This window comes from Enhydra lutris, unplaced genomic scaffold (genome assembly GCF_002288905.1).
Source record: "Enhydra lutris kenyoni isolate GAN:26980312 unplaced genomic scaffold, ASM228890v2 scaffoldscaffold30, whole genome shotgun sequence".
In the NCBI taxonomy this organism is placed as follows: Eukaryota; Metazoa; Chordata; class Mammalia; order Carnivora; family Mustelidae; genus Enhydra; species Enhydra lutris.
The window spans coordinates 1,064,863-1,136,951 of NW_019154114.1; positions in this window are offsets into that span (position 1 = coordinate 1,064,863).

Genomic DNA, 72,089 nt, shown 5'->3' on the forward strand with positions numbered 1-72,089 from the left:
GCAGATTCCAACTTTCTGTTAAAAGAAAATAAAGAGATATGCATCCCTATGTTTACTGCAGCATATGTACAATAATCAAGATATGGAAGCACCTGGGTGGCTCAGTGGGTTAAGGCCTCTGCCTTTGGCTCGGGTCATGATCCCGGGGTTCTGGGATCGAGCCCTGCATCTGGCTCTCTGCTCAGTGGCGAGCTTGCTTCCCCCTCTCTCTCTGCCTGCCTCTCCACCTACTTGTGATCTCTGTCTGTCAAATAAATAAATGAAATCTTTAAAAAAAAAAAAGATATGGAAGCAGCCCAGTGTCCATCCATAGATGAATGAATAGAGAAGATGTGGTGTATATATACAGTGAAATATTACTTGGTCATAAAAATTAATGAAATCTTGCTATCTGCAATGACATGAATGGATCTGGAGAGTAATGCCAAGTTCACTTGGTCACTAGGTCACTAGGTCACTAGGTCAGGAGGAAAGAAAAATACCATATGATTCCACTCATATGTGGAACTTAAGAAACAAAGCAAATGCACAAAGAAAAAAAAGACAAACAAAGAAAGCAGATTCCAGTCGAGAACAAACTTGGCAGTTGCCAAACTAGGTGGTTGGGTGGGTGAAATAGGTGTGAAGACTAAGAGTATATTTCTCATGATGAGCAATGAAAAATGTATAGAATTGCTAATTCACTATTTGCACACCTGAAACTAATATAACACTATATTAATTATAAGAAAGAAAGAAAGGTAGAAGGGAAGAAAGAAAGAAAGAAAGAAAGAAAGAAAGAAAGAGAGAGAAAGAAAGAAAAGAAAAGAAAAAAGAAAAGAAAAGAAAAGAAAAGGAAAGGAAAGGAAAGAAGAAAGGAAGGAAGGGGAAGAAAGGAAAGAAAATATCAAGATTCTAGCCAGGTAGACTGACTACAATTCCAATAACATCCTAACCATGACCATCACCATCATCAATAACTGAATACATTTCTAGAAGTAGGTAAATAAGTAAACATATCATGTACTTCAGAATCTTTAAATGCCTACCGCCACCTACACATTAGCTTTTAACATCTCTCAACATTTTCCATAACATGGACTCATTGAGGTCCATAATAACTAAGTGTTACATCATCATGTAACATTTAAAGTAACAGAAGTTAATAATCATTATGGAACATTTTCGGTTTATTCAGTTCCTAAGAGACAAACCAGGTCTAATGGCTTTCTTCTGAACTAATGCACCATGCTACCTTTTTATACAGAGAACAAAAGAATACAGCTATAAACACCTAAGCTTGCAAAGTATGACTATGCAACATAAGTTAACAGTGAGTGATGTTACTAATTATGCAGGTATAGTGCCCTGTCTTACCTGGGAATATCAGTTACCACACTCAAGGCACTGATTTCAATTCTGGACTCACTTCACCCACTTTCACCTGTACTCACCATGCAAATTATAGACAAACAGACAAACAAACAATCTTTGTACTTGTCAGGATTTTCTTAGAATATAAGTATGGCTGAAATTATGGAGTAGAGAATAATATCTACAGTATAGTAAACCTGGGTAAAGCAATTGCTGGTTTTCTAAATATGAAATGCTTTCAAGTAGTAAAGTAAAATAATCCCTTTGGTTAGCCACAAAACTTCAATTGAGTAGGCAACATGAGAAATTAAGAGCCTGGTCTAGTAAGCCTCCTTCATATCATATTCATTAAGATTTTAAGTACCCATGATAGATTTCTTTGTTAGCATTTTTCATTATCCTTTCTTTATGGTCATTCTTCATTCAATTTTCAATCTGTGTGACAGTACTTGTAACTAAGGTAATTTGAATTAAATTTTCAGGCAAGATCTTTTTGTATATGTGTTTGTGAATTGAAATCCACTTGTTTTATTATAATCAAGATATTTTCCATCCACTCTATTCCTTTATCCACTAATTTACTGACTTTATCAAAGAAAAGCAATCAAGTTTGTCTGGCATAACGTGTTCTTTATAAATTTAGCATGGCCCCAGAGAATGTAATCTGCTATTTATTAACAAAGCAAGCTACAGAAGCACAATCTTTATTTCACTTATTTATTTATTTATTTTTTGGGGAAACCATACTCCTCCAGGGACTGTTGCAGAAACTGATTCCTGGTTTGAAAGAAGAATTCGTGGTCTGTTCTTTATAAAGTGCTAGGGACCCTGAGGCAAGGGCTGAGTTTCTTGAAACTCAAATAGAAATCTCAATTTTTGAAACTGGATGGATTTACAAGGCAATATACCCCTGATGTGAAGTCAAGGGCCTTGACATGTCATGGACATGGCATCTGAAATTCTGTAAGCTGAGGCTCACAGTTTGAGCCACAGCTCCCAGTTGGTCTTACTGGTGCCCTAGAGCCCAGAAAGGGCCTGCCATCTGTCACATATTTTGAGTATAAATCTTTTAATTGCCTTCATCATATATTTTTTCCTATTTAGCTAATTATATCTTTAAGAAAATCTCATTTTGTTAAGTAAATTTTGAAACCCGCCTTTTATTCTCTTTGTATTAGAATAAGGAAGGACTAAATTACATAAATGCAAGGCTGTCATTCAGGATAGAAGGAGAGATAAAGTGATTTCCAGACAAACCAAAACTAAAGTAGTTCATGCCAACTAAAATATGTATCTATTTTTTACACACAGTGGAATATTGCTTAGACATAAAAAAGAATGAAATCCTGCCATTTACCATGATGTGGATGGAGCTAGAAAATATCATGCTAAGTGAAATATGTCAGTCAGAGAAAAACAAATATCACTTGATTTCACACACATGTGAAATTTAAGAAATAAAACAAATGAGCATAAGGAATAAAAAGAGAAAGAGAGGTAAACCCAGAAACACATTCTTACTTTTCTTCTCCTGCTGACTTTAGGCTTTATTTGTTGTGCCTTTCTAGCTCCTTTAGGTGTCAGTTTAGGTTGTGTATTTAAGACTTTTCTTGCTTCTTGAGGAAGACCTGTGTTGCAATATACTTCCCTCTTAGGACTGACTTTGCTTTGTCCCAGAGCTTTTGGACTGTTGTGTTCTCATTTTCATTTGCTTCCATGTATTTTTAAAAATTTCTTCTTTAGGGGCGCCTGGGTGGCTCAGTGGGTTAGGCCGCTGCCTTCGGCTCAGGTCATGATCTCAGGGTCCTGGGATCGAGTCCCGCGTCGGGCTCTCTGCTCCGCAGGGAGCCTGCTTCCCTCTCTCTCTCTCTGCCTGCCTCTCCATCTACTTGTGATCTCTCTCTGTCAAATAAATAAATAAAAATCTTAAAAAAAAAAAAAAAATTTCTTCTTTAATTTCCTGGTTAACCCATTCATTCTTTAGTAGTATGTTCTTTAACCTCCCCATATTTGAGATCTTTCCAATTGTGTGTGTGTGTGTGTGTGTGTGTGTGTGTTTGACTTCAAGTTTCATAGTGTTGTGGTCTGAAAATAGAAATGGTATGATTTTGAAATGTTTGTACTTGTTGAGAACTGATTTGTGACTCAGTATGTAATCTAGTCTAGAAAACTTCCATTTTTCACTTGAAAGAATGTGTATTCTGATGCTTTAGGATGATTTGTTCTGAATATACCTGTTAAGTCCATCCAATTCAGTGTGTCATTCAAAGCCATTGCTTCCTTGTAGATTTTTCTGCTTAGATGATCTGTCCGTTGTTGTCAGTGGGGCGTTAAAGTCCCCTACTATTACTATATTATTATCAGGTAGTTTCTTTATGTTTATCATTAATTGCTTTATATATTTGGATGCTTCCAAGTTGGGGACATAAATATTTATATTGTTAGATCATCTTGATGGATAGACAGACACTTTAATTAAGATAGAATGCCCTTCTTCTCTTGTTACAGTCTTTGTTTTAAAATCTAGTTTGTTTGATATAAGTATGACTACTCCAGCTTTCTGTTAATGTCCAAGAGCATGGTAGATGGTCCTCTATCCCCTCACTTTCAATCTGCAGGCATCTGTAGTTCTAAAATGAGCCTTTTCTAGAGAGCATATAGACAGACCTGGTTTTTTATCTTGTTTTCTACCCTATGTCTTTTGATTGGAGCATTTAGTCCATTTACATTCAGAGTGGTTATTGAAAGATATGTATTTAGTGCCATTGTGTTACCTGTAGAGTTGATATTTCTGGGAATGTTCTCTGGTCCTTTCTAGTCTGTTGGTTTGGCCTTTTTTTTCTCCCCTTAAAATTTCTTGTAGAGCTGGTTTAGTGGGCACAAACTCCTTTAGTTTTTGTTTGTCTGGGAATCACTTTACCTCTTCTTCTATCCTGAATGAGAGCCTTGCTGATTAAAGAGTTCTTCACTGCATGTTTTTCCCATTCAGCATGTTGACTATACCCTGCCACTCACTTCTGGTCTGCTAAGTTTCTGTGGATAGATCTACCACAAACATGTGGTAGTGAAGGACTTTCTTTTGCTGTTTTCCGGATTCCTTCCTTTTCTGTGTATTTTGTGAATTTGACCATGAAATGCCTTAGTGATGGTTGGCTTTTGTTGAATTTAATGGAAGTTTTCTGTGTTTCTTGGATTTTAATGTCTGTGTCCTTCTGCAGATTAGGAAAATTTTCAGCTCTAATTTATTTGAACAAAACTTCTACCCCTTTTTCTCTCTCTTCATCTCTGGGACTCTTGATACAGATGTTATTACATTTTAATAAGTTGCTGAATTCCCTAATTCTACCTTCATAACCCACTAACTTTCTTTCCCTCTTCTTTTCAGCTTCATTACTTTCCATAATTTTACCTTCTATATCACTAATTTGCTCCTGTTTCATGCATCCTCATTTTTATGATATCCATTTGGCTTTACATCATGGTTATAGCATTTTTAATTTCAGCCTGTGTTTTACCTCTTTTATCTCTGCAGTAAGGGATTCTCTAGTATCTTCTATGCTTTTATCAAGCCTAGCTAGTATCCTTGTAATTGTTGTTTTAAATTCTAGTTCACACATCTCACTTATATCTGTATTGATTAAATCCTAGGCTGTGAGTTCTACTTCCTATTCTTTCTTTTGGAGTGAATTTCTCCAACTCATCATTTTGTAGAGAAAAGAAAAGAAGAAAGGAAAGAAAAGGAAAAGAAAAAGAAAAAGAAAAAAACAAAACAAAACAAAAAACAGATCCTTGGTGTGTTTCGATCTGCTTGTTAAAAGAATCTAGTTCCATAAGTAAATAAATCAATTAATTAAATTAAAATAAACAAAATTTTTAAACTATATAAATAATTTTTAAATGTATAAATAAGGGAATTAAAAATAAGACAATAAATGAAAAAAATTTTTAAAAATAAAGAATGGGGCACCTGGGTGGCTCAGTGGGTTAAAGCCTCTGCCTTCGGCTCAGGTCATGATCCCAGGATCCTGGGATCAAGCCCCACATCGGGCTCTCTGCTTAGCGGGGAGCCTGCTTCCTCCAATCTCTCTCTCTCTGCCTGCCTCTCTGCCTACTTGTGATCTCTGTCTGTTAAGTAAATAAATAAAATCTTAAAAAAAAATAAAAATAAAGAATAAAAGTAAAAAGGAAGCTTGATCCTATTGCCTCTAGAGCTGAAGATTTGAAGCACTGTATGATTAGTAGACTTGGTGCCAGTGAGTTGTTTGTGCTGGTCTTCTGGGGGACGGGCCTGTTGCACTCCTTCTCAGGTGGACTTGCCCTAGTGGAAATTCATCTACAGTGTGCATATGGGTGGGGCTTAGTGTAAGCAGTTCTGGCCTCGACTAGGTAGCACTGTTAGGCTCTCTAAAGTCTTTCAGCACTCATGGGTGAGAGAAGGATAGCCCCAGAGCTGAAAGTTCCCACCCTCCACTCTTCAGTGAGCCCTCACAGAAGAGTAATCAATCACTCCTCTTGTGTCCACACATTTCCGTTAGAACGCTGTGTTCACCCTGCCTGTGACTGAGCTCTTTTTTAATCTCAGGCGCACAACTGAATTTCCAAATTCTAAATTTTAGGGATTCCTGTGGCACAGGCCCATGCTTTTCCTCCAGGGGTGGGTCTCTCTGTACTTTTGACATTTGCCAGACTGTCCCAGGAAAGTGACCGCAGGACAATGAAACAGTTCGCAACTTATGGCAAGACAGAGCAGAAATGCAGCACCAAGACTCACAGTCTCAGATGGTTTCACTGGTCCTATGCTTAAGTACAGTGTGGTACCCTGGCATCTCCCATTGTTTTTGCAACCCACAGAGATCTTCAGACCATGCTGCCACTCCTAGCACTCGGCCCCACTTCACCACATGAGCACCTTTAAACTAGGGATATCTCTCATATTAGCAGACTTCTAAAAGTTCAGATTTTATGCTCCATTGCTTATAATACTTCCCAATAGCCTCCAAAAGCAGGGCTCCCTCCCTGCCACCATACCCATGGCTATATCTCTCCCAAGTCAACTCTCTGTACCTCCTACTTTCCAAATGGTGGTCACTTTTCTACTACTTTCAGAACAAAAAGAAGATCAATTTCTTGGGTGATTTGCTTCCTATCAAGGTTTTTTTTTTTTTTTTTTGGATGGATGAGACAAGCTTAAAGTCCCCCTATTCCACCATACTAACTTCTCCTAAGGAAGAGACTCTTTACCATAGAGAATACACTGATGGTTACCAGAGGGGAGGTAGATAGTGGGATGGATTAAATAGGTGATGGAGATTAAGAAGCGCACTTGTTTTAATGAGCACTGGGTGATATATGAAAGTGCTGAGTCACTATATTGTACACCTGAAATTAATGTAATGTAACATTGTATGTTAACTAACTGAAATTAAAATAAGAACCTGGAGGTGCCTGGGTGGCTCAGTCATTATGCATCTGCCTTCAGCTCAGGAACCTGGGTTCGAGCCCCACATAGGGCTCCCTGCTCAGCGGGAAGCCTGCTTCTCCCTCTCCCAGGCCCTCTGCTTGTGTTCCCTTTCTCTCTCTCTCTCTCTCTGTCAAATAAATATATAAATAAATAAAATCTTAAAATAAGAACCTAAAGAAAAAAACCCTATATATTGTACATTCTATAGTAATCACTAAAAAAAAAAATAAAATAAATTAAGGAAATATATTTAATAGACTGAGAGAGAAGCTTAAATGAAATCATATAAAATGCAATTTCAATGAGAAAAGGCAGGAAAAGAAGGGAGAATAAACTAATGTATACCATTAGAAAACAATTAGAAAAATTGTAGATATTAATCTAACTCTATCAAAAATAACTTTAAGAACATATAGTTTTAAAGCAAAAATTAAAAGCCAGAGCATGTAAGACTAGATTAGAAAAGCAAAACAAGATTCAAGTAAAAACCCATTTTGAATGTAAAGACTCAGAGAAGACAAAAATAAAGGTACGGAGAAAGATATATCAGGTGTGCCTTAATCAAACAGTAGCTGGTGTAGATATAAGAATTTCAGAAAATAAGCAGACTTCAGAACAAAGGAGATCATTAAAGATAAAAAGGGGCTTTGCCTGATAATAAAGGGGTCAAATCTCTAAGAGGACATAATGAATTTAAGTGTGTATGCACAACAGCAGGATACATATTCTTCTTGATCTTACAGGGAATACTCACAAAGATAAAGCAAATTCTATGTCATAAAACACATCTGAACAAATTCAAAATAACAGAAGTCAGACAAAGTATGTTCTCAGACCAATGGAATTAAACAAGAAATCCTTAAAAGAAAGATGAAAAATCCCTCAAATATTTGGAAACTTAACACACTTCTAAATAACCTGTGAGTCAAAGAAAAGGCCCCAAGAGAAACTGAAAACTATTTTGAACTAAATAAAAAGGAAAATACAGCTTCAGCTTTTCAAAATCTGTAAGATGCAGTAAAAGTGATGTTTGGAAGGAAATTTAGAGCATTAGACTACACTACTAGAAAAGAATAAAGACCTCAAATAAATAAGCTGTAAACTTACGAATCTAGAGAAAGAAGAGCTAATAAAGCCTAAAGCAAGTAGAAGACAAGAAATCCAAATGAGAGCAGAAATCTATGAAATTGAAAATAAGAAAACGGAAGAGAAAAAGCAGTGAAACCAAGAGCTGACTGATCTTAAAGAAGTTCTCTAAAATTAATAAGTCTTTCAATCAAGCTTTCAATAAAAAATGACAAGACAAATGACTCCTATTAAAATGAAAGATGGGTCATAACTACTCATACCTTAGACATGAAAATAATAGTAAAAAAGAATACTATGAGCAACTCTGTGTTCACAAATTTTATAGTTTAGATTAAATGGACTCATTCCTTGACCCAATCTACCAAAACTCACATGATGGAGATATACATAAATAATGGAGAGATACTCCATGTTCATGCATTGGGAAACTCAGTACTGTTAAGATGTCAGTTCTTTCCCAGTTCATGTATAGATTCAATAAATTCTCAATTAAAATGGTAGCAAGCTATTTTATGGAAATGCAAAATCCTACAACAGACAAAAAATACTGAAATGTAAGTTGGAGGACTCATATTATACAATGTAAGACTTGTTATAAATGTATAGAAATCAAGGCAGTATGGTATAGGTAAAAGAAAAAAAAACATATTAACAGAACAGAATAAGAAGCCCACAAATAGGGGTGCCTGGGTGGCTCAGTGGGTTACGCCTCTGCCTTCCGCTCAGGTCATGATCTCAGGGTCCTCCGATTGAGCCCCGCATCAGGCCTTCTGCACGGTGGGGAGCCTGCTTCCCCCTTTCTCTCTGCCTGCCTCTCTGCCTACTTGTGATCTCTTTCTCTGTCCAAAAAAAGAAAAAAAAAAAAAAGAAGCCCATAAGTACACCAACACAAATATAATCAACTGATTTTCTCATCAACTAATTTTCAACAAAAGTCTGTTCTATCTGTCCTTCCCTCATTTACTTACTTCTTTTCTTTTTCTGTCTCTTCTAAATTTTCATTCTATATTAAAGTATTATTTAATTATTCCTATTATTATTTCTACTTCTGTTACTAGTATTATTACTACTGCTACTAGTACTGCTATTATTACTTTTGAGTAATTGATATGTAAGGAAGTCTCAATTGGATATAATAATGATTTTTGAAAAAAATTTCACATAGGAAATGCATATTTTATAAGTTAAAAATTCTTAAATATCCATGCATTTTCAGCATGGAGAGACCATGAGAAAATTAAAAGTATTATTTTGCTTATTTGAATTCAAAACAATCAGTTACAAATAGAAGAAAACTGGTTGGAATTCTCAACCTATTAAACTACTTTTTTTTTAAAGATTTTATTTATTTATTTGACAGAGTGAGAGATCACAAGTAGGCAGAGAGTCAGGCAGAGAGAGGGGGAAGCAGGCTCCCTGCTGAGCAGAGAGCCTGATGCAGGGCTCGATCCCAGGACCCTGAGATCACGACCTGAGCTAAAGGCAGAGGCTTAATCCACTGAGCCACCCAGGTGCCCCTAAACTACTGTTTTTGAAGACAGAAAATTGTTGTATTTATGCTTAAATACATAGAGATTACCACAACGCCTAGTGAATAGTTTGGTTGAATAAATGTTAAATAAAAAGTGAAAACAGTTAAATAACTAAATATTTTTAGAATTAATTTAACTTTTCAGTTATAATTGTTTACTCTTATTATTCTATTGTGAAAATTTATAGTATTCATCATCACGTTAGATTTGTATCTTTTTATAAGTTTTAGTTTAGATTAAGATAACATCCCTTATGATGATATTTTGTTTCATTAATTGCTTTCTTATCTTATATTTCCTCTAATTATTATTTTAACATATTATGACATTGTTTCCCCTCTCCATTTTATAGATGAGGAATTAGAAGCTCAGAGGACTTAAGTGGTCTTCAAATCCATCTTTATCCAACTAGGCTGCTGCCATAACAGAATACCATAGATTGTGTGGTTTAAACAACAGAAATTTATTCCCTCAGTTCTATAGTCTTCAGAATCCAAGATCAAAATGCAGGAAAATTTGATGTCTGGTGAGGCCCCACCTAGTGGTTCATAGAGGGCTGTTTTTAACTGAGTCCTCTCCATGGTAGGAGGGGAAGGGGGTTCTCTGAGATCTCTTTTATATAAAGGACACTAATTCCATTCATGAGAACTCCACCCTCATGACCTAATCACTTCCCAAGGTCACCACCTCCAAATACCATCTCATTGGGTATTAAGTTTCAACATACTAAATTTTAAGGGATCACAAACATTTGGTCTATGACAGGAAAATTGCATCAGGATTAGATTTATGTTTTCTGACCTTACTAAGATTCTTTGGGCTAAGCCAAAATATATTCCAACTAAGCTTGAAGTTATTTCTTTGGTTAGAATGATAAACATCTGCAGAAAGAAAACCAAACAAATCATCAACCTTTCAAATGACAAGCCTGGTATATATCCTGACTTCTGGTTTACATCAAATTCATCATGAGAAGATAGTTTGTCCTTTTACCTAAATTCTGAGTTTTTCTGTCACCTGCTATTTTGCATTGATGAAGGACTTCCAAGAATACACTGCATCTATCATACATACCACTTCTTACAGGCTGCCTGAGGTATTCAGCACTGTAATGACTACACCAAATAAAAAGCAGACATAGTAACATTAGAAACAGATGTTTTCCTATATGATCTTCTGATTAAATCAGAGACAATGCTATTATTGTGCTTACTTTAAAAAAAACAAAAAACTAGTCAACTTTTTTTTTTTTTTAAAGAAATCCCATACTAATCAAATCATTTGTGTCATTTCCAACAAACGCTTTGGTACAAGTTGCATCACCATAACTGCACTATATTTTGTTTTTGTTATGTTAGACACATGATTTGAAACCAATTATTTTATGTTAGTCAAATTATTAAAATCAGGTGAGTGTCATGTATCATTATAATGCATTTTATGTCTGTCAGTAGAAAAGAATGCTATCAAATAGTAATTTAAAAACTATATATTTTTTTACATAATGTTTTTCAACAGCACCAAATGCTGTATTCTCAAAGGCAGCCACGCGGATTTTCAAACAAATCAAACAAATACAATATAAAATTTCAGTACTCTTCATGGAATTTCAGGCACCATAGTGACACAAATCATGTGGTACATTTCAAATCAATTTGAGGATATAGCCAGATGGAATATTTGGGGAAATAAAAACCACACAGAGACTGATTTTTAGCCATTTTCTCACTTTCCAGAATTTAGACAAATCCCAGAGAACACATACAATGATAAATACTATTTTTTTTTACTCAAAATATTCCCTACTTGATCTTACAAACTAGTAGTAGACTTCCTAAGAAATATCAAAGGCTCCATTAAACTCCATGAGTTTAAGAACTGTCAATAAAATCATTTTTATTTAAACCCACAGAAAAAAGAGAAGGAAGGAAGGAAGGAAGAGGGAGAAAGAGGGAGGGAGGAAGGAAGGAAGGAAGGAAGGAAAGAAGGAAGGAAGGAAAGAAGGCAGGGAGGGAGGAAGGAGGAGGGAGAGAGGGAGGGAAGAAGGGAGGAAGGAAGGAAAGAAGGAAGGAAGAAAAGAAGGGAGGAGGAAGGAGAGAGAGAGGGAGGGAGGGAAAGTGGGAGGGAGGGAAGGAGGAAGGAAGGAAGAAAGGAAGGAAGGAAGGAAACAAAGAAGGAAGGAAGAAAAGAAGGAAGAAAAGCTGTGGTCTTCTAAAGGTAAACTTAGTGTCAAATATCTTTGGAATATCCTTTGTGATAGAGCTATAACTATCCTCCTGTGCCTATTTAGAGCTCCAGTTACTTCAAGATTATACAGTGAAATTTTACACATCACAACTAAAGTGTGGAAAAAAAATAGATAATTTCTCTCATCTTATTCTACATCTGCAGTCTTTTTTCTAGTCATAGATGATAGGGAAAGTGTAGACATACTTAAAATTTCAGATAATTCTGTCTTACAATTTATTTTTCTTCTTATTCCTTCTTAACCCATTTATATATTTACTAAATCATTTTCTAAAAGATTTTATTTATTTATTTAACACAGAAAGAGATCACAAGTAGGCAGAGAGGCAGGCAGATAGAGAGGGGGCAGCAGGCTCCCTGCTGAGCAGAGAGCCCAATGTGGGGTTCGATCCCAGGACCCTGAGATCATGACCCAAGCCAAAGGTAGAGGCTGAACCCACTAAGCTACCCAGGTGCCCCATTTATTGACTCATTTAATCAAATATTTATATACATCACTATTGATATATCATAGGTAATTATTTATTCTCTGTTCATGATCTAATCCATCACTATTTATGTTATTACTCAATTTTTCTCCAGTTCTTCTAATTAGGAACTCTTTCAGGTTGGATCCTGTGTCCTCATTGTATTTAATGGCCATACAAGAATATGCAGACATATGCTTAGGTTATATTTCCCTTGCTCCAAGTCTAAAAATCAACATTTTTAAAAAGGGGTCTTTGTTTCTTTTATTAGGAAATGGTATTTAGAAGTCATGATCTAGATACAAGTTGTGTTCATTGCTTCTGGGGTGTCATGGATTCTAGGCCCTTCGAGAGAATGGAGTTATGAAAAATACGTACATACATATATGATCAGGTTCTGGGAAGAGCCCTCTTCCTGGTTTGTAGATGGATGTCTTCTCACTTTGTCCTCACATGGTAGGGGGATAAAGAGAGAGAAAGAGAGAGAGAGAGAGCAAGCTCTCTGGCTTCATAAGAGTATTGCCCTCTTAACCTAATTACCTGCCAAAGGCCCCACCTCCAAATGCTATCATATTGGGGACCAGGATTTCAATATATGAATACTGGGGTGGGGGAGAAAAATGTTTAGTCCATATCCCTGGATTATTTTGGCACCTCTGTGTATGTCTGAATCTGATACATACATGTATCTATAAACACATATGTTGATTTTTTGTTTTCCTATCTATTTATCTATTAAATAAATATAATTTCATACTGATATATATAACTCTAATTCATAAGCACAGAATTCATTCTAACATTTTTCATACTTATTTGTAATGTCCTTTGACAGTGAGAAATGTAGCACTCAATAGTGATAGTATATTTTATATATATATGTATATATATATATAATTTTTTAACTTATTTATTTATTTATTTTTAAGTAGGCTCCATGTCCAAAGTGGGGCTTGAACTTGTGACCCTAAGATCAAGAATCTGTGCTTTACTGACTGAGCCAGTCAGGTGCCCCAAAGACATGCTTTTTTTTTTTTTTTTTTAAGTATTCATTGCTTTAAATATGCCATCTACGTGTAATATAATTAGATACATTTTTCACAATCTGCATTATAACATGGGTGCCCCCTCCCCCAGACCTGGTCAAATTTTTTTTCAGCTCTAGGAGCATTTTATGTAGATTTAGCAGGGTAGGTTTTCCATAGTTCAACATATCTGCAAATAGAGACAATTTTCTTTAGAGACAATATTCTTCTTTCCTAATCTGTATGTGTTTTTCTTTTTCTTGCCTTATTATACTGCTAGGATTTCCAGTGTGGTGCTGAGTAGGAGAAGTGAGAAAGTTTCCTTACTTTATTATGAAACTTAGAAGAAAAGCATCTAGTTTCTCATCACTTAATATGATGCTAGTTAGCGGTGTGCTTTGTTCAATTTTTCATATTTTTATATGCCTACAATCATTTCCTCTTCCTTCTCCACCTCTTCCCCCTTTTTTTTTTTAATTTGGACATATGTATAGGGAGGTAGATAGCATTTATTTAATCTTTATATATAAGCACGTCTTCCCTACTGCTTGGCTTTGATGCATGTATTTGTGTATTAATCTACTTGGGGATTACATTAGATTTGATATTTTTATTGCCATTGAGAGCTGGGAGGAGCCCCTGTGCTGACTGTTTTCTACTGAGTTCTTGCTGACTCCAGCAGAAATGCCTTTTAAAAGGAAATATCAAAAGGCAATTAAAAAATATAAGCATAATACTTTCTAGATTTTTCCAGTAAGAGGTGAAGTCTGTTTTCCTTAAACTTGAATCTGGGCTAGCCTTTCTACTTGCTTTGGCCAACAGAAAGACAAAAAGATGGTCTTTGGTCTCCTGAGACCATGGAATTTCTACTATTTACGCTCATAGAATCTCTGCATCCACCACTATGTACATGAATTCAGGCTAGTTTACTAAAAGATGTGAGACATATGACCCACTCCCCCCGTCCCCTGGCCAATAGTCAGTCCCTTGCCAGCCAACTGTCAGATATATGAATGGGACTTTTGACCACTGGCTGAAGACAAATGCATGAGTCAATCCAGCCAAAACCAGCAGAAAAAAACTGTCTAACTATGCACAGCCAAATTGCCAATCCATACAACTGACCAAAGGGATGGATGGTAGGAGCAAAAAAATCCTTCTATATCCTCCCTTTTCTTCTATTTTCAACATCCAGAAGTAGAAAGGCTTTATGCTTGCCATTAGATTATAGATCTGTTATATCTTCTTCTTCCCTAGTGTATGTCTCTTTTATTTTTATTAGTAAGAGAAAATTTCCTAATATTAAAAACTCTGTTATTTATCCACAAACTCTGCTTTCAAGACAATTGATTTACTGTAGACAAATCTGTCTACAAATTTAAAATTCAGATGGTAGCAATGGGCCATTTATTTGAGCTTGATGCCCCCAAGCAATAAAAATATTGATTTCAATGAGTAGAGAAATCTGGAAATATATGGACTAATGATCCAAGAAGCATTGATTCAATATCATATAAGCATTATGTATTTTATCATTTACTAACCACGGTGATTCCTTTCAATCTTTTCCAGTTATACCCATCACTAATTCATGACTTGACATTATACTCTCTTCTAACTTGATCTTAACTTAGCCTGTTGCAGATACTTTCTTCCTATGTCTTGATTTTACAATATCTGAAATGATTTATAGTAACCACATTATTTACTGCCAATTATATTTTCTCCATTTATAATCAATGCTTCCTTACACCAAATATTTTAAATCTTTTATTATTGCTTTTGTTCTTCTTGCTAGAAACTCCCGTGGTAGAATGTATTTTGTGTTATTTAAAAAGGTAAGTGAAGGGTGAAGAGGGAGTTAGCATACTTTTCCAAATATCTATCAGTTTCTGTAATGAAAAACAAATATTTCCTTTAAAAGTCCCACATTAGCTTTAGGGTAAAGTCACACTACTTATTTTGTGATCCCTTTATTATTGGGATGCTGACAGACTAATATAAATAAATCACATTTCATTCCACTAAGCCCTCAAATTTACTTTCACTCCTCAACACATAACGGGATGGGCATATATGTATCCACTGTACTATAGTGCTATTACCTGCCTTGTCTTATTTGACAAAGTGTACATATGTTTGGTCAGTCTTCTTTTTGACCTCCTTAGGCATCCTATAAACTATTTCTTTCTGTGATACAAGAATATTTGCACATAGCTCTATAAGCTCATAGTGTGGAGCATGGTGATTGCCCATTCCCATGTTAGATTCATTCAAAGACAGAGGTCTTGATATATGTTCTTAATTTAGGTAGTAACTGGGCCACTGTAGCTATATTATTTATCAAGTTGCAAGAACCAAGAGGCCATGACTATCTTATTTTTGGTCTTCTTTCCTTCATCTAACATAGATCTTGATGCCTAACAAAAAAATCAGTGAATACAGGATGAGTGAGTTAACCTGTGCATAATGAACAAAACATAGCAAATACAGCCCTTGATGCATGGAGCTGTGGATAACTGATGAAGAACAGATATCAAAAAGAACATGTCTATACAATATAAAAACAGAATTTTAATTAGAAAGCTATAGAGAAAAAAATGTACTGAGTTCCATTTTCTAAAGAGAGCTATCCAAATACAGCATTTGAAGCTCAGTTAGAATTTGGGAAATATCAAACACAGTATTCCAGTGAAGTATAAGCAAAATAAAAATACAAACACTTATCACTTTAGATAGAACTATATATAATAGGTCAAGACATACTATTTTTACAAAAGTTCCCCCCAATTTTAATACATGGAGAACAAATATTGAGGTCATAGCACCTTAATTGCTAAGTTCATCTTACCATGGAGTGGATTTTGGCACCATCTTCTCTCTTCGTATGCATGGAGCCTATGGCTAAAGATTGATTAGAGTGTGCTGTCTTTGAAAGTAGAGAATTATTATTGATTTAATGGAGTTGAGTGATTATGTATAGTTCTTACAATTATTTGTTAAAATCAATTCTTCAATTACTGAATATTTGCTATGCAGAATGCACTGTTGTAAGTATTAGACATTCAGTCTGATTTAAGGGAAGAAGAAATGGTGTCTGAATTTTATGTCCATCTCAGATATGGCAGACATAAAAACCCTAGAAACTCTTGGTATACTGCAAAAATCATATAGTTCCCATCCCTTTGAATATTATCAGTAAGAAAAGAATAAATATCTATGAACGAAGTTTAGGTGATGGGGTGGTAAAATGTTCACCAAACCCAGTATGGATCAATAAAGATCTAGAGTCAAACATGGATGACAATGTGATACAATAACAAAATGGAATTAAAAGTCAGAGACCATGTGAGATGTGCAGTTATCATAGATTGGCAAGAAGGACAGACAAAGGAAAATATAAAACATGTGTTGAGTTTCAGGTAAGAAACAAGCACACTTTACGAAGCATTAGAACCTTATCCTTGCAAATGTTCCTATTAGTTATTAACTTATTAAGACTCATAGTATCATTTATGAATATAAAGCAAAGAGAACATTATAAGTCAAATAGAAATATGATTAACATTAGCAAAATGACAACATAGAATCTTAGAACAAATATGTTAATTGCAAGTATTAGATTCTGGTGGATGCGTCTGTTCTCACTGATTGAATATAGAAATAGAAATTTCCTGGCACCAAAAATACAGGAATTAAGAATTTCCCCAGTAGATCACTTAGTGCATATGTTCCATTTGCATGATTACCATGCTACTATATTTGGAAAGAACGTATGGTTTTCACTACAGATGTAAAAAAATCACCTAACAACTCACCTACTCTTAGTCCAGCAAGTCTGAGATAGGTTTCCTGCCAAGCTCACACCCCACCCCCATTTAAGAGAAATACATTACCAAGACTTGAGGAATTAAAGTCTGATTCAGACATACACAGAGGTGCCAAAATAATCCAGGGATATGGACTAAACGTTTTTTCTCCCCCACCCCAGTATTCATATATTGAAATCCTGGTCCCCAATATGATAGCATTTGAAGGTGGGGCCTTTGGCAGGTAATTAGGTTAAGAGGGCAGTACTCTTACGAAACCAGAGAGCTTGCTCTCTCTCTCTCTCTTTCTCTCTCTTTATCCACCTACCATGTGAGGACAAAGTGAGAAGACATCCATCTACAAACCAAGAAGAAGGCCCTTATCAGAACCTGATCATGCTGGCACCCTGATCTCAGACTTCCCAGTACCCAGGACAGTGAGAAATCAATTTCTGTTTAAGGAACACAGTCTGTGCTATTTGTTATGGCAACCTAAGCAGACTAAGACATTCAATAAAATAAAACAAAACAGTACTCTATTCAGCAAAGAAAAGACTCAAAGCTAGTACTTCAACATCCATTTTACCATGTCAGACAATGCCACAGAAGGTGCTGGGAGCAATTTACAGACAGAAACTGACTGTGATGTTTGTATTTGCATAAGTGGCCCAAATTATTCCCCTCCCTATATCTATTCCTCTCTACAATATTACTTTACAATTCCTATAATTAATACAATTCAGTTTCCCCAACCCCTTCAACCTATGCTAGACTTGTGACTTTCTTCAACTAAAACAATGTGGCATGAGTATCACTTGGCCAGTACTAAGCCTATTCCTAGATCTCAAAATGCCTTGTCATCTGTTTATACTCTTTGAACATTGCTAGGGTTCATGGACCAAAACCCAGGATAAGCTTGCTGGATACAGGACATGTAACTCAGTCATTCTTGTAGCTTCAGCTGATAGCCAGCAAACTTCATGATGCAAAGCCACCTAGATGAATCACAACAGAAGTGTGACCAAATGGCAAGTCACCTGAGATGAGAATTTCCCAGCTACCCAGACCAAATTATTGACCTGCATAATCATGAGCTATGTAGAGGTTAATTTTTTTAGCCACTGAAATTTTGGGGTAGTTTATTATACAGTAAAAGCTGATATCTTAACCAACATAGTGGGAGAGAACTTAAATCTTGACATATTGCTCAATTCCTGAATCTACTTGCTCTTTGACCTTTTAGCTTTATTACTAAATAATCTTTTTTCTTTAATCTAGTATAAATTGTATTTTCTGGCAATTACAACAGAAGGAGGATCCTTGTTGATCCACCTACAAACCAATATGTATATTCCCCTTTTCTATTCCTTCTATTCCTCTATTCCAATAGAAAAATGAACACTACAATATGAACATATTACTCTACTGAATACAAAGTCTGTGGGACACTTTACTTCTTTTTTACCATATTTGAAGGTCCTCATAGGGTCTTTCTCAATTTATGCTTTGTGTAAGTCTTGACATTAATTTTATAAGTCTTAATTGTCAACACTAAGCTTCTCACACACACCCTACCCTAGCCATGCCAACTTAATGATTGCAACTAAACACATTTATAAAAAAAAGAACTCAACCATACCACCATACATGATATTCTCTTTGCCAGAAATGTCCCTCCCCATTTGTCTTCTTTTTTAACTCCTTATTTTTCAAGAATCATCTCCTTTAGCAATCACTTAATAAACATCATAGGATTTATAGGAGACCATTCTCTGAACTCTGATTTGATGACAAGGTTTGATGGTGCTATACTCATAAGATACTGTGCTTCCGGGGCACCTGGGTGGCTCATGGGTTAAAGCCTCTGCCTTCAGCTCAGGTCATGATCCCAGGGTCCTGGGGAGCCTGCTTCCCTTCCTCTCTCTCTCTGCCTGTCTCTCTGCCTACTTGTGATCTCTGTCTGTCAAATAAATAAACAAAATCTTAAAAAAAAAGATTTAAAAAAAGACACTGTGCTTCCTGGGTTTCTTTCTCTCTAGGATTTGGACTAGAGCTCACTCTATAGTAGGTGTTCAGTGTGCTGTTATAAACACACATACACATATGACCTAATAACTTTGTTCAGTGCACTTAGAATGCATTCTTTATGAGATTCAAAAATTTTAAGGTACAACCTTACTTAATGGTTTGGTCATTCCCATTTCTTTTCCAATTAAAATGGATAAGCAACTGTTGATAAAATTACCTAACAAACTCCAAAGTTACATTAAAAACTTTAATCCAAATGGAAAGATATTTGGAGGATAGCCAAGGACGCATATCTATGAAATAGAAATTGCCACCAGGCACGGTATTAATTGCAGGCATTTAAATACAAGATCCAAAGAGATCTCAAATGAAATCCAAGGGTTAATTTTTCTCTGCCTGTGGTTTCTTGAACTGTTATCTGTATAATTGTACTAGATGTTTCTTATTTTGCATTCTTATTTTCATATAAATCAACATCTGTCCTTTGTTAATTAGGATACCCTACAGTCTTCACACTTGTGGTTTTTAATAATTTAACCCAATGCTCTATGTTGATTGCATTTTTTTCAGCTTTACAAAATTAAACTTTTCCAAAGCTGAATATCCTTACTATCCTTACAGCTTTATGCCCTTGAAAGCATTTCTTTTTATATGAAACTTGAGAAGCCTTTTGAGATGGTTAGATTAGTGTTAAGCGGAGATAGCACACATCCAAAAAGTCATCAAGGGAAATTTCCTATATGGAATGTTGGCATAAATGACAAAGACTAAGAAAATTGGCACTTTCAACTGATTTAATAAAGTTAGCAACTGATGATATCTTCAGTATTTAGAGTATAAATTAACTATATTTTATACTATTTGAATGTTAAGCCTATTTTCTAAAATGGGGTTATATTTATAAGAGACAACAAGTAAGTTCATAAAATTCTGCTATAAAAACAACAATATAAAGTATATATTTTTGCCCATAAAATAGAGTTTTTGACTTTATTGCTTGACTAATTGCTTGACTTTATCTTTTCAGAGTTTTGTTACTGTTTTTCAAATTTCCTTGGATGGTAGTGATCCAAAGTTTTGGGAGAACACTGTCAAAAACCAGTAGTCTACGTAAAACCAAAACATATTAGTGTCATTAACTTATACTTGCTGGTAAATCATTGAAAACATTAATCTTATTCTCTCTCTTTTTTAATTCCATAATCTGAATCCTAGAAGAGTTCTTATCTGTATTAAATTATAAGGGCCATTTCACATTAAATTATAAGTTTGTAGAGGTTATTTATTATTTATTTTTGTTGGTGCTATGTCCTCAACATGCCTTCCATAGCACAGGTATCTGAAAATTCAAGTTGGGTAACACTCCATATCTTACTTTCTCCAAATGTGAAACTATTCAACAATAGCTAGGTGGTACACTGAATTTTGAACCAAGTAACTCTGGCCCTGTTTCCAGAAACCTAGGGAATGTTTGCGATAACTCTGAGTCAGCTTCAACTGTGAAGCAACAGCAAGAGTGTTGCCCGTAGTATAAGGCAGACACAGCGTACTTTAAAAAGAAACAGATACAACACAGCTGTCAATGCTTTGAAAAAGACAATGCCTTACCACATGAAAAGGGATATCAAAATTTAAATAACAGATGGCATTTTTATCTCTCCAATATCTGTGAGCCATGCACTATTTCTCACTATATTGGTAAAACAAGGGATGTAAATGTTAATGCCGTGCAGACAAAGCAGCCTGGGACTTTGTTCATAAGATGTATCACTAGTTTCTGTTTGTTGATACATGTGTATGGAGGTGGGTATAACAACATTCCAGGATGGCATTTCTTACTTAAGAGGACTCCTTTAAGAATCAGACTATGCAATGTAGTAACACTCACATAGATTTTATCACTCCAACAGGTGTTGAATATACACTTACCATTGATATATTGTTTCTATTGGTTACAATGGTCAGTCCTCAGTGTTGAAGTGAAGTAAGAGATGTCAAACAATCAACTACAGGGGAATTAAGGCTGAAGTTTCTGCCCTAAGAAGTAAACTGAAAGATAAAAGAAAAAAAACAAATCTAGTAAGTAAAGACAAAGATGAAAACAAAAGATGAGTATAGAATCTTTATGCAGACTATGTAGTGTAGAGTGCGATGATGAAAGCAGTAGAATCGGATAACACTGAAATAAAATAGGGGCCTTCTGGTTCTGCAATGGATCTGATTAAACAGCCGCCATGTGGTGTCTCCCCAAGTTTCACAACATAAAAAGTGGAAATATTACTAAAAATAAGGCATATATATACATTTGAAAAAAAACAAACACTAATGTCACAGGAAAAGTGTTAAAAGTCTAATGCCAGAATGCATAAAGGATCCTATATAAGATGCATAGTATTATTGAAAATGACTCAGATATTATCACATGAAGTCAAAGTCTGTTCAAAATAGGAAGGTAAAATAGTTTATACGTCATCACCTGCCCCTGTCAACCCCTCATAGGAGAGTGGGTAGTTACCTCACCTACAAAAGTGTTACTGTGTATCTTGCTAGAATCTGGCTATGTCCTTTCAATCCAGTCCAGGCTGGCTTGTTTAGAGACAAGCTAATTGAGAGAGGGGAGACCTACCCAGTTTTACAAAGCTGTGTTTTGGAAAAGCTGAATCTGGAATCTATATATATTTTTTGTCCCTTGATTATTGAATACTACAAAATAAGACTTCCATTTACAACCAGCTTTAAGAAATAATAATAATAATCACAATAATGTAAATGCAAATTTTATCCAAAACGTATTCAGTAACATAGTATGCATGGACACATTTGTCATCTTGATCTTATTATGTCTCATACTAGAATGACCTCCATAATCTTTCTGGGGGAAAAAACAAAAACAAAACCAAAAAACAAAAAACAGCAGTTTAACCCTGTAGGAAATGACCAGAAGTACCTATGAACACCCCATTATTTTTAACAGAAATGCCAATTTCCAGCTCATTAATTCCATATTCTATCCTTGTCCATATTTCCAACACAGGATCGCCTGCTCAACTGCAAACAGCATGAAAAAGTTTTAAGGCTAATTCAGAGATCGTAAAATAGATGACATTTAGCAACATACTCCAAAGTAAATACTCCATTTGAAAAGAGAAACAGAAAGGAAGTATAGACACAGGCGGATGATAATTTACTAGAAGTAACATGTTGATTCATCTATCTTCCTTCCAGGCACTGCAAGCTCATACAAGTACACTGTAAGTGCTCTGAATTCCAGTTAAGTGTAGAGTAGTTAAGCAGGCAGTTTCTGCAGTCAATTTGTGAAGGTGCAAATCCCAGGGCCTGTGTTTTATACTTGTGAAACCTTGGTAATATTACTTAACCTCCCTCTGTCTTGCCTTTTCTCATCCGGGCAATGGAGATTAGAATAAGTTTCACATCATAGAACTTTCTGAAAAACTAAAGGATTTCATAAATAAAAAACCACTTAAAATCATGGCTGAAATCTGTATAAAACATAACTATTCTTTTATATTCTGGGAACTGTACCTATCCATTTTTATCTCTACCTACTTTCCTTAACTATATTTTTGGATTTTGTTTTTTAGGTTACCTTTCTCATCTTGCATTTCCTTCATTATTATAAAAAACATGACAGGGGCGCCTGGGTGGCTCAGTGGGTTAAGCCTCTGCTTTCAGCTCAGGTCAGGATCTCAGAGTCCTGGGATCAAGCCCCACATCGGGCTCTATGCTCAGCAGGGAGCCTGCTTCCACCTCTCTCTCTGCCTGCCTCTCTGCCTACTTGTGATCTCTCTCTCTGTGTGTATGTGTCAAATAAATAAATCTTACAAAAAAAAAAAAGAAAAGAAAAAGAAATACATGAGAGGCTATGACACTGGAAAACAGGTATTTTGTGTAAGTTATACATACTAGCCCCTTTGTTTAGTCCAGGAGGCAATTGTTGTGTGCACTAACCCTCTCTTTCATGCTTGAGTCCAGGAGGCAATCAAAGAAAGAATATTGTAAGGGAAAGCAAAATCACAAAACCAGATCAACTCCACTGACTCTTCACTCTGAATGAATGCCAAAGAGATAGAACTTGGTGAAAGAAATGAACATGGAACTCTTCCATGATACAGGTCCAGCCAAGAAGAGGCGAGAGGTGAGAATGGGCTCTGAAAGCTGGCCCATTCATCCCACGAGCAGTATTATGTCTCTTCAATGCAGCTACTCAAAACATGCTGAGCATGAGATAATGTGAGTTTATTTGGCATGAACAGCGAGTCTCTCATTTCAGTGCATTTGCTCAGGACTTGTTATAGAGCCCAACACATGCTAGGAGCTCTACGAAGTTTTGCACAGTGAATGGTGTGTATTATTAGGAATATGGTCCTAAATAAAACTCACCTATCTGCACGTTGGTGTAAGTCTTTTATACTTAGTACAAGGTTTAGCTGCTTGTGGTATCAGAAGTACCTGCCCAATATCCAACCTTACTCCTTACTACATCTGGTTTTTGTAAACCACATATTTTACTTCTCTCTCAGTAGACTTATCCTTGCCCTAAATCCTCAAAAATTCAGAGTTTGGGTAGAAAGGAGCAAACAGCCTTAGCAGGAATACTCTTTCCCCAATTCCAGCTTCATATAATTTGAATGAAGCTTAAAGTTTAAATATTCTTACTCTTTTTTTCCCATATATACTAGTTATTTACTGCTGCATAAAACTTAGTGGCCTAAAATAAATATAAACATTTATGTCATATGTTATACAGATTCTGTGTATCAGAAACTGAGGTACAGTTTGGTTGAGCTGAACCAGCTCCTGTCTCTTCATCTTGAATTGAAGATGACATGTCACTTATAGCTGCAATCATCCAAAGGCTTGGCTGGGAATAAAGGATCTACCTTCAAGATGGTTCACCCACATGGCTCTCAGGTTGGTGCTGGGTGTTGGCAGGAGGTCTCAATGCATTGCCATATAGACTTCTTCCTCCTAATTATACTTGGAGCTTACAGTTAGTGCTCAACTCTCTCCTCACAGCAGTGCCCCACCTGGTAATCAGAGATTTTATACCCATGATCTTCTCTGTTCTTCTAGGAAGTATTATACTTGAAACAAGCACATATAATGCAAAAAGACTAGAAGAGATTAATTTAGACTAAACACATCAAGCCTTGTACACACTTGTTACATTCAAATCACTAAACCACTGGGGGAAAAGTAGCTCATTTACTGTCCTAAAGGAGATCATATTCTGGTTGTGGAGTGGAGTTTGCAAACACCCTATACTCTATCTCATTGTTGGTGGAGTTCTTCATTTCCTTCATTAGAGTTAAAGCCTTTGATCATAAGATTAAGATACTGATCTACATTTTTAATGCACGGCAATGGTCCTATAAAATTGTGGGGTTTGTAATGTAATCATTAAATATTTGTAGAGCAAAAGCAACAGATGTGTTTTGGACAGAGATACATGTAAACAAAACCAAAATGACTAAATAATTAGCATCTTAGTGTATTACAATGTGATAAGTGGTATGGAAATAAATTCAATGTAGAACATGGTAATGTGAATCAGAACAGCAGAAGGGAAGGAACATGTAATTTTAAATAAGATACTGTCAAGGTGGGCTTCATAGAGAAGTGAGACATGAGAAAATCTTTTATACAGATGTAGTAGACAAGGAGGTGAGGAAGAGGAAGGAGATAACATCCACATAGAGATGTTAGTGCAAAGACAGTAAAAATAGAGAGTAGCTGAAATCTTTGAGTGACAAAAGAAAGGACAATGTGGCTAGAGCAATGCTAGCACTATGGAGAAACAAGACCACATAGATAATGATGGGGAAGACTATACTGGCTTGCTAGGTCATTTTCACAAACTTGACTTTGTCTCTAAGGGAAGTGAGAGTTATTGCTGAATTTTGAATAGAAAGATGCATGACAAAAAAAAAAAAAAAGAAAGAAAGAAAGATGCATGACAGCCTACCTTATTTAAAGAAACTATTAACACTTTGGACAAAGATGGTAGAAAAGAGACCTTCACCTTCCCCAAAAGTAAATAATAATAATAATAATAATAAACACAGTAATTATTATATATAATTATATATATAGCATGAAATATATAACATATATAATTATAACTACATACATAACTACACATAATATATAATACATATAACATATAATATATATAAAAAAACTTCACAAAACTGGACACCAGATAAAAACAAATAGTGATCAATGAAAGATAGAAAACAAAAGAGCTGAGCCCTGCTATTACCCCACCATACTGCATCAAGAGACTATCCATGGGCAGAGGATCAGTGATCTGTGGCAAAAATTCAAGAGACCTAATATAGATGTAATAGGACTCCCCAAAGAGGAGGACAATGTAGGAAAAAAGAAGAAAAAAGACAAACTTCAAACTTCCAAATTTGATAAAAAGGTATAAGCCCAGGGATTTAAGAAGCACAGTAAAAACCCAAGACATATCAAGACACATTTATCAAGTTCTTTGATACCAATAAAAATTAACAATCTTAAAAGCACTGAGATAATTACAGACAGAGGGACAAAGATTAAAATGTCAGCTGATTAGCTAATTTGTCATTAGAAGCAATGAAAGAAAGTGGGTCATCTTTTAAAATACTGAAAGAAAATAAACAAGAAGCTATCAACCTACAAATCCATAGGCAGTTAAAATGTCAGATGACCATAAACTTAAAGTATTAATCAATGGCAAACCTGTATTGCAAGAATTGTTGAAGGAACTCACTCATATAGAAGGAAAGTGTTATCAGATGAATACATAGATCTACAAATAGGAATGAGAACCATTGAATTGATAACTACATGTATAAACACTTAAGGAAAAACTGTTATAACTACACACATTCTTTTTTTTTTTAAGATTTTATTTATTTATTTGACAGAAATCACAAGTAGGCAGAGAGGCAGGCAAAGAGAGAGTATGGAAGCAGGCTCCCTGCTGAGCAGAGAGCCCAATGCAGGGCTCAATTCCAGGACCCTGGGATCATGACCTGAGCTGAAGGCAGAGGCTTTAACCCACTGAGCCACCCAGGTGCCCCATACACTTTCTTTTATATATCTAAATAGACTGAGTCTTCTTCCACCTCCTTCTGTGATTACAATGATACTAAAGCCAAACAAAATTTATTACAAGAAAATTGGATCCAGTAACATATAAAAAAACCAATGCAAAATGATCAAGTGGGGTTTCATACAGAAACGCAATATTGAATTGTGATCTGAAAATTAATATAATTCATTTTAATTCACTAGTAGTTAAAAAAAGAATGACAACATGAATATCTTTATAGATACAAGAGAATTTTGATAAAATCAACATTCATTTCTGCGGAAAAACAAAAAGAACTCTTGGTAAACTAGGAACAGAAGTGAAATTCTTCAAACCTGATAAAGGTAATCTATAGGTGATATCATGCTGCACACTTTAGTTTCAGAATAATTTAATTATTAAATTATGATTGGTGTTGTTACTAATTAAATTATTCGTGTTAATAATGAAATTACTAGTGTTAAATTATTATTTTATTTAGTTTGGGAGAAAAGTTAAATTAATTTCTTTTGAAATCAGGAGCAAGATAAGGATGTTACTCTTTCTAGTCAATGCTGATTTGGGGTTCTACTCAGTGCAATAAGACAAGAAAAAGAAACAGATTGAGATTAGAAAGTAAGAATTGAAACTTTTCTGTGTTCACCAAACATGAGTGTAATTGTAAAAAAAAATAAAGAGAATCTAAAATCTGAGTACAAAACTTAAGTGAATATAGGAAGGTTTTTTGATATAAGCAATATTGAAATCTATAAAAGTGAGTGAATTAAAGAAAACTAATAGAGAGATATACCATAGTTCTAGGAAAAAACGAATAAAATATCTTTAAGACTTTATCTTACATATGATGCCAAGAGCACAATTCTTAAAGTAATAAATTGATAAGCTGGGCACTTGATCTTCAAAGTCAATTTTAGAAGAACAAGAAGACAAATCAAAGTCTGGGAGAATACCTATGGAAAGTCTATATCTGATAAAGGTCTTGAAATCAAAATATATAAGAACACTCAAAAATTAACAAGAAGAAAACAACCTAAAAAAAAAAGCAAATATTTGAAAAGCTACTTCTCCAAGGTAGATATATAGATGTCAAATAAGCACATGATAATTTCCTCAATTCATAAATCATTCTGGAAATGCAAATTTAAACCACAATGAAATATGCACCCAGAGTAGAACAACTAAAAGACTGACCATAACAAGTGTTGTCTAGGATACTGAGCAAATAGAGCTCTCAAATGCTGTTGGTGTCATGGAAAAAAGATACAAACAATTTTGGAAAAAGGTTGAGCAGTTTTTAAAAAGTTATGAATAAACTACCATATGGTTAAGCCTCTCCAAGTATGTTGTTATTTACCCAGTGAAATGACAGCATTTTTTCATGCAAAAACTTGGACACAAAGATCATGCTCTGTATGATTCAACTTACTTAAGTTACTACAAAATGCAAACTAATCTCTGGAGACAGAAATCAATTCAGTAGTAGGCTGGGGAGGAGGAAGAGATGGAGGAAAAAGTTACAAAATGGCAAAAGGAAACTTCTGAGGGTGATGGGTAGGTTTAATCCCCTGATTTTTGTGGTTATATGTTGATACAATATGTTTATTATCTTGATTTTGTATATATATCAGATGGTTTCACAAATTTTAAGACAGTTATATACTTTAAATGTGTGCAGCTTATTGTATGTCAAAGACAAGTCAATAAAATTTCTTGGAAACAAATAAAATGTTTTTGGCAAGAACATTAAGGGACACAAGAGCAAAGTATGTATTCCAGCCAGAAAAACAAATTCAGTAGCTCAAGTAAGGAATTACAGTGGTTCAGATCAACATGGAAACATAGGGGGCAGAGCACAACACATTAGTTAGAAAAGCCAGTATGGTGTTCTGATAGATTGGAGGTGGGGTGTGAAGGAAAGAAAAGAGTCCTAAATTACTTTAAAATGTTTACATGATTATTTAAAAAAAGAAAAAAAAAACAAGAGATACAAATGTGGATAAGACCGACTGCACAAAAGCGGGTTTTATTTTGGGCATTTATCAGGAGTTCCAACTTTTGAGAAGTTAATTTTACATGCCAATTAGACATTGAAATGAAGATATTTCAAAGACATTTGGAACTATGGGTCTGAAGTTCAAGAGAGAGGTCTGGATGACAGATATAAAATTGGCAGTCAGAATAGAAAAATACAGCGATAAAAATAATAGTCATAATAGCAACTAGCATGTATTGAGTGTTTATGGGGTGCCAGGATAAAGATAAATATTTTAGGCCCATTTCATTCAATCTTCTCTGAAGCCCTGTAAAGTCAGTACATTGACTTTGGCCCATATCTTCAGATTAGTAAACTGAACTTTAAAGCAGTTAAATTGTCCAGACTGGTAATGGGAAAGAAAGAACCCACGACATATCTTTCTGAATCCAAAGACTGAATCTTTAACCCTTAAACTGTTCGTTACCTACCACAAAGCAAATACTTCCTTCAACACCAAATGGGAATAAGTGCATAGATGTATGGCTGAATGGAAAGCATGTGGGAACTAATGTGTGTAAATCTAAACAAAACAGCTGTTAGCAAAGTGCACCAACTGCTCCAAGAAGGCAAGGGAAAGAACAATCAATTCTGACTGAGGAGATCTGGGAAGTCAACATAAAAAAAGAAAAAAGAAGAAGTTAGAATGAGTGCTACAAATAACGGGATGTTGCTAGGTACAAAAACAAGAACATGGCAGGATAGATGCAAACACAGTGGAGCAATGACTTAGACATTAAATGGCCCATCAATAACAGACAGAAATAAAGAGTGAGATCTGGCTGGGCGGTCGAGGCACAGAGAGAAATGGTGGGAGTTGCATTTAAAGAGGTCTATGGGAAGCCAGGGCCGTAGTGCTTAGCGTGATGTGTTAATGCAATTCTCTGAGACCTGCTGTAGTCCACCGCTGGAGGCTGGAAGGGAAGACTGTATATTGGTGTCATATGTAGAGAATATGGTTAAATAAAATCTATGACCAAATGACTCTTTAAAACCCAGAGAAGTTCCTTGCAACTGTCATTCACTGACTGAATCCTGATAAAACTAGGAGAATGTGTCACATATAACATATACCTTTTAAGATTTCTGATTGTACCTTACTATAACTATAATTACTATTTTCATTGAAGGGAAATATGAGATGTTCAAGATCTTACATCTGCGTATTTAGCATAATGCTATGCTTCTTGAGCTAATTTTTCTTTGTAATAGGACAGATTTCTGCTACCATATTAAAATATATTAAAATACATTATTGTATAGTAAACATACCAACATACTGAATATTTTGGGAACTGGAATGACCTAAGGAGTTTCCTAGAGCCCTTTTTTTCCTATTTTTCCCATTTTTAAGATGAATGCACTGAGACTCAATAAATAATGAAGTCATTAATAACTGTGGAAATCAAAGTCATTAAGGAAAATAGTAATTTTCTACTACTCAAATTTTCTCAGAAAAAGTTTCTTCTCTGACCTGGATATAGGCAAAGTTCCTATGATCATCCAGTTCCTATGATTGAAATATCATGGAAGCTACTTAATGGGGCCCACAATGTACATGTATTGCAAAGTCATTTCCTGTGCTTGAAATGGTCTATAAATAATGAAAATAAAATAAAATAAAAATTAAGCTGGTTGGCTAGTTACTAATGCTGGGCACTGTGCCTTAGAGATACAGGCTTTTTTTTTTTTTCTTTTTAATGTTTGTAGAATTACGGATATTGTGTCCTTGAATTCTTGCCACGATATTATGATGTAATTTTCTTAAGTATTCTCATTTACGTGTTATGTAGGAAGAATCTCAGATTATAAAACAACATTCATGATCACAGGACACAATCTCTTTATTCATTGCTATGGTAGTCTTCATAGCCCAGTTTCAAAGATAACTATGTTCAATAACTCTAACCTCTTCTATATTTTATGAATAAAAATAATCCCTTCTTTTTGTTGGAAAAATAGCCAAGAAAGTAAAGGCTAGGAGTACTATTTAAATTTTTGTATACTATTTGTATTCCCATTATAATTCTCAAAAGCTAAGCAATTCATGACCCAGAGTATGGGGATACTGAAAGCACCCTTCCTTGCTTTTCCACCTGGACTCTCCTATTTGGTCAAGCTCAGTATTCACGAATGTCACTTTTGTGGCCACTACATTGTAAATATTCTGCAGTTTTACTATTCTTTCTTTTATTAATTTTTATTTTTTCAGTGTTCCAAGATTCACTGTCTATGCACCACACCCAGTTTTACTATTCTTATTTTGTTTTTTATTTTTTTGTTGTTGTTGTTGTTTTACAAAAGGGGTTACATGAGTACAGTATATTATATTATATATAACCACAAAATTTACTAAGCTCACTTACTTTATTTCACTGTTATTTACCATTTAACAGTGGCATCACAACTGTATCCTTTGATAATAATTCCTATGGTAAAAGATTATTGCACACATAATTGGAATTGCACAATGGTTTAAAATTTAAATAAATAAAGAGAAATGAGCACATGTAACTCTTACTTCTCATTAAGGGCCAAGCATGAAACAGCCCCCACGTTCCCCATAAAGAAATCTGTGAGGCCTAATTTTTGAGAAAAAAAGTACATAAAATATGATGAAATAAAAAATTTTAATTGATTAATGCATTTACTAGAGTAATCAAATGAAGTAATAATTTAAAGATATTTGTATTTTTCTCTGCACAGTCCAAAGTAAAATTCAGAACTGATATGAATATTCCTAAATTGGAATGAGAAATCTTGAATTTATTTACACACAAAGTGTAGATTTACCAGAGTTCAAGATAAAGATTTCTATTATATTCACATTTTGTTTTTTACATCTGAAGGGTAGGTACATTGTTCTTGCCTTCTCTGATATAATTTTTCCCATTGGTAGAAGTGGAAAAAGTAGTGTCCCTGACTCCTCAGATGTTACACGGACAACACAGACCTTGGATGGAAGGCTGGTTGGTCACATGTCTGCAAGGAGGGCTTAAAGGGATGGGAAGCTAGTAGAGGGGGGTGGGGATGGGGGCTGGGGAGAACAGTCAGGTGAGACAATGCAGAAAGGAAACCAATAACAAAAAATGAGAAAAGGTAGGCGGAGAAAGATTTCTTCCTGTTGTTGTTGTCATTGCTGATGGTGTTCATATCTTTTACCTTCTCTTAAAAAATGAAAACATTTATGCTTTTTGAAGCAAGAATCCTGCCACTCAAGAAATAACTATTCTAAATATATGAGACCACTTGAGGGCACTGTGGCATTGCATTTTGGTCAAGTGACCTTTGAAAACACAACTCAGGGAGAACAATCTAGTTTTTCAAAACCCAGGATAAGCACACACAGGTAATCTAGGGTAATGTCTGTACATGAAGATGGGCATAGCTGTGTGGACATATAAATCAGTTAGTGCCCCACCGAGGCAGCTCCAGGACCAGAGATTGCATTCCACATCCAACATTCACTATATGCTTCGGAGATTTCCTCTACTGGTTGCTCAGGCTGAACTATGATATTATGATTTTCCAATTGCAGTGATAATGGATCATTTTTGGCATTTCTTACTCATTAGAATCTGTGCCAGTGTGATGGATTAATTTAGGGGCATTTTCTGTCCTTGGTATAATCATTGGGAAGGGAATGAGAATGGCTGCTGCACATTACAGCACAGGAATGCAGGACTTAGATGTGAAAAGGGAGGGAGAGAGAGAGAGAGAGGCTTGGAAGGAGTATGTTCCAGAGGCTTGGCAGAGCAAAGGTAAAAGTCTCAGCCTACTGAATGGGATCGGAATCAACCGGCAGGTCACAATGGAATGCAGTGCTAATATTGGAAAATGTTTAAATGTATGCCAATAGAGCTGGATCCTCTCATGCAGTAATTTTCCTTTTTATTAAAAATCAACTGACTGCAATAAAAATCATGAAGCCTTTTTATTTGCCATTTGCATTTTTTAGCATTTATAATTCTTGTAGTCAAAGAAATACCAGACTTGAATTTTAGTCCTTACCCTGTAATACGCTGCATGAGTAAATGTCTTTGATAAACATATATTGAATATCTACACTGTGCTTAGCATATTTATAAGGATGGAAAATAGAGGAAGTCTTAAGAGTTCCTCCTGCTCTTACGTGGGACACTCTTTAAATAAATTGAAATACTTTGTTAAGCAAATGAAATACCAACTGGCATCCTGTGGTCTCAAGTTTTCCATCTTCTAAATTTATTTAAAAGATATTCTCATTCTACTTTTTTTTTTTTTTTTTGAGTGAAGGTAGCTTGAGATTCAAAAGCAGCCTTCAAACTCACCCATCTGATTAATTAAAATTGTCAATAGCCTTGGGAAAGTCTTCTATGGCACAGATAGAACAGTTGAGAATATCCTCAGTTTTGGACATGTATGTGTTGAGAAATCAGAAGTAATGCTGTTACTAGAGAAAAAGGAAAGACACAGTGGAGAATGTGACAGACTTAGAAATAATAAAGAATGTAGGAAAGAATGGCTTATTTAAGTATTAACAAATGACTATGAACTTACAATACAGAGTCACATAAATGTGGAATAATGGAAAATTTGATGGGTCTATAACATGGCTCTGTATATCATAAAACACCATAGATGAAAGATATAAAGATTATAAGATGGTCTCAGATGTCATTAACGAATGGTGATAAAACACAAAGGAGAAAGGTGGACACATGCGCTTATACTGAGACTTTTGATAAGAGTTGCTTTCTGCTTCAAATAAGAGGTTTCTAAGAATTGTAAAGAATAAGAAACAACAATCTATGATTGTTAAGAAGTTATGGGAAATGCCAGCTAAAAGTAAAACTGAGCTAGTTAAAAGAAAATCTAAAAGGGATTACTTGAAATTTTATAAAAAAAAGCCAGACTTAACAGGTGATTTCAGAACAAAGTAAGAAATTAATTTTTTGAACATTTTTTTCTTTAGAAACCTTCTCAATAGGTAGTAAAGCATCCTGTCAATGACGGTGTCAAGTAAAGACAAGAAAACCATTTGATGGGACATTGCAAAGAGAATTTTTAAATCAGCTAATGGTTTAACATTTCTTCCTTAAAGTAATATCAGTCCCGAGTTTCAAGTAATAGCTTCAAACTATACATTTGAAAATATTTATATGCAAATATCATGTACCCATAATAATAGTAGGCATTGCTGATACCAGGACAAAGAAAAGCAGCATGTATTTTAAATAAGACATACACATATTCCTGAACAAATGATTTAGTATCATAACAATGAAAAGTGTCACCAAATTGATCCATAGGTTTAATGCAATTAAATCTAAAGCCTAGGGGATTTTTAAAGGAATTTGAGAAGGTGATTGGCAATTTTATATAAAAAAGCTTAAGCATATAAGCGAAATGAGTCAATCAGAGAAAGGTAATTATCATATGATCCCACTCATATGTGGAAGTTAAGAAACAAAGCAGAGGCTCAAATGGGAAGGGATGGAAAAATAAAACAAGATGAGATCAGAGAGGGAGACAAACCATAAGAAACTCTTAATCATAGGAAACAAACAGGATTGCTGTCTGAGGGGGATGGGGTAACTGGGTGATGGACATTAAGGAGGGCATGCGATTACTGAGCACTGGGTATTCTATAAGACTGACGAATCACTAAACTCTACCTCTGAAACTAATAGTATACTATATGTTAATTGAATTTATTATTATTTTTAATCAATTGAATTTAAATTTTAAAAATGGAAGAAAAAATTTAAAAATAAGTAAATAATTAAAAAGTTCTTGATCATTTAAAAAATGCTTAAGCATAGAAGAAGCACAGATTTGGTACAGTACTGACACAGGTGTAGGTAAAGTGACAAAGGCAAGATAATAGATACTATAGAAATAGCTCAAGCAAAGTGTAAACTTAATGAGTCTATCTATGTAGCATGCAAATTATTGCATAAAGGGGATATCATTCAATAAACACTGTTAGGAATGCATATTTTAAAATTAAAATCTCTATGTCATAAAACACACATGCACAGTATATACACCAAATGGAATAAGAACCTAAGTGTTAAACCCAAATCCCTACAACTTTTAGAAGAAAATATAGAGAATACCTATTTTGCCTCTAGGAAAGGAGAATGTTACCTAAGTAATTCATGTGAAACATTAACACAGAACCAATGTTTCAAACACTTGATCACATTCAAATTAAGAAATTATGTTCATCAAAAGATACCATAAGGTAAAAAAGGAAACCAATAAATGAGAGAACTCAATGTAACTGCCAAATTATAATCAGTTTCACACTAGTAGACCGGCAAAAACTGGAAATTTGATAATACTGAGTGCTGAGAAAGGTATGGATAAAGAAGAGTGCAAAATAATATAATCATTTTTAGATTGTTACTTCAGCATTTTAGCATTTGCATAATTTATGATCAAACAATGAAATTCCTAGGTAAATACCTACATAAATTCTGCCATGTGCACCAAAACCTACAGAAGAATTGTGATGATAGCCTTGTCAGGAGTTGGGGGTGGTGGGATCATAAATGGAGTATTACACAACTACAAAAAATAACTGAACTATAAAAAACAGTATAGATAAAATTTAGTTTTATAATAGTCAATAAAAAAAGATGTCACATGAGGTTACACTGCATCATAACATATTAATAAAGCTCAAATGAAGCAAACTAAAATGTAAAAAAAGGACATTAGGAAATGTCTTAAAGGAAGAAATTCTCCATTTTAATTTTTTTAAAAGTTTTATTTATTTGATATAGAGAGAGAGACCACAAGTAGGCAGAGTCAGGCAGAGAGATGGGGGGAAGCAGGCTCCCTGCTGAGCAGAGAGCCTGATGCAGGGCTCGATCCCAGGACCCTGAGATCACGACCTGAGCTGAAGGCAGAGGCTTAACCTTCTGAGCCACCCAGGCACCCCATTTTAATATTTTTACATCAAGCTCACAAACAGCAATTATTCCAAGGCCTCTGTACTGGACATGCTATAGGAGTTTTTTAACCAACTCACATGTCCTTTTAAGAAGAGATACTATATGAACAAATGGTGCTGAAAAAGACCAAGGACCCAGAAAATTACTCATAATGTCCATATGCCTAGACATATGATTTATAAACACTTAAGTCACATATGTTTAAGCCATTGGGCTTGAACTCACATAGTTAGGAGTTGTGTAGATGGAGTCTTTGCATATGTAATTGTATTGCAGATCTCCAGAGAAACAGAACCAACAGGATGTATCTATATAGAAAAGGGTTTATTATAAGGAATTGGTTCATACAATATCAGAGGCTGAGAAGTCTCAAACTCTGCAGTGAGCAAGCTGGAAATGGTTCAGTTCAAGTCTATGGCCAAAAGCCTGACAAACATGCTCCTAAAGGAGTCTTACTAGACTTGAAGGTGTTTGGATCGCCCAGAGCTGGTTTCCAGAATCGCTATCCACATCTCTTCAAATAGACCACTTACTAACATCTGATATGATTGTCATGCATTTCCTGTACAGACTAGATGCACACACCACTCATCTGACATGACTGAGGTGATTTCAACCTGCTCTTCAGAAACTTCCTTTACTCACATATTACAACTAAGGTTGCCACGAACCTCAGTTCCAGGGGTGACAACATGATAAAGTTCAAGCTTATAAGGTATTCCAATTATTTAATCACTATACTTACTTAAAGTAGGAGATTTGACCAAAGTCAGGTGAATGTATCTAATCATCAAGATTTAATTTTTTTTATTCTTATTTTTTAATAGCCAAGAAGACAACCCTTTCTTTCCACTAATATTGCCTAGCTGGTAGGTTGTAAGTCTGGACCTGTTTGTAACTGCCTTATAAGAGTGAAGGTAGAAATTGCCTGAGACTAAAACTAAAACAGAAAATCAGAACCAAAAGATGAAGGTGGATATAATTTTACCCTGTGCTAAACAGTCAGCATGCCTTTGAACTTCTAGTTTTTTTTTTTTTTTTTTTTTTTCCCCCTCCTTAGGTCAGTTTGAACTGGGTATTTGCCATTTTCCACTAAATGTTTTATGACAAAGACTTCTCCTACACATTTTTCATGAACACATGTTCTGTAACAAGGGCATGGTGAAAAGGTGCTTCACTTCTGGTTTCTTGTTCTTTGATCTATGTTGGCTTTTTTGGCACTTTACCATGGTTCTTTTTTTCCAGAATGGTCCCAGCTCTCTATCCACTTTAGACTGTGGGATTTCTCCTACCTATCATCCTGCTGACCCTAATTCTTCCTCATCAATTCTCTCTTATTTATTCCTTAAGGTCCCACAAAATATTCCTGGAAATACAATTACTAAGCACTCCCTATGTACGATTTGTAACTTTAGAGCTCCTTATCACATATGAGTTCATGTTTTTTTTTCAAAAGCTTTATATCTCTGAGATACTCTTGACCATATAACTGGACATGAACTGATCAGTTCTTGCTAATCCTTAATCTACTCACTGACCATCCAGGCAATCTCCAAAATTAAGTCATCTTTCTATAATGACTGGAATATATTCCAGCATTTTAATATATATAATTTATTTAAAAAAATTTCTCATTATGTATTATATTAAATTATTTTCATTGTTTTCTTCTTTTTATTATTTATAATATAATAAGCACTTCATTAAGTAGTTTCTACTTTTGTTGAATTATATATTTAGATAAATTAAACTAGTAGAATAAGTTGATTGATGATTAAAAATATCATTATATGGATAAAAAATGTGGTATACACACACGCATCGCACACAATGGAATACTACGCAGCCATCAAAAAATGAAATCTTGCCATTTGCAACAATGTGGGTGGAACTAGAGAGTATTATGCTAAGCGAAATAAGTCAATCAGAGAAAGACAATTATCACAGGATTTCTCTGATATGAGGAATTTGAGAGACAGGCAGGGGGTTGTGGGGGTAGGGAGGGAAAAAATGAAACAAGATGGGATCAGGAGGGAGACAAACCATAAGAGACTCTTAATCTCATGAAACAAACTGAGGGCTACTGGGGGGTGGAGGGTAGGGATAGGGTGGCTGGGTGATGGACGCTGGGGAGGGTATGTGTCATGGTGAGTGCTACAAAATGCGTAAGCCTGATGATTCACAGACCTGTACCCCTGGGGCAAATAATACATTATATGTTAATTAAAAAATCATTATAGCTCTTCCTGTAAACTACAATATTGCCTTACAAAAGAGTATAATAGTTTGAGTGACATAGGTGATGAATGAGTATATTAGTCTATAACATCACCAGTATTGGGTGACATTTTGAAATTTCTACTTTCTTAGGTGTAAGACAATGTGACTATAATTATTTTTATTACCTCTATAGATGCATATTTGGCTATCATAGTTCCTCTTATAGAATAAGTTCAATTTATGCATTACATAGAAAAGAAAGAGAAATCAATTAAAAATAAATAACAGCATATGGGGCGCCTGGGTGGCTCAGTGGGTTAAAGCCTCTGCCTTCGGCTCAGGTCATGATCTCAGGGTCCTGGGATCGAGCCCCGCATCGGGTTCTCTGCTCTGTGGGGAGCCTGCTTCCCTCTCTCTCTGCCTGCCTCTCTGCCTACTTGTGATCTCTCTCTGTCAAATAAATAAATAAAAAATCTTAAAAAAAAAAAAAATAAATAAATAACAGCATATGGAAAACCACCGTTACAAGGACAAACAAGATATATACAATAAAGACTAAAGTAGAATAATAACACATTAGCATATAATTTGTCATAGAGTGAAAATTCTTTCCTTGATGTGGCATTTTAACATAAAGTAGACCAAAATAGTTCCCATAAATTTGTTCTATAATTCTTTATATTATTATTAATTTCAAATTTTCACAGAATAATTTAAGTCCCAATATAGGCTTTATAATTTATGTATTAATTTCATTTTTAGCACAATCTATAACATTAATGAACACTGAGGATCCAGAAATCATAATTGAGCAGTGCTAGGGTCAGTGAGTCATTAGAATGCACTCAGATGTGTTGTAACTTGGAATATTACTCTTCCCCCACCACATTACTTAGGCCTTGAGCATTTGATCTGAAGCAAAGTTGAAAGTTGACATAAGGTGTAATGAAGTTAGCTGTGCCAGGTTTTGGTCAACTACAATATTACATAAGAGAATCAAAAATCATTTTCCCCTTAATATTTTGAGGAATACATATTTGGGAAGTTTGGTGCTATGCAATTCTGGAAAAAAAAAACATAATAAACTATGTAGTCAGTTATATAGATGGGGAGAACACTGTCCCGTAGAGCAGTAAATAGAGGTCTAGACTGGGAGTCCGATAGTGTGGGTTCTAACCCCAGCTATCCAGATTACTCTCTATCGGTCTTCAGTAAAATGCTTGACTATTAGAAATGATGGTTTCCTTATATGTTGAATGGGGATGAGGAGTCCTTCCCTAAGAGACTTTGCGAGGGTAAGCTGTGGTGCCTGTTTAAAAATAATGCACTACACAAACACAAATTTTTCTTCCTATTTGCATCTCACCATCTTCTACATTGGGGGATTGTTTTGTTCATTTGTGTGGCACAAAGAAATACAAACTGGATTAATTAATTCAGAGTGAAGTTATCTTTATATGTCCTCCCAGAAAACACACCCTTTATGCTGTCTGATTCTAAGAAAGCATTTCTCCATAAATAACTGTTATTGAAACAAAGGGCCTTCCAACTCCTGAAACTGCGATCACATTAGACAAGCACGCCCTCCAAAACGCTGTCACTGTTAATCAAACCTCAGAAATCGACACTGAATAATGGAATTTTGAAATGGAAGAAAAAAATAGGTCTCTATATTTTGGCAGGCTTGTGCTTACATATGAATGTGAACAGACATTTGCAGACAATATTATCAAAAGTTCATGAGCAATAATTGTAGTCTTCACTCGATTCCCCATTTTGCCAGTTTCTCTCAAGATTAAATGTGAAAAAGTGCATCTGAGATATATTTAAATGGGCTATCCAGAAAGCACTGTGGAAGATAGATTGTTTAAAACTGTTTTTAGACGCAGTTGAAGATTTACTACATGAAGAGGTAGAGATGATTGCAAGTGATTGTAAAATCTGTCATGAGAAATCGATTATTGAGCTTCTTTTTATATCTAACTGCTAATTAGCTGGCAGGTGCTATACATACACAAGCTTTCTCTCATACATATTCTACACTCATAAACACACACATATATATGGATATGTGTGTGTGTGTATTTCTGTGCATATAGGTGCACATATATGATGTACACACACATCAGTAAGGTCACAGTCTGGGGCCTTAATATGTCTTGGAAATGTTTGTGTTTTTTTAAATTGAATTCCTATCACCTGTCCAACCATACATCTCACAACTTCCTCTGTCCTACCCTCCCCTCTTTTTAGTTTTCTGAAATTCCCTGTGTCCTTTCTGCTTCTAGTCTTCATTCCGTTCTGGTCCTTCTGCCAGGATATCCTTTACATTACTCATTCCTACTCCAAGTGTCAACTTTAATGCATTTTCTTTGAGAAGCATTTCATAGTCTTCCAACTCCAGCTTAGATATCTTTTATATGTGCTCTCAAAGTACACTGTGAGGGTATTCATTAATCAGCGGTGACTGGGTACTTCTTTACATTGTCCTTTAGATTGCAAACTCCATGAGGACTGGCATGAAATTTTATTAACTATTGTATTCCCAGTGCCTTAAATACAGAGAAGGCATTTAATAAAAATTTATGAAATAAGTGTATAAAAGAATGAATGAATCAAACAATTTGGGCAGCTATGTTTTGGCCTAACAGGTTCCTCTTAACAAGGATTGGAGATCAGAAGGAAGGGAGAGATAGGATGGGGTGTGTCTTCTCTTCTGGTACCCTCAAAAAGATTTCTGGTTTGTTTGTTTGTTTGTTTGTTTTTGGCCAAATGTCTGTTTATAAGAAACAAGCCCAACCATTAAGGCAATTACAATGGACAACTTAGTTCCAATGATCATAAAGTTGTAGATTGAAAGAAATCAGCTAAAAATAATACATTGTAAAATCGTCATCAGCAGTTATCCTGCCAGATAACTGCTTATGGGATCCCTCGGAGGAAAGAGGGAGAGGACAGTGTTAGCATGATGCTGAAACTGATTATTTTCCTATATTTTGTTCATTTCTTTCCTCAACATGTAATGTTTCATAAATAGTACTATTGCTATTTTTAATAGCAAGCTTTGCAAATTCGGAAAGATATATATTAATTTTTCTTTCCATGACTATTATATATTTAGAGGATTTTACATGGATTCCCATAAGATGTCTATATATAATACACACACATATATAATACTATATATAGCATTTATATTATAATAAATATAGTGTTTATATTATGAACTACTTCTATGATTGTGAGAGAAATACATTATACATCCTGGTATGCATGTGGATATTTGGACTGTCACATAAGTAAATCCAAAGGAGCTTGATTCTCCCACAAGCTATGTGGGTTTTGACAGAATATTAGGTCTCTCTTGGACTCAGTATTTTTCTTCATACATGAGGGAATTGAACCAGGTGATCATCTAAGTTGCGTTAGGTTATATGATCCAAATCCTCTGAAATGAGAATTTATGTAACATTTTTGCTTCTCCATTATCATATATATTATTCCTTTCTGAAAAGGAGTCAAATCCTAATCTACTTATTGATTCATATATTCGTTAGTTCGGCACTCATTATGTTGGCAGTGCAGAGTATTACAGTATTAGTGGCACTAACAGTAGCAGTACTACTAGTACTACTTCTGCTGATGCGGTTGCTGGCAGTGCCAATAATACCAACCATTACTGAGTAGGCACCGTGTGTTAAGTACTGAGCTGAAAGGATTTACACGGATCAGCACATTTAGTCGCACTGGTATTTCTCAGTCAACAGACATCCAGTACTCCCATGAGGGTGGGAATTTAAATTTCCTAAAATAAATATTCCTCATCTCTGCTATTATCATTTTTCTTTGGAGATAATGAAATAGAAATTTATATAACTTCCCAAGTCGTAGTTTTATGTACTGACATGAAGTGAATGAGCCCAAATTTAAACAAAGTCCTCATTCTTAACCAGTCTGAGACTACTATTATGGTATTTTCAGTATCTGCTTTTATTTTCTTAGATAAATGTTTTATTTCAGAATTAGCTTAGATTCACAACATCTGCTTTTTAGTATTGTGTATTTTTAAGAATTCTATGTCTGAGATGCTAAACTAGAATTTCTTTGAGACTAGGAAGCTCTATTCCCAGAGCAAAGAAAATTTCCAAAACATGAAATAAAAATGGATGCTTATTGTGTTCTTTAAATCTAATAGAAGTAAACAAAAAGAAAACAACCGTAAAAATAAAATAAAACAAAAAATCTCAGGTATGCAGTTAGAGACAAGTCTTCTGAGGCAGAAGGTAGAATTGATCACTAATAGACACAGGGGTTTCATGGGGAAGAGTTCCTAATTGAAAAGCAGGTTGCAGTCTTGGTTGAGCATGGAATAAATTTGTGGGAAACGTTTGCATTACCAATATACGAGAAAGCATTTAGGAAAGAACAATTTATTTATAATCTTATAGTTTTAAAAATCTTGTATTATTTAGTTTTATTATGAAGTATGGATTAGCATTATTTAACAAAAAGAGGTTTTAATTGGCAAGGCCCTTTGTTTAGAGCACTGGTATGTGACTGTTACATGCTCTCTGCCATTTGTCTCCCTTACTACTCAATTTAGTAGTTCTATTAGCACATCAAGAGTGTTCTCATAATTTGTCTGCATTTCCTTGTAATTTATGCCATTGTTCCAAGGAGGAAACCCAATGCAAGAGAAACACGGCACACATTTTTTAATCAATGCATCTTGTCTAATGTCTTTAAAGCATTTCATTTACAAAATCAGCTTTTATTAAGATGTCAATAGTTCTATTTGATGTTAAAAGCAGAATTGGGTCTATCAAATAGAAGGATTTCAAGTATAATCCATAATTTTAAGTGTCTTTTTTTCTCCAGATTTACTCTTAAAGTTAAGTGGTTTTTAATGTCACTTAGAAAATGACTTGATTCTTTGAGAAATCTGACTGAAATATGTTTGGTATATTACAATATGCTGGCAGCATGAAAATTTACAAATTCAGGTAATAGAAGGTAAAATATAAATGTGGAAAAGTTAACTCATCTTTTTTTAACCTAGTACCAAGTGAATATCACAAGAAATTTGGATAGAAATAGCTAGCAAAGCCAAACCAATCAAACAAAACAAAACCCTCCATTTTTAATTTTGTCTCTTCCTATGTGGGAGAACTTGGGCATATGTCACCTCTTTGGGCTTCAGGGATTTTTTTTTTTTTAATAAGATTTGGTCTTTTTTGTGTGTATACTATTTCATGTTGCTTCTTGATTGTGACATTTTAACTCTTTTTTTAAGCAGGAATTTATAAGCTTTTAAAATTTCACATTGGTGTAAACTGAAGGATGATAAGCATCAAGATGTATGATGATTACTCAACAAATTAATATCTAGCATGTTTAAAGTATTATGTGTGAGAATATAAAAGAGTAAAAAGGTATATATTATGACTGAGTAGAAGTCATTAGACCTATGTCTTGAGTTTAATTTTAGCATGAAAAAATGAAATAGAATTTTAACATTGTGATATACAATATTTTAATTTTCCCTCATACTCACCATAAAGGAAACTGAGATAGATTGCATTTTTTTTATATTGCATTTTTGAAATGGAAAAAGCATAATACCTGTAAGTATGACCACTGATATCATCTGATTCACTACAAGTTCCTCTTTCAGTGAGCTGAATCTTTTCATGTTTTAATAAGGTGAATTCTTAATAGCATGTTTTTTCTGAACAATGAAATGAGAGCCAACAGATTTTTATATAAAACAAAACATGTCATTAGGGAAAATACACAGGAAAAAAAAAAGAGAAAGAAATGAGGAAAACCATCCAGAATCAGAAGAATGAGAATAACACAAACCTTCATTTTGTATAAAATTGTATTATGAATATTTTAAAATAACTCATACATTGCACCATCACTGATTATTTCTTATATTACACAAAATGAATGTGTTATATATTTTTAAAAGATTTTATTTATTTATTTATTTGACAGACAGAAAGAGAGAGCACAAACAAGGGAAGCACCAGGCAGAGGGAGAGGGAGGAGGCTCCCGGCTGAGCAGGAGCCCCAGGCAGGGCCTAATCCCAGGAACCTGCTCTCACGATCTGAGCCCAAGGCAGACACTTAACGGACTGAGCCACCCAGGTGCTCCTATATTTTCATTCTTTTTCTTTTTCTTTTTTTAACTGGTATTGTAAAAAGTTATGATTATAGATACAATACATTGAAACTATAGAAAATGCATGACATTTGGGCTTGAATGTAAAACCTCTTATTCATTTTCTCCACTGTCTGAGTAACACCAGGGATGCATGTGGGAGGAAAAGTGGCCAAAAGAAAAACAAAAACAAAAAAAAAAACAACCTCATAGTTCAGTGTGTGTAGGAGGGAAACTTTTGATAAAAATGAGTAAAATCATCCTCGACGCAACCATTTTTAATGCTGTTCTTTGAAAAACTAAGAGATGTATTTCTCAATCTTAGAAACAGCTCTGTAACATTAAAATTTAAATTAATAGTGCTCTCTGTTCTTTGTGCCACCAGGGAGTTGAGGGGTAGAGGGGTGGGATGTGACTCTTAGAGATTAGAAAGGTAGGAATATTATTCAGCCATAAAAAGAGGGAAATTCTGCCATTTGCTATGACATGGATGGACCTTGCGGGCACATGCTAAGTGAAATAAGTCAGAAGGGGAAGACCAGCAGTGTTTAATCTAACTAATGGGAAATCTACAGGAGTCAAAGTCATAGAAACAGAGACTAGAATGGTGGTTACGAGGGGCTGGCAGGTGGGAGAAAAGAGGAGATGTTGATCAAAGGGTATAAACTTTCAGCTAAAATTTGAAAAACCGGGGGTACCTGGGTGCACAGTTAGTTAAGCAGCTGAGTTTTGTTTTCGGCTCCGGTGTGATTTCACAGTGGTGATCTCACAGTGGTGAAATCCAACCCCACATTGGGCTCTATGCTCAGCGTGGAGTCTGCTTGAGTTTGTCTCCTTCTCCCTCTGCCCCAGCCCCCAGAGCTTTCTTTCTCTAAAATAAATAAATACATCTTTAAAAAGAATAACATAAAATAAAAGGTGAAGAAGTTCTCGAGATCTAATGTACCACATTGCAACTGTAGTTAACATTGCTGTTATGTACTTGAAATTTGCTGAAGCAGATCTTAAAGGCTCTCAACACACACACACACACACACACACACACACACATATACAGATAATTATATGAGGTGATGGTTATATTAATTAATCTTATTGGGGTAATCACTTCACAATATATACATGTATCAAATCACCACTTTGTACACCTTAAACTAACACAATGTTATATGTCAATTATATATCAATAATTATATATCACTCCCTCCCCTGGGAGGGAGGGGAAAGAATGTAGGAATCAGTAGATCTGGGGCACCTGGGTGGCTCAGTGGGTTAAAGCCTCTGCCTTCGGCTCAGGTCATGATCTCAGGGTCCTGAGATCGAGCCCGGCATCGGGCTCTATGCTTAGGGGAGCCTGCTTCACCACCCCGTCCCTGCCTGCCTTTCTGCCTACTCGTGATCTCTGTCTGTCTAATAAATAAATAAAATCTTAAAAAAAAAATCAGTAGATCCAATGCAATACGTATGTGGAAATGCCAGAGTGGAAAACTACTTTATTTTTTTAAGATTTTATTTATTTATTTGAGAAAGAGAGTACAAGAGGGAGGAGGGTCAGAGAGAGAAACAAATTCCCACCGAGCAGGGAGCCAGATGTGGGGCTCAATCCCAGGACCTTGGGATCATAACCTGAGCCAAAAGTAGACACTTAACCCAATGAGCCACTAGGCACCCCAGAAAAGTCTTTTAAACTTTTGGCCCAAAGTGGCCCGAAGAATGTTTTCTGTGTTAGATTTGTTTTAATCCTCATGCTTCCACGGAGCTTACTGTTTTATAGGGGTATTAAGATGTATATATTTTCATATAGTTCCAAAATCTCAGTTCTGCAATGATATGCAAGCTCTTGGACACATCTACATTTCTGAACTTTAGACTGCTTCTCTCTAAAATGCTAGAAGAACATTAACTTACCTAACAGAGCTGCTAAAGTCTTAGTATAGCTATAGCCAGTAAAACAAATTCACCAGGTCTGGGGTCAACTACTTACAAATCATTATTTTCCTTGAATCTCTTCTTTAGTTTGAGGGACAAGAACAGGGCAAGATTTGACCCAAGTATTATCATCAGCAATTCATTGTGAGCAGATTTTAATCAAGCTAATTTACAAATAGAGGAGTTGGTGTTTAGATCCATTACTGTTTATGAAAATTTAGCTCTGCCGAGTTGTAGGGGTACTCTTGTTTCTGATCTTACCTTTATGTTTTGTTTTTGTTTCTTATTATTACTCAGATGCAAAACTCAAGTAGATTTTAATGTGAACTACCTCTTTCTGAGTTCCCTGGGGAAAAAGTCATGAATCCTGACCATGAACTGATGATAAATTCCAGGTTATAGGGTTCAGTGGTGATTTTATAAATACACATAGACACATGGTATTATATTTATATCAGATTATTCAAACCTTTTCAATCAGAACTAAATTGCTACTTCCAAACCAAACATTTTATTGGTCCACAATAAGGCAAATGTTTAGTATTTAGCCCATTTGGGGCCCCTGGTTGGCTCAGTCAGTTAAGCATCTGCCTTCAGCTCAGGTCATGATTTCAGGATCCGGGGATTGAGCCCATGTCCCATGTCAGACTTCTTGCTTTGCAGGAAGTCTGCTTCTCCCCTTCTCTTTCTGCCCCTCCCCCCCACTTGTGCATGTGTGCTCTCTCTCTCTCTCTCTCTCAAATAAATACAATCTTTTAATATAAGTATTTAGTGCATTTTATATTTTCCCATCTAGTCTCATTTTAACTTTTATCAAATTTTTATAGGATTATCAGCCAACTTGAATTGAAAATTACAAAACAAAACAGAAAAACAACCTATCCTCCGCAGATGGTTGGAAGGCACTGCTTTGATGGCACCCAAAGCCTTTACCGTTGAAGACCCCTCCTATCTCTAGCTCCCACTGACTTCTTCTCCCTCTACCCTCCTCCACCACCTTTGCCAGGATATTGTCACAGCAGCCTTTTTTTTTTTTTTTCTTTCTGTGATTTGAATATCCTAAGGTTATATTTGCACTTGAGTCCTCTATTCAGTTCATATTATGTGGGCACTTGTGCATTCCTGTGCAAGTGTGTGCATGTGTGTGTTTCTGTATGTAATGTTCTTCTCAGAGACTATCCTGTGATTGGCTGTCATTTGATCATTGGTGACCATTCAAGCTAAAGACACCAGCTTTGTCCCTGCAGTTTATTTTTATTACGTCACCAAAATTTAATTTGTTCCTAGCCATTCATCAGGCTCAACCACTTCTCTCACTTATTTATGGTTATTGTCTGATTTTCTAATCAGGAGTTGGAGCTCCATGACAGAGTGTATCTAATACAGTCTGTTTCTCTAACCTTCGAGCTTGGAATAGTATCTGGAAGATAACAGGTACACAACAATACCGGGTTTGTGTTAAATAGTGAATAATTATATTGCATTTTATCAGTGCGAAAGTAATTGTATATACATTATCTAATCTAATTTCATTGACCATAGGAAAGCTATTACAACCTGAAATAATAACAGGTCTATTAATATCTCCTTATAAATGTTCTCTAAAACACTTAGTTTTAACTTAATTAAAGCACATTTGGTAGAGTAGGTGGTGAAGCATAAATCATGATTACATGGAGAGAGATGCTGGAGTAGGAAAACTGGACGGGAAACCAATCCAGGACAACTTGGATCCCCATTTATTACTTGAGTTTAGACAAATCCTCTGGTTCATTGTGAATCTCAGATCCTTCATCTATAATAATGAATGTTAAATCTATACTTCTAGGTTTTCAAAAGGATTCAAGGATATCACCTATCTAAAATCACCAAACATAAGTCTTGGCATAAAATATGCTTTCTCAATTACTCCCTTAATCAGAGAGAATAAAGCTTATCATTACTAATAAATTAAAAGCATATTTAATGGCATATTTAAATTATATACCTGTTATTTGTTACTTGTTTACAAAAGAAAGTTTGTTTCCCTTTCAGCAATATTATATATCTATGTACACTTTTATACTTTTAGTATATGTGTATGTATGTGTGCGTGCAAATATATATATATATATATATATATATATATATATATATATATATAATTAATATATATAACAGACTGTATTTTTATCACCAAACTCTAATTTTACCTTCTGAGAAAGCATTTTTCAACCTCAAGCAATTTTTACTTAACTTTGAAAAATATTGTTCACTGTTGGGGCCATAATTGTAAATCTAATTTTCCATCTAGCATTCTTAGGGATTTACTGACTGCTTAATTTGATGGTTTGGGACCCATTTATAATTATAATAAAAAATACATGTTAGAACACATTTCTGAATGACACAGTTATTTAATGACTGCCATTTCCACTGGCCAGAAACAGCATTATTGTCAGCATTTAGAGTGATTTATGGACTTGCTGAATATGATACAAAGGACAGAACGTAATCTGTAAGGAATTTCTGCACAGCCACCCTGATTCCTGTTTCATATCCCAAACTTTATGCATTTTCTCTGATTCACGTCTTTATATATTTAGTTCATATCCTAGCTTAAATTATCACAGCTTTATTATCAAGATCTACTTGGTTTGAGTTCAAATCAGGAAATTAGAAATGAACTGGTCTGTAGTAAAAATATTTATGCATTAGTTAGATTTCAAAAACTTTTCCCTAGTGGGCATTTTAATATTATTGGGTTAAATAAAAGTCTGCAGAATTGCTTCTTCTAACTCATATTTATAACAGGAAATGTTCCTCATGAAAGAAAAACAGATATTCTAATTTTATCAGGAAACTAACATATTTATATACATAGGAAAAGAGAACATATTTTGGATACATCATAGGGACACTGGTTGGCCAAATTTCTCCACTGTATAAACAGATAATGATTAATTAATTCCATAAATTTTCCTGAGTTCCATATTTGTGGAATACAAGGAATTCTAATACAAATTAGTCTCTTCTGTGAATGTTCTCAGAACGTAATCCTGCTTACAATAAGAGTCAACTGCATTACAGGGGAGTAAACCATGGAAGCACATGGAAGGACACCTGACACAGTCCTAGAAATTATTTCCATCCTGGGATGCTCCTAGCACATGAATAAGAGTTTTCCAAGCAAGAATAACAGGAGGGTATTAGTATACCATAAGGTGCAATTAGTTCTAAATTGTTTAGGCTGGCCAGAAAATATAGACAAATAAGACTAGTCAGATTGAGAAGGAAAGATGAAAGCACCTTGAAAATTAGCTCTATACCCACCCATGGTATCAGCTGGGAACGGCAAGAGAAGACTGTGCAAGTAGATATAGGAAATGTCAGGAAAGGTTTCATGGGCTGTGAGTAGGAGTTTGGAGTTTTATCTTGAACACTTGGTATGGTTAAGTTAGCATTCTTGAGCACTCACTTTAGCAGGTTTGTAACCTATACATGATTATGCTTATTCTCATGTAGCAGAACCCTGGGAGTTCTTTTTTCTCTCTTATCCTTTCATACTTGCCCTTTTTGATGAAACCACAACATGGAGTAACATGAAAACATATTTTCTCCCTTCATCATCTTCCGTACACCTATTCTCAGATTCACCATGAATTTTTAAGAACAGAAAAGACATTAAATTTTGAGAAATAAAGAAACTTTGGTTCCTCTCGCTTTGTCCCATCAAAAAATCCACTAACGCTAGAAGGAATGGGGGAAGGGTTTCCAAAGATGGCTCCTTGTGACATTTGCCCTTGCTATACAATAGAATGTGTCTCCTTGATATGATGTATGTTAAATGGAAGGACAGAGTGTCTCCCATTCCATACTGGAGAGTATGTTTGCTTATACGTTCCCAGGAGCAGCAGAAGCAGTGTGTATTTCGTGTATATGAGCAAATAATTCTGAGAGTCCTGGATGGCTTATACATATAATTAACAAAAATTAATAATTAAAGAATAACTTAAAAAGAAAAATAATTAATAAAGAATTATAAGATTGCTAAAGCCCCTAATGAAGTTATTCTGTCTCAATCTCTCTCTCTCCCTTGCATACACACACACACACACACACACACACACACACACAGTGGCACGAGCAGCCATTGTTAATCAATCACTTCCATGTTTGAAGTCAATAATCAGCTTTTCTTTAGTGAACATGCAAGAAATAATGGTCCTAGAGTAGCCAGTTTGCACACAAATACTGTGACAAGCTCCTTAAAGCAGCTCCCGAGCCCTTGAAGAGTCAGAACACTGATACTTTCACGTATGTTACTTCTGATTTTAACTCATGAGTTTGTTACGGGTCTAACAGGAATCTCTGTTTCAATCAGATCACAAGCAAACAGTGACTGTAAAAAGGCGGCTTACATTATCCTCCATTTCTGTCCACTATATCCACACTTGACTAATAGACATAAGCATTTTGTTGGAAACGCTATAATCATTCCCTATTCACCTGAGTACAGTTCCTCAAATATTCTGAGCAATGCTAGCACCTCCACAAATTATGTCCCTGGATCAAATATATTTTGGTACACTTCCTGCAACAAAATGTCCTTTCCTTAGAAATTCCCAATTCAGGGGAATATGTTAAATTCTCAATAACGACACTTTGCTTACTCCGTTTTACAGAAAATTTTTCAAACTTATTTGACAACAGAATCCTCCTTCCCTTACTATACTTATACATACACACACATGGACACACACAAGGGTATACACACACATCAAGTGATAGCCAAGAATCCATTTTTAGAAACAATGACATAGGAAATACAATAATTTATGTCCGTACGCAAGCATTTGCATAGTCTATTCTGAACCTTCTTTCATAACCCTCATTTCCCCAGAGATGTTTTTTTTTTTCCCTAGAGATTTTAAAATCTGAGACAGTTGATTTCCCTGTTATAACTTTGTGAGTCTATTATTTATACCACAGCTCATCCTTTAACCTTTGCCACTCCCTAGCATCTCAGTACAGTGTCCTTGGCCGTTTCTAGAACCTCATTGTTCTGTCCCTCATTTGATGTTTCAGAGATACTGCTGATTCTTTGCTAAGTGCCCAAGGAAAAAAAAAGACTAAGTAGAACAGGTGTTGGTATAAGAAAGCCATAGAAGACTTTTCAAGGACAGCTATAGACAAAATTATAGTTAATTTTGATGATCTTAAAAATATGTAAATGGTGGAGAAGCATATGCTCCCGATTATGATATGAAAATGACGTGTAATAGAAAAAAAAGAGACTTTGACCTGAAGTCCAGTGCTTATCTTGCCATTTCCTACATTAATGATCATGATGAAAAAAAAAATGATCATGATGGCCTCTATTTTTTTAGATTCATCATGTTTACACTGGCATATCAGTCTCCCTCAGAGTACCACTTTAAAAATCAAATAAAATCAATGGTGTGAGTAACAACATCCCAATTTCTAAACAAATATACAAATTCAAGCCAGAAAATCACTAATAATCATGGTCATAACCAGCATGCATCATGATTGATCACGTGTGACTCAATGCACGATACTAAAAGAACATGCAATACAATATTTCATTAGATTCTACTAACATCCTTTTCTATGTCACAAATGGAAAAGCTAAGTTTTAGAAGTGAAATACCTAGTTCAAGGTCACAGAACAAGTAAGAGATGAAGGTGAGATTCAGAGATAATATTCTTAACCAGAAAGCTTTATTGAATCCTCCTAGAGGTATCCAATCTATTGTATAAATCTGTTTATCCTCACCAAGCCCAGCACATTATCGAGCATATCCAAGTTAGCAAGGAACTAATAGACTTACTTATTCACAGAGACGTAATGTCTTAGTGGAAATTCTAGCCAATGGAAGATACAACAATTGGTACCTATTTAGTCAGCTGTTAGTTCTAATTAGCCAGAACTCAATGCTGAATCCACCGTTGTACGTCACAGTCTATTAGTTCTCAGAGTAGAAAAATCTGCTCTCATTTGAATTGGAGTCCACAATATATTTATCATCAAACACATTTATTAAGATTTGTAAGGTGCCAAAATTCATATAGCTGAGTTTTCTTTTCTTAATGTGGAAATTGGGGCTATTAAAACAGTTACTATTTTGAAACTTGGCAAACCCTTCAAAATTGCTTGGTTCTAGTCCAACATAGATCCGAAGACCAGGGAAGAAATGAGTAAGGTAAACATTAAAAACATGTTAGTGTCAGGGCTGTGACATTTGTTTCCGTGTCTCATAAATATTTGTAGGTATAGTTTTGGCATCTGGTCTTTGGCATGACACACTTTGTGAGAAACTAGAAGTTTGAATACCTTACTGGGCACTCCATGATGGATAGGACTTCTAGGACAGAGAAAACCATAAACATGAACTGGAGGACAACTAAGACTGAATAGTCTAATATCTTAAACCTTGAACATATTCTGCACAAGTGTCTTCTTAATGAGAGAGTTTATGTTATTGTTCTATTACCATTGTTATTGTTTTATTGGGCAATTAGGATGATGCTGAGATTTTTCAAGGCAGAAAATCTTCCTGTCCTGACCTTTCTTTTTCTTTTTTTTTTTTAAGATTTTATTTATTTATTTGACAGACGGAGATCACAAGTAGGCAGAGAGGCAGGCAGAGAGAGAGAGAGAAGCAGGCTCCCTGCTGAGCAGAGAGTCTGATGCGGGGCTGGATCCCAGGACCCTGGGATCATGACCTGAGCTGAAGGCAGAGGCTTCAACCCACTGAGCCACCCAGGCACCCCTGTCCTGACCTTTCTTAACTAACATAGATATCCAGGCCTTCAGAGAAAATTTACTGGAGTCGATGTTAAAGAAAATTGGGATATACCAGGGAAGGAAACAAATGGTCAAAGAACACATGGAATGAAAGAGATAAGTTATACTCAGATCTCACAATGCACATTCTCATCCATATGTGTATCTTTTTACAATATTAAAGTATAAATATAATAGTGCCTCCTCCTCATCTTCCTTGGCATTGTATTATTTGTTTTATTTTAATTGCATTTCATGACTTTTTAAAAAAAAATTATTTATTTGAGAGTGAGAGAGAAAGTAGGGAGAGGGGCAAAGGGAGAGAGAGAGGAAGAGAATCTCAAGCAGATGCCCTGCTGAGCACAGAGCCTAACACAGGGCTCCAAGTGGGGCTTGATCTCAGGACTATGAGGTCATGACCTGAGCAGAAACCAGGAGTCAGTTGCTCACCTGACTGAGCCACCCAGGTACCCCTATATTTAATGACTTTTAATTGTATAGCAGTTCCATATACAGTACTTTTAGATGTTATCATTTACTATTATTTAGTATTTACCTCTACTGTAGGAGGAAAAAAAATATTATAACCATTTTGTAGATGATTTAGCTGAAGTTCAGAGAAGTTAAGTATACAAAGTCTGCAGGTTCCCTGGATTCTCCTTTGCTGTGGCTGTTGCATTTGGATCCAGTAAAGCCCAGACAGAGGACTCCTGGAACTAGTTTAACAGACAGCAAAGGTGATAGGAATTGAGAAAGTTTCGATAGCTTAACAGGAGACAAAGTGAGGGTGATTCAGCTAGGGATAACCATATCCAGAATCAAATCATTAATTAAATCAGCCACCAACAAAAATTAGAGGCCTGCAGGAAGAGAAAAAGAGCAAATGCACAAGAGATATGACCCTTCAGGTTAAATGGGATCCAGAGCATGCCACTTTAATCTATGGATGTTTTTACCATGTTGCCAAGAGGTCATATGATTCTTCCCCAAATATCTTGGAAGAAGTAAGGCTATGGTACAGATATCATAAAGCTTGAACAGTCATCCCTCAAACACCAAATATTACTTTTCTAGACTGTTCATTGCAACCTACTCTCTTGCTCTATTACTAACAGTTGGAGGGAAGTTGGTGGGGCTGTGAATATCAGGAAGTCCAGATTCCTAATAGACCAACTAAATTATACATGTTATACTTTCTTTTCCCACCAAAGTTAAACTGTGTTAAGTTGCATGTTAATTCTTTTTCAAAAGCTGGTGGTATTAACCATTATGTTGTCATAGTGCACAACTTTCCAAGATAGGTCACAGTCTATGGATACTTTTTGTATTTAATTGTCATAATTTCAGAACCTCTAAGTATATCTAATTTAGTACTCAAAACAACACTATTATATTATGTAACTGTGTACCAACAATGATGAGGATGATAATAAAAATATTAATATATATTAATAATATAAAGATGAAATAATGGCAGAATATGCTTCATTTATCAAGATGCCAACTATGTTCAAAGAGGAATTAATTTATTCATTAATTAAATACTGAACCAAGTTTTTGAGTATTTCAACTATGCATATATTGTATCCAGTTTCAGAAAGTACACAGGAAATTCCCCTATTTCTATGGCAGTAACTATTCGTAATACATAAATATATAAACTCAACATGTTATATGCTTTAAACTTACACTATGTTATAAGTCAACTGCAGCTCAATAAAGCTGGGGGACAAAAAATTTCCCTATTACTCTTTTTTATTCCCCTAATAACATTTTCTATTTCCCAAATAATAGAAAATCTCTCTGAGGTTTTGAAATGGTCCCTTTCAAAGGGAATCCATTTAGTTAACAAATGTGAAATAGGCCTGATTGATCAGTAATTACCCACGAACACTCTCATGGATGAGCAATGATGATTTCTGGATGGTAAAAACTGTATGTTCAAGGCTAGTTGTCCCTATATGCATATCACACACTCGTCCCTAAGCATTTCTCATCCTATTTGCATTTTTATGATGCCCAAACTTGATGTAGCCCATCATTGTAAATAAAATATCTGATCTAACCACACATCAAATTAAATGTTCCTTCCTAATTATTTGAAAAAGATTTTCTCATATCTACTACTTTGTATCCGTTCAACAGGGCAGGATTGAAGGAAATAGATAGAACATAAGGAAGTTCTATAGAAGTTACATACACTTAGTAAAAAATTGGAAACCTCAACACACCACAACAAGGGGGAAAAATTTAGCTTCATAAATATTTTGTTTCAAAAGGTGGGGAAATACAATAATGGAATATGTAGAGAGGCTCAGAGGCAGGTTTTTTGTTTGTTTGTTTGTTTGTTTGTTTTTTTGCTTTGTTTCATTTTTCCTTTTTTTCCCATGCCCAGCCTGGAACCTGACATGAGGCTTAAACTCAAGACCTGAGCTGAGACCAAGAGTCAGATTCTCAACCAACAGAGCCTCCCAGGTGTCCCTAAGGCAGTCTTTAATGGCATCTCATCTCACTTTCACTGAAGTTCATTGGGCCTGCTAGCAGGCCAGAATTCAATCTGAGACAGATGACTCACTGCATTTCCCCAAATACTGCCCTGAACATTGCGCAGTTTTTCTCCGGGATGGTAATAAGACCATTGCCTATTATTACATCTATAAATGTTATCTTCCTCCTGAAAGAACTTTTGAGACAATTTTGAAGAACCTAACAGGAGAACATACATAGACTTGTAAGTTGGTCTAAAATCAACCAAAAAGTTATGGTTAAAGTTATTCCCTATCAATGAAAAAGAGAGGTTTCTGATGAAAGACACCCTTGCCAACACTGCCATTTATTTTTTTTTAATCAAATAAGAGCAAAATTAATGGTGACCAGATCACTTTAATGACAGTTGAGGTGATCATAAAAATGTTAAGCCTCTTTAGCTATTCACCAAATAATATAAATTATCTGATTTTTGGCTAACATTTCTTGAGCACCTTCTGTGTCCTAGCACAATTTTTAGGCACTTGAAGTGTAGTAATTCATATAGTTTTCTTACTTTTTCTAAGAGGTATATACTGATATAATCTTATTTTATAGAAAATAAAAATAAAGCACAAAAAATTCTACAGGGGGTGCTACTCACTTGAGCTGCTTGGATGACCTTTCAGAAATGTCCCAAGTTGTGGAGGAAAATCAGTCCTGATATACTTGCAGTAAATAAAAACACAGGGAAAGTTTTTGAAGAGGCTAAGTAGCTTGTCCAAAGTAACTCAGCTTGGACATGGCTGAGTTAAGGCACAAAAATAGGTTGTCTGTTTCAAAATCATTTTGACATACTTTTGACACAACAGCTGTAGCACTTGATGTAATGGCAACATGTTTCTTTCTTAGGTGTTTTTGTTTTTGTTGTTGTCGTTGTCCTTGTTTTGTTTTGTTTCCCCTGAGTTCCTGCTTCTAAAATGCTCAAGTTCTGGCTCTCCAAACTGATGGCAAGGAGAAGCTAAAGTCACATGAGACCTAGGAAAATCTCCTAGCTCCTCTTTCTACTCCTGGAATCTCACTGAACAATGAGTTAAATAAGTCAAGCAGAGAGAGTCAATTATCATATGGTTTCACTTACTTGTGGAGTAACATGTGGAATAACATGGAGGACATGGGGAGATGGAGAGAAGGGAGTTGGGGAAAATCGGAGGGGGAGACGAACCATGAGAGACTGTGGACTCTGAGAAACACACTGAGAGTTTTGGAGGGGAGGGGGTTGGGGGGTGGGGTGAGCCTGGTGGTGGATATTATGGAGGGCACGTATTGCATGGAGCACTTGGTATGGTGCAGAAACAATGAATTTTGGAACACTGAAAAGAAATGAAATAAAATAAAATAAAATGAAACGAAACAAACAAACCAACCTGGCAGCATCTTTTTTTGGCTCTACAAGAATTGAGATCTTTCCCCCTGCCACAGGAAAAAAAATTTTTACAAAGACGCTATTTGTTGTTGTTGTTGTTTCTCTCTCTCTCTCTTTCTTGCATCTTTCAACTTACATAAAATTCTTTTTGAAGTCAGATGACCTTTGCCTCAATCACTTCCAATTCCATTGCAGCCAACAATCTATGTATTACCCATTTTTCCTTTTTTTGTGTGTCAAAGGATTTGTTTAATCTAAACTTTTCTCCATTTAGATAGTTACTTCAGAGAAACTTTAACCTTTTTTCAGCTAAGTAATTTGCACATTCTTTGGAATACATCTGTGCTCCAGAAGATAGACAGAGAGGGGGAGAGAGGAAACAACTCTCTATACAAAGGAAATCTTTAGATAGGCACAGAAAAATGGGAAAATCTAAGAATCAGGTATGTACACTAGTAGCATATGAAGAAATCATCTTTAACCTTTCTTTAGTGTGGAGTATAGTGGGAAAATGTAGTTCCCCTTACAAGCCACTACCACTCTAATGCATTAAAACTCTAAAAATGGGAGTTGAGGCCAAAACTGTCATTCATTTATCTGTCAGTTCATCCATCCACTTACTCATTTTTTTCTCTCAATATTCATGAATACCTAAGAGAGGTCAACTATTAGTAAATCATTCCATTGCCTTGATTTGGTTCCTACATGCATTTTTCCCTAAGAAGGTATTACCAGGTCTTTAAACCATGATATGACCACATATTCCACCATGACAGAAAAAACAAAAAAACAAAAAAACAAAAAAAAAAAACTAAAGGAAACATTGATCAAAAATGTTAATTTGTTTATTGTTAGGGCATTGTTTTTTAACTCATTTATTTTTCCCATTAACTTTCTCTTTGGACACTTTATATATTTCCTAAAATTCTAGAATGATCCATTCAAGTGAGCTGCCAGAGTTAATTTTCATTCTTCTAAATAATCTTAGCTTTGTTGTATACCTGTCCAGAGATAAGCTGCACATTCTTCTCTTATTAAATGTATCAGCTGAAGTCTTCTTTACTGAGATGAGGTTATTCTCAACCATTCAATTCAGGGATAAAAGGAAGAGAGACACATTTATATTTACCTTAACTTTCATAGACATTAATCCTTACAAGTTATTTCAGGTAAAAGAATCAAAAAACTATTTTCACTGAAGGGTAAACTGAGACTTCAACAATCAACCTGTACCCATGGTCGGGAAGTTCATTTATGATTGAGCTGAGATTTACCTCTGACTTGTCTAAATCTAAAGCCTTGACTACTTCTACCAGAATAAAGCAGAAGAAAGCTATTCACAACTGAAGAAGCCATTGGATATTAGCTTAAGATCCATTACCTAGCTGTTTTCTACTTCACACATTTGATATTGGTTATGGCTATGTTGTCACAGTGGCTTCCTGGTGATTTTCAATATCTCATTCCACTGGGACATTTTGTCTGTGAATGATCTCGTCTATTAAAGCAGTTGGTACCTCCAAGTTTAAGTGCATCTGTGTGTAATTTTAATATGCAGGGCCACTTCCTCTCTGCCACTAGCCCCTTCTCCTCTCAAATTATGCAGGTGGCTGACACCTACCACTGCAGCAGTTAGTTGTATTAAATTGAGAAATAGTCACAGGTCATAAACCTCCCAAATAAATTGTGCTCCAATAAGATGTGCACAGAAACTCAAGTTCTAGATCACATTTATTTCCAAGTTGCACGGTGTTCACAACATTTCCTCTTGTTCCTGTAATGAATCCTTATTTGTTTAATGATAGTGATTAGATGCCTTAATTTACCAGAAATAAAATCCATTTCCCTCAGCACTGGGCATATATATGAGAACCATCAGTTGTGTATTCTCCAGGCTCTTTTTATAATGGTACTAAATACATATAAACAAGCATCTGTTGCAGTAATTTAAATGTTTTATCCTTATGTACTGCATGTGTATTAAAAACAGAATGTGTTATTTAAAATATTAGTTATGTTCATGGATTAGAATCTTTATTTGTGAATAGCTAACACATAAAGATCACAAAGTGAATACTCCAGAATATACTCACTGATTCAAACAGGCCTATCTTCGATTTGACTCTGTTTTACATCTATTATTTGGGATCATATTACAAATACTTAGAATCTCCATCTGCAAGAGGTCACGCCTCTTTTTGCTTTAGGTAATTTTAAAGAAAATAACTACTTTTTCTTAAGCTATGCAGAAACTCAAATACAATTTTGACATTTGCTGCCTTGAAATAATGGTGCTGATTATAATTAAAATTAGAATAGAAATTGAAAATTAAAATGACAAAAAAGAAGGCCCCAGAGTTCAGAAAAAAGTGTATAAAATAGGGTCATAAAAGGAGAGAAGAGTTGGAACATAGTACGCTGACAATTATTTTAGAAATAAAATGTTAATATGTGTAATAGAGGCTGATATATTCTATGTAGGATGAGGTGACTCTTACCCTGCTATTTTGGGTGTGGTGACATTTGATGTGTAAGATATTAGAAGGAACATGAATTAAACTCTTCAAAATAAGAAAGGTCAGTATATAGACATTATCTGAGATTTCTTTCATTAATTTTACTGCTTACAAATTCAAGAGGGATTGCAGAATAAAGCCAATTTTAGAGATATGCCATTTGACCCAGGCCCTCAAAAATGATAATATTTAACCTCTATTACCAATCTATATTAAAGTGCTTTGCCCTTGAATTAGCCAGTAAATGGCTTTCACTCGCTCCTCTATCTTGTGCATTTTTGTAGGCATATACTAAACACCTACGGAACAAATACTCTATATTGAAGACTAGCCTTCGGAATGATAATTTAGTGACTGATATGCCAACTTAAAAATTAATATATACTTTCAAATAAAATATGTAGTTTTATCCATCATGACAGGTATTCAGAAATTTGTTTTTATTCAGTCCTTTCAAAGATCATGTTGTCTCTCAAAAACAAACAAAAAATCATGTTGGCTCTCTCACTGTGTAACAAATTACTATAAACTTAGCAGTTTAAAACACAATAAATTTATTACCTCATAGTTTCCATAGGCCAGAAGTTCAGGCATATTATAGCTGGAGTCTCTGCTCATGGTTTCAAAAGATTATAGTCAAAGTTTTGCTATAACACAGCTCATGTGAGACTCAGTGTCCTACTTCGAGCTCATTCAAGTTGTTGGCAGAATTAAGTTCCTCCTGGTACTAATAGTGAAGTAGCATTTTCTTGTTAGCTTTTTTAAATAGGGACAAATCTCAAGTTCTAAGGCTGCCCACGATTCCCTGCCAAGCAGCCTCTAAAAGCAGTTCAAGGCAACGCTGCTTTCTTCCAAGTCAGGGTTAAGTATTTACCTGTGAGGTCTTCACCTAGGACCAGCTGGAGGAAAGTTGCCAAAGGGCTCACCTGTTAGGTCAGCCTCACCTAGCATAATCTTTTTATCTTAAGGTCACAAAGGCCCTGCTCAGCAGCACCTAGATTAGAGTTCGATTGAAGAGCTGAGATAACATATATATACCCTTGGGGCCTGAGTGTTGCTGGGATAGTTTAGAATCCTACATAATAAGAAATACAAATGAAGGCTCTTTATCTAGCAAAGAAGCAGCATCGTCTTGAATGATCAAAAACTATGTGTGGGCTTAGACTACCTTGGGTTAACATTCAGGCTCTTGGGAAAAACTCTACCTTCCTAAGAGAAAAATGTCATATCCCATATAGGTAGGATGTCTAGACATGTTGGTTTACCCAGGAAAGTTCTAGCTTACTTCTGTTTTTCTGGAGATACTAACAGTCTTCCCTTTTATTCTAAAATGCAGCCATATTTGGATAATAAATCACACAGTATATTTCTATGGTTATTGAGAGGGTATAATATGAAAATATGCATAAAATCCTTCAGTATGTTTGCCTAATAGAAGGCATCAAAAAATTACTAATATAGGTGCCCCTTTTTCATCAGTCTGGACTTGTGTAAATGCCATTGTGCAAAGGATTTATGTATAAACGCCATTACATATTCAATAATGAATGCAAAAAGATAAATATAAAATAAGAACCTAAGCCTTAGATTCATGAGTTATACTTAAGAATCTCAGAAAATTAGGAAACCAAAAATCAAAAGCCAAAGTTATAAGTAAATTTGTGTTGGAAATACAAAATTGAAGTGATCAGATTTTTGGGGTGGTGGTGGGGGAAGCTATATAAGAGTGTTTAGAAGCTATGTAAGAGTCCTTAGAAGCTATGTAAGAGTTCTTAGGAGATAGAATCGAAATGATTCTAAAAAGACAGATATAGATATAGATATGGGTGGCTCAGTGGGTTAAAGCCTCTGCCTTCAGCTCAGGTCATGATCCCAGGATCCTGGGATCGAGCCCCGCATCAGACTCTGCTCAGCAGGGAGCCTGCTTCCCTCTCTCTCTCTGCCTGCCTCTCTGCAGGCAGAGAGATCTCTGTCTGTCTGTCAAATAAATAAATAAAATCTTAAAAAAAAAGATACAATTCTCATCAGTGAAAAAGGGGAGACAGTCTAATTCAAAAACAAATAAATATGTAAACAAATAAATCTCAGAGAATGTATTAGAAATTATATATGGATAGAACACAGAATGATGTTAGGGTCCTGCGACAGATGGACCCAACAAAGTGAAGTTCATTCCACAGAGTAAAGGATTTTGACAGCTGGGCAAGGAGTTTCTATGTTTTTAATAGGTGACTGACACAATCACAGCATGTCAAATGATTTTAAGGGACAAGCATTGAGAGAGGAAACAGGGTCAGGAGAAAACGCCAACAATTTGAACAAAAATAATGGAATCTGGAGTTAAGATAGTGGCAGCTTAAAGGAGGAAAGGACATAAATGCAAGAAATGGAAGAATACACACACACACACACACCCACACACACACACAAACACACACACACATCAACGTAGTATATGATGAGTGGAAATATCAATTACTTATAGGATGGATGAAGGGATCTATAAAATAAAAGTAGAGAAAGTTGTCAAAGTTAGGTAGTACAAATACCAACATTTAAGTTATCAAATTTACAAAAAAATTTGCTCAGTTAAGGAGACTAGAGCCAGGCATATAAATTATTACTGGAGTAAGGGACCAAAAAAGTTGGAAAAGTCAGAGCCATGTATGGTTTGCACTTTATTAAACTGAAGAGTTAGTACAACCAAAAGCATAGCAAAAATCTGACCAGGTAGAGATAAAGGTGGCCTTTTAAATGAGCATATTTCTTATATCTGATTGCTGTGTCAACAGAGCTCCTGTTTTATGGTGTAAATACTATAATTACAAAATTAAGGCAAATATGTAATATACTAATTAGAGATATGATCGCATCTTCTCCAGTTAGTTCCATCTTGCGAAAAGTTTTGTTGGAGAAGTCTGAAGAAAAACAGACAAATAAACAAACATGGCACATGTAGCCTTGAAAGAAATACTATGATTGGAACCTCGAAGTTAATATACATATATATGTGTGTATGTGTGTGTGTGTATATATATAATGTTTAAGTATATCTGTGTGTTTATGTATATATGGTTTAATATATATTTTAAATGCATATACATACATATATTATACATATGTGTGTGTGTATTTTTCCTAGCGTCCCTACAGTTCCACGAACTACTAATCAAGACAATGGAGCTAGATGACAGGGAAAAGCCCAAGACAATGTCTATGTGGATGTTAACCTACACTTGGTACAACCTAGAAGTCTGTTGCTTGGGTTACTTTTTTCTTACTTTAGCCCTAGATGTTTGGGCCCACCTAGAACAGAGTTGAACAGTCACCACTGTGTATATTATGAATTGTGTTAAGTATTCTTTCTGTAAAGCCTACTAATTTTCACCCCATTACTTCCAGTGATCTAGGGAGAGTATAGGTTTCAGCAGCATCCTTGACTGCCTTTTTTATACTCCTAGGAAGTGTAATGGTCTCCCTCTGCATCTGGTAACTGATACCATTAATTAGACCTGACAAATTAATGATAGGCTATATTAACCACATTTGTCTAAGCATTACACAGATATCTCCTGCTTCTAGTGGGAATCATTTAGACTAAAAGAAAATATTTAGAATCCTAGATTCACCAGTAAAGTCAGGTGATCTGACTTTAATCTCACTTAATCACGTAAGTATCTCAAATAGTTTTTAACAAAGAGATAAGCTAAAATTCATTGCACGCATTTCAACAAAAAGCGGCAGACCAGCTGATTTGAAGTCTCATCCTAATGGTTTAAAAATCAATAGTTCCCCGTTATTTCTTAGCCAGAGAAGGCACTTCACATTCTGCATTTCCTAACCTATATCTATTTCCTTTTACACAAATATCCCAGTCTAGTTGCATTATTTGCTTATTCATGTCTTGGAGGATAATATCCATTTGAAATTGATTTTACCCAGACAAACTAGGTTTGGCTGTACCTGTGTATTTCATCCTTACTTTATATCATGAGAGTGGGCAAAGGAAAGAATATACAACTCCAGTCTTAGTTTTTCCAATGTCAAGAAATAGGGGGTAATCTGGGTAGAAAGCTACAAGGCACTGATCCTTCATTCAAACTTCCTCTTAGGAAGCCTCTATGCCAAAGCCTGGGTATCTAGGTCACACAGCAGGGGACAATCCCAGGATGCAGAAACTTCAACTCTCTTCTCAGGCATTAGGTCATTTAGGGAGTGGAGATGGAAAAACTAGGGGTAAAGCACAGCCTCAGGCTCTGAGGAATTTTGCCTCAAGAAGAGAAGTCAATACAGAATTGCATTTTACAGAAAGCATAGTTACTTAGCTGAAACCATGTTAGAATCTGTTATCTTCCAATTTGCCCTAAGGTCAGAGGTAGATGAGCATGTTTTACAACCTAGGACTAAGTACCATATGCGATTTCATGGCTAAGCGGTGGAGGACTAATGCATCAGTGAGTATTACTTTACTTCTACAGGTAGCCTGGACACAGAACTCCCTAAGAACAACAGAGCTGAGGAGTCTAGTGACGGTCCCAAGCATTTAACCACAGCATTCAAAACACCTCTCAGTTTGCAAACTTTGTACTATGTTGGTCTTTTGGTAAATGAGCTAAGCACCAAAAACAAAACAAAACAAAACACCCCTCTAAATTCATCACCTGCATTGGAGGGACGTAGGAGAAACAAAAATGAGTTAGTATCAAACAACACAAGTTACGTGATTAAAGGGAGTTCCTTTCAGCGGTACTCACAGACCAGTGGTAAACTTCTAAAAGAGGCTGCAATTCAAAATTTTCAGTATTTCAATTAATCAAATTTACATCACGATCCAGAAACTAGGAGTAGGTTTATGTGTATTCACTAAAAGAAAACACACAAAATACCTTTTTCTCTTCTGCAAAATGGGGACATTAATACTGATATCATGGAATTAAGATGACTAAGAGGATAAGAAAGGGACAGTGAAAATGATATTGATGCTCTATCTCATCCCCTGGCCCAAGCTACATTCACCTGCAACTGTGATAGGGTGTTTTCCACATGCCGGCAGCTTCCTAACTCAAGTGCCTGCACCTCTCTACTTCTCTGTCCAAGAACATTCTCCAACACTCCTGGGCTATACTAAACTGAAAGCAGTTCTCTATTTTGAAATGTGTGAAATTAACCCCCAGGGGGCAACCCTTTGCCATTAGAAAGTGGGAGCTGGTATAAACTGTCCAGTCTCCAGTCCTCTGAGTCTATAGTTCTGAGCACGTTCCATACCACTTAGCCACACCATTTGGCAACAGGGCCTCAATGTCTTTGAGCTTCAGTTCCCCCAGCAGTAACTAACATAACTTCTACTACCTTTTTCTTCCTTCCTTCCTTCCTTCCTTTCTTTTCTTTTCTTTTTCTTTCTTTCTCTTTCTTTCTTTCTTTCTTTCTTTTTCTTTTTCTTTTTCTTTTTCTTTCTTTCTTTCTTTCTTTCTTTCTTTCTTTCTTTCTTTCTTTCTTTCTTTCTTTCTCTTTCCTCCCTTTCCTTTTTCTTTTTTTTTCTCTTCTTTTCTTTTCTTCCCTTCCTTCCTTCCTCCTTCCCTGCTTTTTTCCCTCCCTCCCTCCTTCCTTCTTTTCTCATTTTACTCACTCCCTTGCTTGTAATTTCTGATCACTCCCAACTGAAGTAGCTGTAATTAAGGCCTTATTACAGTGCCACCTTTTAGGAAAACCCTAACTAAAATGGGACATTTCCCCTGCTTTTAATCCTTTCTTCATAATAGTGTTGTACCTATTCAAACATCTAATTTAATATTTTATCATTGGTTCACTTATCTCCCCTATAAAAAATGGAATCTCTTTAAATACAAGAACCAATTTATTTGGCATTCTAATTTTAATATCACTGCAATCAGTAAAAGATTGTTGAATGAATGAATAAAAAATGTGGAGATGGAAATCAATGAATTGTTCTATGCCTTACTGAGCATTTCTGTGACCAATATAGCAATAATTCATCTGACCATAACAGATGGAAATTTCCATATTCTCTGAGGACAAAAACCCTGACTCACTACAGGCCTGATCTCAAGGAGCTGAGTTGTCCTCTCTACTAAAAAGTAAACTAAAGTAGACAATGCTAGATCATTATGATAGTATAAACACTTTGCAATCTCAGATAGGTTCAAGAAAGTATATTCAGAAGAGAGCAGCTTAGAGTACGAATCTCAGGGGCTTTTGGGAAAAATTGGGGAAATGAGATATGGTGGCTTTGGGCACCAATTTTTCTACTTTAGGAACTAACCCTCTATTCAGAGGCACTTCCTTCCATCTGAAATACTGTTCAACAGGTTGGAACTGACAACAGACAAAATGCTTTACTGCCATGTGTCAGGCAGCTTGATGCACCTCATGCCTGAATAAATGCAAAAGGAAATTTTAGCTCAGGGAGATGGTATAGAAAATGGTTCGTCATGGAGCAAGGAGTAAAGAATATGTCTCCCATGGAGAAACTCATGGTGACAACGGGTCTGATTTATATTTTAATTGCCAGAATAAAATCAAATATCCTTAAATTAAGACATGCTAATGAACAAGAAGCAGAATTAGCTTTTTCTCTGTCTATTGAATTGTCTAATGTTAGCTGAGAGAAGCAAACAGAGCATCGTAGATCCAAATATTACCCCAAGGTGTTATAAGCACTATAACTTGCAGATTAGCATTGAATGGTCTTTTATAAGAACCTTTTGAAATGATACTGAATCTTCAGCAACATGGTTTCCTCACAAAGACATGTTGCAAAGATTTGTTAAGATTGTCTACTGAATTTCATTAAATCGAGACATACTATAAAGTAAATCTGCCTTTTAAGCCATGTTTTTAAAACTGGCTTAAACAAACATTAGTTTCCTATTTGTCATAAGAATTTATTTATTTATTTTTTTCACTCCTTCTCCCTTAAAAAAAATCTTTATACTATATTTTATTAAAGAAAATTTATTTTTACATTTATTGTCAGTATAAATAGTATTGCTAGCTAATGCTTTTATTTCACAAAACAAGTTTGCTTTACTAAAATGAGGCAATATGATTCCAATTTAAAAAACAAACACTTAATATATTAATACATCTATGTTGTCTAGTTGCAGGGAAATACACAATCTTGAAATTGTAACAACAGCTCAAAAGTTCTCTTTGCAAAATTCTATGTACTAGAGAATTCTGATGTTATTTTTCTAGTAGATTTGTTTTTAATAGGGATAAATGTATGTTTTGAATATATCATTCACTTACTCCACAGTGTTAACTTCATAAGTATTGAATATATATTTACTCAGGAGGTTCATCAAAATCACATTATTGGTATTTTTCTCCAAAGAGACTTTCCTGAATTATGCAGCTTTGAGGAAGTGACAGCAGAAGAGGAGGGAGTAGCTGTCTGTCCACGCATATACCCACATCCAAGCAGGGCTCTGGGGAGGATTAAGCAATGGAAATGTACTTGGATATCCAAGTGTGATAGAGCTGAGGGTGTTATAGATGAGAGAAACAAAAGGTAATGCATATTTTTGAATTCAGATCCTAAATTTTTACTTTAAAATTCATATAAAGCTACTTAAGTGCATATGTGTACTACATCAAGCACTATAGTAGACACTAGGGTAGGAGAGGGATATGTTTCTTGTTCTCTTGGTGTTTATATCATAATGCTCATATAATAATAAGTGAGGTGTGAACTGAGAAAAACAGAAAATTATACAAATATGTATAAAAATTCAGGTAATGCTAAGTACTGTAATGAAAATCTAGCAATCTAATTTTTAGAATGACCGGAATTTAGGAGGCTGACAAGTAGGGTGAGAATGTATCTGTAGGCTATCCAGATATATAAGTAGTCTTTTATTTACATATATCCTTAATAAAAATATATATATTTAAAATGTATAACATGATGATTTGATATACTGATTGAAATGATTAGTATAGTCAAGCTAATTAGCATATCATGTCATACAGTTTGGTTTTTTCTTTTTTTTGTGGTGAGAGCAACTGAAATCTACTCTCTTAATGTATTTCCATTATTCAATACAGTATTATCAACTATATTTATCATGACTGTATATTAGATCTCTAGACACTGATACAATGTAAGTACAAATTTGTACCCTTTGACCAATCTCAACCCATCACCTCAAAACTCTTAGTAAGCATTGTTCTACTCTGCTTTTTTGAGTTCACCTTTTTAAAAAAAATTCCATATAAAACTGAGATCATACGGTATTTGTTTTCCTGTGTCTTGCTTATTTTGCTTAGCAAAATGTCCTATAGGTTCACCCATGTCGTTAAAAATGGCAGGATTTCCTTCTTTCTCATGGCTGAATAATATTCCATTCTCTGTTGATGGACACTTGATTCAGTCCACATTTTGGCTGTTGTAAAAAATGCTGCAATAAACATGGGAATGCAGATAATCTCTTTGAGATACTTCTGTTATCTACTTTTCATATATAACCAGAAGTGGATTTGCTGGATCATATGGTAGTTCTATTTTCAATTTCTTGTGAAACCTTCATACTTCTATATGTTTTCAGTAATGGTTGCACCAATTTACATTCTCACCAATGGCATATAAAATTTCCCTTTTTCCACATCCTCATCAACACTTTTTATTTTTTGTCTTTTTGATAATAACCATTATAGCAGTTGAGAGGTGATTTCATGTTATGGTTTTGATTTGCATTTTCTCTGATGATCAGTGAAGTACCCCATATCAGATGTATGGTTTACAAATAATTTCTCCCATAATTTCTCACATTTCAAATAATTTCTCTTTAGGCTCTCTCTTCACTCTGTTGAGTCTCCTTTGCTATGCAGAAACTTTTCAGTTTGATGCAATCCCATTTCTCTATATTTACTTTTGTTGCCTACACATTTAGGTCACATCCAGAAAATCATTTCCCGTACCAGTATCAAGGTTTCCTTTGTTTTTCTTCTAATAGCTTTATGGTCTTATATTTTTTGTGGTCTTACATATAAATCTAATATATTTTGAGTTGGCTTTTATATATATAAGATAATGGAACTAATTTCATTATTTTGCAAACAAAATAGTTTTCCTATCAAACCATTGTACATTTTATATATACTGTATATACATGTATACATATATATGTAGTTAGTTGCATATTATATATTACATAATTCTACATAATTGTTATATAATACTTATGTTATATAATACTGATTAATTGAAACTTTTATAATTAGAAAAGTACATCTGATTCTCTAGTAACATTTTTGTCTTATCCATTTTGTCTTATATTAGAATAGGCACTCATAATTTCTTACTGTGGTCAGCAGGATGATATAACTTTTTCTTTCATTTTAGTTTCTACTTGTAGATGTTTCAACAACAAATGGATGTTTCCAGTAGATAGCATATAGTAGAATCATGTTTGTTTTAATCAAGTCTATGAACGCTTTGACTGGATAGTTTATTCCATTAATATTTGAGGTAATTATAGATATAGTTTTTTAATAGAGCTTTTAATTTATCTTTTTATTCATATTTCTGTTTCTCCTCAACTGTTGTTCCTTATTGTAGTTGACATTTGGTGTCGTGTTCTTATACTGATATTTCTTTTATCTGGTCCAAAATCATCTGATTTGAGAAATATATCATAATTATATGGATGACATAGACCCTAGAATATTGTTTTATAAATATGATTTTTTATAATTGATGTTTAAATTAGTTAAGAGAAGAAAGGAGAAAAAAAATTCACAAAATGATCCTTTACAATTATATAATCATTTTTACCAGTGCATGGTTTGATTTTGTTTCTTTTCTCCTGTGGATTTAAATTACTGTCTGGTACATTTGTTTTCATCTGAAAGAACTTTCTTTGGTATATCTTGTAAACTGAGTCTGATGGCAACACCTTCTCTCAGTTTTTCTTTATTCTGAACTGTCTATGTTTTCATTTGCATTCCATAGGATAGTTTTGCTGGGTATAAGAGTCTTAGTTGTGTGGGGTTTTTTTCCCCCATTCCTTAAAGTATTTTGAATATGTCATAATACTTCTTCCTGGCTTCTCTGTTGTTTGCTGGAAAGCAAGCTCTTAATTTTATCAGACTCTCATCATACATAATGAATTCATATATCTTGCTGATTTTAAGGTTTTCTCTTAGTCTTTGTCTTATTGTTGCTTGGATTACATAATTTCTATCAATCTATATTTAAATTTGCCAGTTAAGATCCATTTTTCAACCCTCTTTAGGATATTTTCCATTGCACGTGCTGTAATTTTACATTTTATTACAGAAATCTCAGCCAGCCATTTCTTAAATAGAACCTTATCATATGAATAATGGATAGGTGAAGAAGGAGACTCTAGCCTACTGGCTGCAGTCATCTGAAATTTAGCTTACAAAATATGAAGCTGGGAGGGATAAAAAATTCTGGTGGACTCTTCTTTCCAGCAATTCTGGGAGCTGGGTGAGGAGACCTCACCTTTTAGAAACATCCCCTGCAGATTAGCTTCTATAATCTTGAGTTGGGAAGAAGATGAGTAAGGCAGTGGATCATGGCTCAACTTTCACCAACTCGTACTATTCTCATTTCGATTTAGCAGATTTTCTTGAATAAATGTTTCTTCATTTGTTATAATGCTAACCCAAGATTAATATACTTTATATGTTTATTTTTGATAATTTTCCCCAATTTCATTTGTTTCCCAGAGGATCAGATTCATGGAGTTTCTTATTTTAAGATTTTATTTATTTATTTGACAGACAGAGATCACAAGTAGGCAGAGAGGCAGGCAGAGAGAGGGGGAAGCAGGCTCCCTGCTGAGAAGAAAGCCTGATGTGGGGCTCAATCCTAGGACTCTGAGATCATGACCTGAGCTGAAGGAAGAGGCTTAACCCACTGAGACACCCAAGTGTCCCCATGGAGTTTCTTAAATAGCCATCCTAGAAGTTGTCTCAAAATAGTTATCTTTCCTTATTCATATGTGATGTCTGCTTATGTTTACTTATGTTTCTATTTTTTAAATTTTTTCAGAAATATTTTAGTTATTTTTTTGACAGAGAGAGAAAGAGAGAAAGAACAAGCGGGTATAGCAGCAGAGGGAAAGAGAGAACAGTCTCCCTATTGAGCAGTGAGCCAGACACAGGACTTGATCCCAGGACCCCAGGCTCATTACCTGAGCCAAAGGCAGATGTTTAACCAACTAAGCCACCAGCCACCCCTCTGCTTATGTTTATATAGCCCAGCATTCACCAGATGTTTATGAAATGTATTTGTAAATAAATAAATAAATAAAATTTTAAGTAAGCAATGCTGAAGGATTCTAATACATTGGCTAACTTTAAATATTTTTGAAGTTAACTGGCCTCACAGACAAGGTTATAGATATATTGTAGATATATAAATATAGATATATAAATTATAGATGTATATATTATAGATTCATAAATGCCAAGTTTCTTTCTATTTCTTTTGAAAATGAATAAAGGATATGTTAAGTTTCAGTGTAAACAGTCCCTGTAGCTCAGAATCCAGCTATATCAAGAGTAGATTTGATCACCATGGAAACAAAATATCTCTCCCCTTTACATACAGATTATTCTGTGCCTTCTAGAGAACATTGGGTCATTATCAATTCCAAATGGAAAAGCATAAAGGAGAATGAACAACCCTCTTCTCAAATATGTTAAACAGAACTTTGTAAAGACTCTTTAAACAATATTTCAAGAAAAAAAATTCGTTTGTATTTTCTCAATGGAGAGTCTATCCTCTTGTTAGGTATCTGATATTATATTAGTCTAATACTCACAAAGCCTGATAGTTGAGGTCTACAAATAATAAACAATACAGCTAATAAATTAAGAAGTCTAAGGTCTAAGTAAGGGATATCTGTAGCCAAAACATATTATTTTTTTCCAGAGTAATTTCATATCCCCTCAATGGTAGCAATAACATAAATCCATAGTATCTTAAAATATATATGTTAGTCTTATATTCTGTTTTTGTTACCAATACATAAAAACAGGTTTTTTCAACCATAAAACTAAAACATCCTGGGCCTCAGTAAGCAGTATTTAGTAAAACCCTTAGCTTTTTGCATCAGTTTTTTGTTTTGTTATGTATTTTTCATTTTTGGTTTATCTAAAATCTGGCATTTGGATGGCCAAAGAAGCTAATTTTGTTTCTTTAGACATTTAAAAACAAAACAACTCAAATACATTTTTATTATTATTGCTATAGTAATGAAATAAATGTTTAAAAATAATATAGTGTAGCAGAAAATGGGCTTGATGCCAGATGTGCCTCACAAATCTTAAATCTCCTACTCTTAAGGCAAAGACTTTAGATAATTATGTTTTTGCAACACCATAAAAATGTTTTTATTATATTTTGTATGAATACAGTCTTGGCTTGCTTGTCTTTTCTCATATGTGTAGAGGAAAATTTACCTGTGAACTACATTGGTGGGGATAAAATGGGTCAATAAAAATGTTCTTATAATTATTTCGTTGTTACAACTACAAGATCAATTTAAGCCAATCAGTTTGTCAGGGTTTGTGAAATCCTAAAGTGTGGCAACAATGCTTTTCAAATGGTCATTTCTCAAATAACGACTGACTGTCAGTGAGCAATGGGGTTTCTTACTTGCTTTCTACCATATTTTTTTTTTAAGATTTTATTTATTTATTCGACAGACAGAGATCACAAGTAGGCAGAGAGGCAGGCCGATAGAGAGGAAGAAGCAGGCTCCCTGCCAAGCAGAGAGTCCGATGCGGGGCTCAATCCCAGGACCCCGGGATCATGACCTGAGCTGAAGGCAGAGGCTTTTAACTCACTGAGCTACCCAGACACCTCTCTTACTTGCTTTCAATGCAAAATAATCACATGACTTTTGAAGAAAGCACAAACAAAGCAGTATCCCAGATATATGCATGTGTAATCACTGTTCTTTTTTCCCTATTGCTCTCCATTAGTAAAAGAGGGAAACTTCTCTCTTTGAAGACATATTAGAATGAAAAATTCTCCCAATTCTTCATAGTCCACTGAAATTCATTTCTAAATTTTCAATAATGGTCAGTTAATAGAGTTTTGTTATGAAATTATAAACTGTGAGAATAAGTCACAGAAACAGTTCACAGTTTGTATTTTTGAAGTCACAAAATCTGAGATGAACTAACTTTATAAATAACAAATACAATTTGTACTGAACATATTTTGTAAGTCACAATTATGATTCCTGTTGTTAATACTTCATAAATTTCACATACTTTTCACGTTACCCAATTAGCTTGATGTAAACAGAGCATGGACAAAGAAAGGATATGATGTGAGGAGATTTCTAAGCAACTCCTACAAGCAATCATTGAAAGAGTCTTTTCCCTTTTATTTTCCTGAAAAAAGAATAGACTAGATAGTAATGTAACTCATTTAGAACATCACAAAGAATTTATTTTTTTAAATATATATGTTTTTAATTTAT